This window comes from Spermophilus citellus, assembly GCF_964194105.1.
Source record: "Spermophilus citellus genome assembly, chromosome: 8".
Taxonomy (NCBI): domain Eukaryota; kingdom Metazoa; phylum Chordata; class Mammalia; order Rodentia; family Sciuridae; genus Spermophilus; species Spermophilus citellus.
The window spans coordinates 151,288,987-151,360,827 of NC_138189.1; the positions used below are offsets into that span (position 1 = coordinate 151,288,987).

Below are 71,841 nucleotides of genomic sequence, written 5' to 3' on the forward strand. Positions count from 1 at the left end.
CTTGAAAAGTACCATCATCTTGTTATGTATTCATTCATATGAGTAATGTTCCATTTGAGGTCAAACAAAATATTTTCCAAAAGTTATAAGTTTCTGTTGAACTACTATATTTCAAGTTTCTCAGCCTTAACTTCTGTAAAAATCATGTTATATTGAATAAAAATGCAATTTTTAATAAATACAGAATCTAACACTGAAAAAAGTACAGATGGGCAAATGTTTTCCTCTTGTGGTTTTCCTGTTTATTCATGTTAAACAGTACGTAGAATTAAACCCATAAAAATGGCAGCTGTTTAAATCATACCATCCTGATTCTAAGGTAACATAGAAGATCAGCTTTCTTTAAAATGGACAGAGAACTGGTATATGTGTGCTTTTTGTTTTTCTCTGGTGGGGAATTAATATGAAATATCAAGTTTTCAAAGGTTTCTTTCCATTTGTGGTCTTTAAAAAAACATAGCTGTAATCTTGTGAACCTTATGCCAATAGCATGGGATTTGCCCCCATCTCTGATGCTGAGCTGTTCTGGTCAACTGCCCTGACTTTTATAAGATGTGACAGGAAGCTATGTGGGGCAGTTTCAGAATCTAGACCTCACCAGCTTTCACAGCTTTTCACAACCTCCTCCCCACTGCCCCCAGCCCTTGAGGAACTCTGGACACCCAGGAAGAGAAGAAGACCCAGTACCGGATTTTAGGGTCTCTCAGCTGCTAAACTACACATGCAGTGACCTCCCCCCACCCCAGGGCAGATGCATGAGGGGGCCCAACAGTCGTCAGAGTAACCAGTTGGACACAGCATGGTGAGAAGTATAGGTAAGGGTTGTTTTCAGCCACCAGGCTTCAGGTTAAGGGGTTCAATGCAGCCACAGAGTCCAAAAATCTAATCCTCCACCAAAAGCTGGTACAAAAAATGAGTCCTCTTTCAAAAGCTCCACTGTACCACAGCCTTCTTTAGCAAACTGCTGTATACAAAGAGATTCTGTACCAACATTTTAATGATCTTTTTCTATTCAATGAGTTAAAAGGAGGTAATATCACATTCATCATTTTCAGAAAAGTGCATTAGAGAATAATATTAATAGAAAAGATTATTGTTTATACTTTGAAAATTTGTAATTAATTTCTCCCATTCAAAAATTATACTTAGTGTATTTTTATCTTTAAATAAATTAAAATTTACAGTATCGTTTTATCAGTGTAAGAGCTCGCAGGCTTCAACCCATCTTCAATTTCTCAGGGACAGGCAGCCAATTCTGCAGGTAATATTTCCTCCATTGTATTGTTATTGATTTCTCCTTTTTCTTGAGAACTTTTTTCTCCTTGGCTTAGAGGAGTGAGAAAATCTATTGGGGTAAAATTCACCTAGACCAATGTGAGAAATGGAGCCCACGAGTGGAAATCTAGGCTCTAGCTTGAGACACAAAATTATTGTGACACAAATAGTTTCATTTTAGGGCTGGGGATGTGGCTCAAGCGGTAGCGCGCTCGCCTGGCATGCGTGCGGCCCGGGTTCGATCCTCAGCACCACATACCAACAAAGATGTTGTGTCCGCCGAGAACTGAAAAATAAATATTAAAAATTCTCTCTCTCTCTGTCTCTCCCCTCTCTCACTCTCTCTTTAAAAAAAAGAAATAGTTTCATTTTAGCACAAAAATTTCATCCTTAAAGTTTATATTTTTTTCACTTTTGACAAATCTCAAATTAAAGGCAAACATTCTTGCCATGGGCCAAAGAGAAGTAACATTAATTTACCTCTTTGAGATCATTGATTTTCTCAGGTATCTGAAAGTCCAAATGGAACCTTGCTACCTGTCCTACCGCCTGTCTCACTAGCAGAGCCCCACCTGGCTGTCTGGCACTCCTTCCCCAGGATGCACTTCAGGATGGACAATTTGGGTGCCGCAGCCCGGCTGGCTGGGCAAAATAGCCAGGGGGTGATGAGCAACTTGTGTACATTGATACAGCAGGAGTGGGAGCCGGTTATTGTAGGACAGGAGGGGTATTTATACATTCCACACAGCTTATCTAATTAACATAAACTAGGTACAGCAGTCAACCAATAAGGAATCTCCACACTTAATAACTCGCTGGCGTTACTTCACAAACCACTCCCTCTGGCAAAATGCCAGGCGCCATCCTGACTTGTTTACAGACCCTAACATTTGGGGAATCATATGCATGCACCACAATCCCGTTCCTCGGCCTCCTGCTGTCCTTCCTTGGGCCGTCCCCAGCCTGGCTTCCTCTGGCTCTCCAGTCCCTATTTCCGCTCCACCATGCTGAGCGGTTTGGGGAGAGTCACACATTCCTAATTGCCTTCCTAAGAAGCTTTTTTTGCTTCTTACCATCAGGACCCTGATTTTTTTCAAAGCGACATGTGTCCAGAATATGCAATCTACTTCCCTGCCTACATTGCATAGTTCTGGTGAATTTGACGCAAGTGGAAATGTGCTGAGAGTCCAGGGACAGGTTTTCCTTTGCTGAATTCAGTGTCCCCGCCACCACTCACCTTCTACTGTTCCCTGTCTCGGTCCTGATTCTAGTGGGTAAGAAACGCTTTGAGACCAACTCTCCTGTTAAACCGAGGACATTCCCCAGATTTAGGACTTTTACTTGAAACGGGCAGCAGCCACAGACAACCTGGAACAAGTTTTTCATTTTATAAGAGGTGACAATGAAGACAAAAGCTACATAGAATGGCAGAAGAGAGACATCAAGGGTGGTTTCTGATGGCTTTGTACACCATATAAACTAGGCCTCCCTAACTTCTTGTTGCCCAAGAGAAACACCCCCTCATGATCAAACCATTGTCTGGGGGCTTTGTTACCCATACTCAACAAAGCCTCTAACTATGTTCCCAACCTGATGCCCTCTCGTCCCTGAGAAGTGCATCACAGTCATTTGAATAATGTCCCCTGAAGTGTGCAGTACCCAGCCTGTGCAGTTATCTGTGGTGACCCTACACTGTCCTCAAACCATGAAGCTCCTAACATTCAAATATGGCTTCACCTTAAAGTAAATCCAAAGACATACTGCCTCCTAAATAAAGTATGTACAACATAGCTCCTTTTTTATTACTATTATTTCATGTGTTCTCTTAGACAAAAGGATTGCTTGCTTCTTTCTTTCTTTCTTTCTTTCTTTCTTCCTTCCTTCCTTTCTTTCTTTCTTGGTACTGGGAATCTCACTGAGTCTCTTAGGGCCTCACTAAGTTGTTGAGTCTGGCTTTGAACTCACAATCCTCCTGCCTCAGCCTCCTGAGCCACTGGGATTACAGGCGTGTGCCCTGTACCTGGCTTCCTTCTTTATTTTAGATTGTAGGTCTCTAAGCATAAACTTGATTCCCTCCCTTTCATTTACTCTAGGCTTTTAATGTACTTGATTTGATTGAAAAAAAAAATGTTTTATTATTTTTTGAGATTGCAACAATAAATGCAGTGGGAGTCTTGTGTGACCATTCCGTGAGGCTGGGCATGGAAGTTTGCAGTTGTAGTGTCATGGGAACACTGAAAAATTTCAGATGTGGAACATTTTGGATTTCAGATTTCTGGATTCAGGATGCTCAGCCTATGTGTGGACCGTGAAGCTGTTTATTGTTTCCATCTGACAGTGTTTAACTTACTTACTACTATTTCACAAGCCCCGCCCCCAGAGCCTCAAAACACCGCTGGCCTTGTCAGCCCCTCTGTTTCTGGGGTTCCCGGGGGCTCGGCTGGACAGTTTTTTCCCTGGTCTCTCTTGGGGTTCTTCATAAAGTTGCTGCTCATGGTGGTGGAGGCTGGAATCATCCCAGGACCCACTGCCCCCTGGGATGTGGGCTGCCTGGGCCTCTCCCTGTCCCTGGGATGGCCTTTGGGGGCCACTCTGCACTGCTTCTGGAGGGGGCGGGGCAGACCTTTGATTGATGGTTCTAAGAGGGCGCCGCCCAAGGCCGGACCTGAAGCTGCTGTCCTCCTCTCCTGCAAGCCTGAGTTGATGCCCTGGCACAGGCCCACAAGCTACAGCGGGAGGGGACCACTTGGGGACATAAACTGCAGGAGGCACAGTTCACTGGAAGCATTTTGGAGTCTAGCTACCACATGTAGCTGGGGGAGGGGGCGTGGAAATACTGCTCCTTTTTCAGGAGTGTGGGAATCTACACACGTGCTTCTCAGAGAACAATTGCAGGGTGGCATTTCCAGTGTTCCTGGCACAGCCATCCATTCTGACAAGGCACCGGGCGGAGAGTACAGTGAGCTCTTCAACCGACTTGGTCCAGATTGTGATTTTGCTTCACCCTTCAGTCAGAATAACTTTCTCTCTCTCTCTCTCTCTCTCTCTCTCTCTCTCTCTCTCTCTCTTTCCAGAAAGGGCTTAGTCAAAATTAAATAAAAAGAAAAGGACATTTTAACTCCCCAAAGGAAGGATTATGAATTAGGCCAACTGTCAGTGCTAAGAAATATAGGAACCTAGAAGACACTGACCAGTAAAACGGACACGTTACACCAGGGGCATGTAACGTCCAGCCTAACTCAGACAAGGTGAAAGGAGACATTCCGAGAAACTAAGGACCCTGCCTGCGACTCCTGGTGCTGCTGGGTCCTAGGCCCATCTGAGCCATCGCCACAGGGAAATGTGACAGCACCCTGCCACCTCTGTGGGGTGGAAAACATGGTCTCCCAGGAGCCTCTGTGACCTTAGGAAAATGTCTCACCCCACAGCCGCTGCCTTCCAACTTATTTTTGTTTTCCAGAACATTTTAAATTTCCAAATGAATCTGCTCTACCTTCCCGAGGTTACAGTGCTAAGGCATGCTTGTTGAGCAAGTTACAGAGACTTGGGAAAAGGAAAGAAGGAGGTACGGTTTTAGAAGAGCAGAGACTGGGGACAAGAAATAATCCCTTTTATTTTCTTGGGAACTTGTCAAGTTAATAATAAATTATGCACAACAAATAAGTAATTTATCTGATTCACAGAAACCTCATCAGAGAATGCATAGTGGACATATTAAATTATGAATGTCACCTTAACCAATGACATTTACCATTAGGTTCAAAGTAGTGTAATTATATGCAATTATTGCTATTATTATATATGACCACATGACACGGGAGTCAGGAAAGCAACTTGTTACTAAGTCCGTTTCTGCTAGTCTCAGATACTTCAAATATAGTTCAGAGAATACTCATCCCAGGACCCACTGCCCCCTGGGATGTGGGCTGGCTGGGCCTCTCCCACATACTCATGAGTGACATTTATCAGTATGAGGCGCCTGATGACAGGCTGAGGGAGAAGGCTGGCATTAAGAGGTCATTTAAGCTACACAGAAACCTGTAGTAGAAGAGGTGGGAAAATCAGTTCTGAGAATCCAGTGAATAGACATACATTAGAGGATTCTAATTTCCTTTTTAAAATTCCTTGCTATCTTCAAGGAATGGACAAGAATGTGAATTCATGTTATCATGTGTACTATAGGTGTAATTTTGGGGTTTGACTGAGTTTTTGCTCTAGCTTAGGGGTCTAAGAAACACAGGTAAAGCGTTGTAATCAGCTACTTGATAATCATAGCTAGCAAGTCTTCATCTTGCTTAGCTGGTAATTCTGCAAAATGAATCTTATTTGGGGGTTCTTTTAATTTTTTGAAGGAGAGGCTTTTTTCTTTAACATTTTATAAGTAAAAACTATTTTAAGACATGCTTTCAAGAACAGCACTGAATAAAGCTGGCACCTAATTTTTTAAAAAATGTGAAATTTAAATAAGGATTCTTTTAAAAGAGTATTTAAGAGAGCAACACAGCTGGCTATCCCTATCGATACACTTATCATGCCAATCAAATCTTTTGCATGGTCTAGGTCTCCCTCAAGACCCATCAACATAACTAACATAAGATAAGGCTAGATAAGGCTCTTATTAATATTAGCATTAAAATCATCTGGGATGAGTTTGATAGACCTTCCTTGTCTTAGTTCCAGCGTCTGCCATGTTTAATAGTGTGTGAGAGGACAGAATCTAAATTTGTGGGGAAATATGGAAGATGGCCAGTGAGAACTTTCTTCCTGAACCTTTCCAGATTCAAAGTAACTAGAGTACTGTGCGGGGTGCTATCTGAAAAGAAGTAAGTACATACGGCTTGATATGGGAGGTGGTACATTTGCACCTCCAAGCAGTCCTGGGCCTGGTCATAATCAGAGAAGCTCGGGAGGCTGCTGACGCTGCTGGGACTGTGTGTGTCAGCCAAGCGCCGAGCGCGCTGTGGCCTGCTGCTGCCACTTTCCACACGAGCCCTACTGGGCTGCTACTTCTGAGACCCACTGGTACATGTGGAAAATCTCGTGAGGTTTGTCTGGAACATGTGAAATAGAGATGGTTTGCCCACCGTGGAGCGGGAAGCAAGTATGCTGAATGCTTTTGTACAGTGAACAGAGTTCTCCACACTGTGGCCCAGTCGGAAAGCCTGCTGGGAAGGCTCCTTAAAGCACTCTGTAGTGAGTAAACCTGTGGACCTACTAATTAAACTGGAGGACTCACACAAAGCCTCTACATTTTCATGCATTTCATTCAAAATCATTGGCACTCTAAAATCAGATTATTCACCTTCAGCAGCTTTAAAGTATTATAATGACCGAAAAATGAGCTTACAAATAAATTGAAATTTATCTCTGCCAAAAAAAAAAAAAAAAAAGAAAATCAATGAACTCTATGAAAAGAGCATAAACTTTATAAAAGACCTAATTTTGAAATGTATAATTGTGCTTTGGGATACTTGAACTTGTGGGGAGAATCTTTTGATGGAGCTACTGCTTCTAATTGGATAAAACTGTATTTGGGGCTGGGGATGTGGCTTAGTGGTAGGACGAGTACTAGCACACAGGAGGCCACAGCTTCCATCCCTAGTACCTCAACAACAACAACAACAACAACAACAAACTGTATTTTGTACACAAATGTGCTAAAATTGAGATGTCAATCTGTGCAGTCTACAAATTTGCTTAAGATCATCAAAGCAAACAAATTTAAAATATATGTTGAGCGTCCTCTTTAAAAAGATATGTTGACGTGTATAGCTCTAAGTGGATTTTTAAAAGACAATTTCTAGGGAAAGATTTAAGCTGAACATTTTGTTCTTCTTAGTATAAAGAAACCAGAATTGAGAATATATTAAGCAGAGTTTGCTTTGAACATAGTAGATACCTTCCTACAAACAGGGAAATTTTTGATTTAAGATTCTATAGACAAGCAGTAATTGAAGGTGTCAGTAACTTCAAATTTATGCAGTTGTGAAGATAATTTCAGGAAATCTTATAATGAAAAATAAGGAAAGCCATATGAAAAAAAAGGCATTTTTCAGAAAATGCCAGTACCTATTATTGGAGAAAATGATGGCTAAGAAACTGATTAAACAATGTGAATAGTAGCAAGAGTAAGAACTCTGTTCATGCTATTTTTAGCATGCGGGTAATTAACAAAAAGAAGTATTATAAAATTGTTATTATTAAAGCTTTTCTATTGAGGAAAGCAAAAAGCAATAAAAAATGAAATAAACTTTATTTGTATGTGAAATAAACTTTATTTATTTATTTTTATTTAAAAAAAATATTTATTTTTTAGGTGTAGATGGACACAACACAATGCCTTTATTTTTATGTGGTGCTGAGGATCGAACCCAGGTCCTGCCCGTGCTAGGCGAGCACTCTACCGCTGAGCCACAATCCCAGCCCCTATTTTTTGATATAAATACATTTTTTTAGCTGTAGATGGACAGGATACCTTTATTTATTTATTTATTTTTATGTGGTGCTGAGGATTGAACCCAAGGCTTCACACATCTCGCGAGGTGAGTGCTCTACCACTGAGCCACAACCCCAGCCCTGAAATAAAATTTATTTAAAGTAAAAAATTAAAATTCTAGATGGGCTGAAGATTATTAACTGCTTAGATGTAGCTGATGTTACTATAAACTGTATTCCGTGCTGGGGGATAGTTATCATTAGAAAGGCCCACCAAACCAAGTTTCTGGAATTTCCCCATCAGGTAGAAACTATTCTAATTATCACACTAGCAAGTGGCTTAATGAAAATGAAATGTGATATACATATTTCTCATTTAAAATTTTCAGTAAACATATATAAAGTGACAACTTTGAAACTGGAGTCAATCAGTGTTGCATGGCAAACTAAGTCATGATTAAAACTGCTCCATTTACGTATGAGGTGCCAAAATGCATCCTGCTATCATGTATAACTAATTAGAACAAATAATATATTTTTAAAAACTGCTTAAGCAAGCAAAACTACACTGAAATTTCACTTTACTCCAGTTAGAACATCAGCCATTAAGAATAAAAACAATAATAAACAGTGGACAGGATGTGGAGAAAAAGGAATACTTTTATACTGTTGATGGGATTGTAAATTAGTACAACCAGTTTGGAAAATTAGTATGGAGATTCCTCAAAAGACTTGGCATGGAACCACCATATGCCCCAGCTAAACCACTGCATAGTATTTATCCTTAAGAATTAGTCATTCTACAGCTACAGATGCATACCCATGTTTATAACTGCTAAATTCACAATTGCCAAACCATGGAACCAGCCAAGGCGTCCATCAGTGAATGAATGGATAAAGAAAATGTGGTATGTAATCACAAAGGAGTTTTATTCAGCCAGGAAGAAAAATGAAATCATGGCATGTATAAGAAAATGAATGGAACTTAAGAACTTAGGTTAAGTGAAATAAAGCCAAACTCAGAAGGTCAAAGGTGGTATGTTTTCTCAGATATGTGAAAGCTAGAGAGGAAAAAGGAAATAAAGGTGCCTGTGTGTAGGGGGGAATCTCATGTAAATCTATAAATCCAGATAAGATATCAGTTGAGGGGAGGGACCAGGGGGAGGGAGCAAGCCATAAAAAGGACAAATACTGGTTAATGCTACTGGCCAAATTGTTACATTGTGTTCATGTACGAATATGTTACAACAAATCCCCCATTATGTACAACTATAATGTGCCAGTAAAACTATTAAAACAAATAAACTGTTTAAATCATAATTTATAGTTTCATAAAAATCAACTTTCATCTAAATATGCAAAAATTAAACTTTACTGTCATTTTGGTTGTGTTCTGGAAAAAGAACCACCAAATTAAGGGTAAATAAGTTAAAGCTAAAAATTAAGCCTCATGCCATGAATAAACAATATGGGAGAGTAAGCACAAGCAGGTCTACTTGGTTGTGTTTCTACTAATGTATGCTTGTTATACTTTGAAATTCCTAAAACCAGGGAGATTGGCTTGGTATTTTGGGAAACATACCGGAAAAAAGGAGAACTTTTCACTTTAGCAAAAACAATAAAAACAATAACAGCACTAGTTTCCCACTCCGTCGATTGACAACACACCTATTTTCCCAGCAGAAACCCGGGATCTAGACCTCGGGAGGGCGCAGGGCGAGCCAACAGCGGGCGCCTCCTGCACGCAGCGAGGTGGCGGGCGGCGCTGCAGCGGAGCGTCCCCAACGGGCGGGCGGCGGCGGCCCGGCAGCGTGCCCTCCTCGGCCCATCCCTCGTGGAGCTCTGGGCTGGGAAAGCATCCCCGCAATTGAGTGGACGGAAAGGCGAACAGGCCGGCGCGGGGCTGCGAGCCCAGGGGCCTCGGAGACGCGCAGCGAGGGAGGGACGCGGCCCGCAGGACAAAGGCAGGCTCGCGGCCGAGGGAGGCGGCGACTACCGAGAGCTCAGGTCGCGAGAACGCACCACCGCCCTGTCCTCCGCCCCCCGTGGGAAGGCGGAGCCCCGACGCCCGCCCCGAAAGGCGCCCCCGCCGAGCGACAGCGGGTCCCCAGCGGCCGCGCACGCCCGGGCACGGGCCGCCAGGGAAGCGGGGGAAGGCCTCAGGGGCGGGGCCTGCGCAGCCCAACGGGACCTGCCCGGGCGAGCGAAGCTAGCAGGGCCGGGGGCGGGGCGCTCGCCGGCGAGTGAAGAAGGGCGGACGCCGGGGGCGTGGCCTGGTCGGACGGGTGAGGCAGGTCGGACGGCGGAGGCGGGGCCTCGAGAGCGGGCGGGGCCTGGGCGGGCGAAGAAAGGGCGGGGCGGGGCCTGGGGGCGGAGCTTCGGCGGCGGGGCGGAGCCGGCGGGTCCCGGCTGCCCGAGACAGTCACTGCCCTGACGGCGGCGGTGGCGGCCGCTGGCCGGTGGGGGTGGGGAGCGGCACGGCCCGGGCTGCTGGGGCAGCTGGAGCTGGCCGTCGCCGGGAGCCAAGAGGCGGATCTGCAGCTGGGAGCGCACCCCAGGCCGGCAGAGGAGGCGGCTGCAGCCGGATCCGGGAGCGCTGCTGGTGGCGGCGTCTCGCGCACCCAGTGCCTGAGGCGGCAGCGGGGCCCGAGGTACCGAGGGGCGGCGGTGGCAGGGCCGCGGTGCCCAGGGGCGGCGGCGGCGGGAGCGAGGCCCTCCCTCGGTCGGCAGCGCGCGGCTGCGGCGGGGCTGGCGGAGACCCGCCTCCCCGCCGCGCCACCCCCGCTCCGGCGCGCCCGGCGCCGCGGGCCCGGAGAGTCTGGGGCGCCGCGCTGGACGCCGGCCGCGGCCCTCGAGGGGGCTCCGAGGACCCCGCACCCTCCCGCGGACACACCCCAGGGGCGGGGCGGGCGGCGGCGGGCGTGCCGGGCCGGGGGACCGCGGTGCGGGGCGCGGCCTCTGCCAAGCGGCCAGCCGCGGCGGCCCGGGCGCCGGACCCGGACCCTTTTGTCTCCCGGCCGAGCTGGACTCGGGCTGCCCCGCCGGCGCCGCTGTCCCGCGCCCGTGCTCGGGAGGAGTTCGCCGCTGCGCGGAGCGGGAGGTGGCGTCCGACCCCGTCCTGCGCGTCGCCCTTGGTGCAGCGCGGGGAAGGAGTCACGCTGTAGTGTTTGATTTATCATTCGTGGAAGGGACCGTCGCCTTCCCTTTTCTGTTAACCAGTTCCCATCCCGCCGCAACCCTGGTGTTCTTTTCCTCGATTTTGCAAACTGCCAACAAAGAAGTGCGGAGAGTCCAGTAGACAGCCCCTGACGGCCTTGCAGGGCGAGCTGAGAGCGCTTCCTTGGAGGCGCTGTTCCACCAAGCTAGCCTCAGAGCCTTCTGGCCAAAATGAAGGGTGTCACTCCATGTGCAGCAAGTCTCTTTTTTTCCCTTTCTAGGGTGAAAAGGTTTCAAAAATCGATATTAAATTATTAAAATCGGCTGATTGGGAATTACAACCATAGAAGAAAATAATGCAAAAGGGAAATAGAACCAGTATCTTTGAGGGGTAAGTGTCCCAACTTCTTGAAAGTGCCAGAGATGAGGTGTATGGATTTTTGAGATTAATGGGTGAATTGTAAATAAGCTTTTAATATATGGTATTTTGCACTAAGATATTTTTGTTTGTTTCGTTTTAGTTACTTATGGAAATTGTGGATTACCTGGACATCTTAAGACCCAGGAACCCGTTTATTAAGAATCTGCTGTCTTGAAAAATGCATTTTATGAATGCTTTGAATTAAGAAGGTGTAAATAGTGGTTTGTCATTTCTGCCACATAAGAGATAATCTGAATCCGTTCCCTCGAAGTTGCCCAGATGCCTAAAACTGGCAAGAACTAGTACTTGGAGTGATCATCCTTCAATAAGAAATACAGAGCTACCTATGTACTATATAAATGTTATCTCTTTGATAACATTTAAGATAATGGACAACTTTTCTACATCTAATTTTCATATACACAATTAACACTTGGAGTCTGGAGAAGCATTTGTTATATATTGAAAGACTGAGTTTTCTCATTTTGAGTTTTCCAGATTTATTATTTCATCTATATGCTTGAAATCTCTACAGTCACATAAACTCCAGACATGACAATGGAGCTGTATGACCCATCAAGATATACAAAAACTATTGGCAAGCTTTGGAACCAGTTGTTTTTGTGTCTGTTCAACAATTAATATATTCTCTGCTAATCAAGAATATGGAAGCAAATATAGTCATGCACATTGTATTGATAAATTGTGACTGTTGAATTTTTCTGTAACTGGTTACTTTTGTCATTCAAATGCAAGTTATGTCCAAATGGATATAAAGACTATATTGGTGTACCTAGCTCCTAGCCAGTGTTGAAGATAGAAAACCTATTATGACTAATCCTTGGGAAGAAAAAGTCTGCAGAATGGCCCAAACAAGTTTACTGCAAGGGAAGCAGTTTTACTGTAGGGAGTGGGTTTTCCACAAGCTTCAGCATTGCCTCCAGGAGAAAACCAGCTGCTGCAGTAGTGCTGTCAACACACCGTCCCTTGTGATGAATTCTGGGAATAATGCTGGTGCTGTCTCAGGAAAGGCAGCTGCCTGGGGTGTGTTGTTGGTAGGAGGGCCTGGTAGTGGCAAGACAGCCCTGTGTACTGAACTCTTATGGCCAAGTTCACCTACAAGCTTGCAGAGAGGTTTACATCGCCAGGCTTTGGCCTTTCATTTCTGCAAAGCCCAGGACTCTGATACTTTGTGTGTTGGAGGGTTCGTTAGAGGTTTGGTTGCCCAGATATGCCGCAGTGGACTACTCCAAGGATATGAGGACAAGCTACGAGATCCAGCCGTTCAAAGCCTCTTACAGCCTGGGGAATGTGAGAGGAACCCAGCAGAAGCATTCAAAAGGTAACAGCAAGAAATGTCATAGTGTTTAGGTTTCTGTGCAACAATTAGTGATTTTTAGCTAGGTTTTTTTTTTTTTTTTTTTTTTTTTGAGGTACTTTTACTAGTGCTGTGCAGTTGGGCTTAATCGGTGGTTGTGAGTACAACTGTTTATTTTAGTATGGGAAGAAACAGAACTTTGTATTGCACAGTATATAGATTAAAAGTAAGTCTTAACTGTTCTTGTTAAGTAACAGAATGTTCCGTTTCTAACAGTAACTGTCAGTGGTAAGGGGAGTCTGTTCTTACGATAAAGAAGAACAGTTAGCTGCCTGGAAACCAGGCCTCATTTTCAGGGAGGATGAACTATCTATACTACGAGCTGAAGTAGAAGAACTCTCAGTGTAGAAGCCAGTACCTTTTTGTTTATAGCATATTATTTTTTACATGAAAATTTCTCCTTAAAAGGCGTCTTAGGCATTGAGAGTCTGAAGAAAATTTGCTAATGTGGTTTTGGGATTATTCCCATATTAACTTATTGAAAAGTTGAATTATAAGTTTATGTGATATTTGTAACATAGTGAAAATTTGGGATTATTTTAGTGCTTTTAGTGAGTGGTACAGAGAACATTTTTCCCCCTAATTTTAGTTAAGCATTTGTTCATGGTGAGTGGACTGATCTAAGCAAGTTGCTTTTTGAAGTGGCTGCAGATTCAAAATTTGCTCAAGAAAACATAATTTCTTGAAAATATGATTTTTGCCTGTGACTTCCTTGGTCATTGTGAAAGTGGCAATTGGTTATTGTGTGCTGGCTGTTGCCTCCCTTCTACTTGAGTGACTCATTTTGCCACACACCTTTTTCTCCCCATATTAACTAGGCTTTAGCAGGTAAAAGTTTGTGCCCCAAGGATTATGGAACACTGTGCACTGGAGGTTTGTATGAGTGTGTCTCCAGGAGGACTTGGAACAGTTTTGAGTAGCTCTGAAAAGGGGGATGCTTGTTTTTATGGTCTCCTCAAATCTAGTGTCATGAAATCTATAAAGTTTGAAGGTATATTGATAATATTTAGTAATTATAGGAAACAGTATGTTAGTCATTGTTCCAAGAGTTTTATAAATATTAAACCATTTCATCTTCATAATATTCTGTGAGGTCATCCCCATTTACGTATGAGGAAACTGAGGGGTGGAAAGGGAAGTAAACTGTCCAAGCTAGTTAAGTGGCATTTGAAGGATCTCTCTCCATATTTGTAATATAGATTTCTTTTAAGGACTTGATGAAAAGGGGAGTGATGTAGAAGTTGGTGTGCAGTGAAGTTGGAGAGTGAGGGCTGGTTCACAGTGTGGCTAAGAATGAGGAATGATAGTGTAGAACTTAAACTTGGGAGGGGTTATTAAACTCACAGAGTCTTGCTTTTGAGAAGTATAGGACTCTTGGCCTTTTAATCTGTCAGTGCAGTCCAGTAGAAGTCAGGGTGCGTCTTTTGGTCATCAAAATCAGGCTTAAAACTGTTACATCATTCACCAGTCTATGAGGATGTCTGAGTTAATGCTTGTGGCACAGACGGGAGATGGCAGGTGTGATGGAGCAGGTCCACTGTGCAGTCACTGTGATTGAGCCAGTGAGGTAGTCTTGAAAATGAAACTTTCCCTTTTGGGAGACTATGGTCTCTACACAAAAACATCTTTTATTACTTTTTCTCAAGATAACCATCAATTGTGAAGACTTGAGTTTTAATCTCTTTGTCATCAGTAAGTTCATAAACTATTTGGATGACACCTAAAACAATTACTTTCAAAGAATTCAAGAATACCCTAATTAATTAAAATTATATAATTTTGTAATTTATTGGAATGCATATATAAATTTCTAATACCTAAATGTTTAAAATCCTGATAACTATATATTTTTAATGTCCTAATACTTAAGCATACCTCTCACTATAGTATCATTGATTTTTCTAAAAGAAATTTTTCTCTTACTCAGTTGTTCCTCATATTTTATTTTTCTTGTGTAATTTACAGTTATTATCTAATCGAAGGGAAGAAGCAGTTAGAGCTGTGTGTGAAAACTGCACCAGCACTGTTTTTCTGATTGACAGTAGGTGCTATTCTTGATAGTGGGTGCTAATCACTTTGTCTTTCCATCCTATATTTTCTGTGTCTACACTTGCTTGCCCTTTTACCACATTAACCAGTAAGAAATCCCTCACCGGATGCTGCCCCTCCATCCTGGATTTCTCACCCTCCAGAATGGAGGACTGAATAAACCTCTCTTGTTTATAAATTCCCCATTCTGTGGTATTTTGTTGCAGAAGCAGAAAATTGACTAAGTCAACTGACTTCTTAAATAGGTCCTTCAAGGAATTTTAATAGGAACATATTCTATCAGGGCATGTATAGTTGTAATTTAACAGCCAGACAGTGGGACAGAGGACCATTGTTTTCAAGGAGTTGTGGTATTTTGAGGGAGATAGAAGTAGCTATGTGATGAGATGAAATATAAATATAAGCAAAGATATGCAAAATCTATTTTTCACTTTAAACGAAAACAAAATCCAAAACCAGCTTTTATATTGTTATTTTCTTAACATTTAAAATTTGATAATGTTGATAGTTCCACATAGTCATGTGAAACAATTTACTAGTAGTGAGAAATTGATAAAGAAAAAACCCTTTTTCTCAGATCCACTAAGCTGGGGAACTTTCAGAGAAGTGATTTAATAATAGATGCTTTTTTTTAACCACTTAATTTTTCTTCAGTTTTTCTATTTTTCCCTATATTTTACTCTTAATACTAGGTGAAACACATAATATTGTATGCTGACTTCTTACATGCAATGATACTACTGAGTTCCATTTTCCTGAATAACAAAGAGAGGTAGAAGGAATTTCATATTAATCTAGTTCCATACTGTCATGTTCCCTTCTGACTTGGCACAGTATGCCATTTCTTAGATTTCGTTGTCATGAAATTTTTTTAATATCAATTATTATTTTTTAAAATATATTTTAGTTGTAGATGGACACAATACTTTTATTTTATTTATTTACCGTTTTGTGGTGCTGTGGATCAAACCCAGTCCCTCATATGTGCTAGGTGAGCGCTCTACCACTGAGCCCCAGCCCAAATATTCTTTTAGTTGTTGATGGACCTTTATTTATTTATATGCAATGCTGAGAATCGAACCCAGGGCCTCATACATGCTAGGCACGTGCTCTACCACTGAGCCACAACTCTAGCCCTAATATCATTAATTCTTAACCGCAAATATCGAGAGCAAACGCTGTGTGTTTTTGAGAACAGTTCATAAAAAAATTTCATGACAACGAAATCTAAGAAATGACATACTGTGCCAAGTCAGAAGGGAACATGACAGTATGGAACTAGATTAATATGAAATTCCTTCTACCTCTCTTTGTTATTCAGGAAAATGGAACTCAGTAGTATCATTGCATGTAAGAAGTCAGCATACAATATTATGTGTTTCACCTAGTATTAAGAGTAAAATATAGGGAAAAATAGAAAGAAAAACTGAAGAAAAAGTAAGTGGCTAGAAAAGCATCTATTACTAAATCTGGCGAGCTGTGTTAGGTTGATTTCTGTGGGACATAAAGCAGTGAGCAGAGTAGGCAGAGTCCTGCCTTCACGGAGCTTGAATTTGAGAATAACTGAGGTAAATAAGACACATTAATTTCTGTTGTTGCTTTTTCATTGTATTTTTAACTAATTTTGGAGTTTTATGATTTTTACAGTTGTGTTATCAGTGGAACTAAGTTGAAACGATTACGTTCTTAGACTGGTTTCTTCCATTCCTGCCCCTTCCGCTTCTGTTACAGCCCTTGTGTGTCTTGTTGGACAGCCCTTGTCTGGAGTTGGCTTAGAGTGGAGCTCCCTGGCAGACCTGGGACTGCAAGATGCCTTCCAGGATCCAGGACCTGGGGAGGGGCTAGAGGGTGGCTGAAGGTTGGGTCTGGTTGGAGCTCCGGGTGAACCTACTCTCGGGCCTTGAACCCTGGGGTCTTTGTGGGAGGTGTCTGGCACAGAGCTGGAACTCCCGACCCTCGTCCTGGTCAAGTCAGAGCCTGTGTTTATTTCAGGCCAATATCTGCAGGACCAGGAGTGAGTCTTCTGTGCGTGGCATGGCTTCCTGTGTCGCCCTGTGCAGTAGGAAGAAAGAGTGTCTTCAGGGCACCCCAGATGAAGCACAGACAGAATGAAACAGTGATGAAAATTTAAGATCAGTTGTCTAGGTTTTGAGAGTTCTGCAGGAAACTCGAGTCCATGCTGGAAGGCAGCGTGGCTTGGTAGGACAAGATGGCGAACTGGGAGACCACCCTGACACTTGTTGTTGTGTCAGATAAGAGTCGCTCAATGATGGACTGTTCTTTCCCAGCTTTTTATCTGTTTCTGTAGCATTGATGGTTCTTCACTTTACTCTCTCTCGACTTCTACCTTGAGTTGTCCTTGCACCTCTTCTGTTGGCATATGTTGTATCTCGTACCTCTTTTGTTACGCATATGCTTCTTTATGACATCATTTCTGATGAACTTTTTTATATTGACCCTAGTGCTTTGTGTGGCACTTTACATACCACCTCTCTCTGAGGGAGAGCAATGCTGCTGCCCATCTAGACTGTCACAGCCTAGCTGAAAGAACGCCCAAGCTCTTCATAAGAGAAAACTGTCAGATCAGGCGGGGCAGGCTGCGACCAAAGGAGGCAGATTTAAAAAGGCCACTGAACAGGCTTTATTGAGACATCACTCCTGGGCGGAACTCGATCAGACCCACAGAGGGGACAGGGGAAGGGTCTGAGGAGAAACCGAGTGGAAGCTCAACCGGACTGGACTTTTATGGGGCTTACAGCAGGAAGGGAAGGGCTTGGGACAGGAAAAGGTGTCTCTAGGGTCCCTTGCCTCCTTGGAGTTGGTCAGGGGAGTTGGCTGAACTCCAGGATTGGCCAGGGGGTCCTGCTGATTGACAGGAGTTAGTCAGGAGATCTGGCTGATTGACAGGCATTTCCGCCGGCACCTGATTGATGTTGTTTTCCAGCGCGGGCTGCTTTGTTCTAAGTTGCCACTAAGTCACCACCAAGTCACCACCACCAACCTAACATTCCAGCCTTTTTGGTGATATAGGGTTGCGAATTTCGGTCTAGCTACTTCCTGCTTGTTTAGGGGCGTCGTGGGGGGGAGTGGATCGGGTATAGGTTCGGTGGGGAGGCGACTGTAGGGGTATAGGAGCATCTGGTTGTAGGTCACTCTGGCAGTTTCACTCACGTGCTTTCGAGCGAACCTGAGGAGGCAGGGAGCAATCATTAATAGAAGCCCTATTACTAATATAGGAGTGAGAATGGGAGTCAGCCATGCAATGAGGGTTGAGTTTAGCCAGCCTGGCCAGGGTCATTTGATGGTTGCTCTTTAAGCCTTTCACCCAAACGACGGAGGGTGTCAACATTCTAACATTCTCTTCGACCAGTCCAATTTGGTTGATACAATAGCAGCATTCTTCTTTCAGGAACAGACAGGTTCCTCCTTTATCTGCGTCAAAAGATCTAGAGCTCGACAGTTCTGCAATGAGACTTGGGCAAGAGATGTTATTTGCCTTTGTCGAGAAGCAAGAGAGGCGGCTGATTCCTCTACTGCTTCCCAAAGTTGTTGTTCAAGCTTCTGAGTAGCGGTTACTGCATAACCAAGTCCTCCTGCCCCGAGTCCAGGGCTGGAGGAGGCCAGGGAGAGGCCAACTACTACTGGTAGAAAGACGGCCCTTCTTGTCCTGGAAAGGGAGGTGGTGACAAGCCATGTTAATTCAGCCTCACTGTAGTTAATTGGGGGACCAAGGTGGAAGGAACACATAAAGCAAACGGCATGTTGAGGCTTAGATTTTTTGTCAGGGTACCATTGCACCGGAAAAAGAACCCAGGCGGAGCAAAGGTTAAGGAAGAAATTCGAACAATCTGGTCACAGGGTGCAGAACCTGAGGATGTGTAGCAGCAAGAGAAGTTCCCTGATGAGTTACGAAAAAGAGGTACTTCCTCAAAGGCTGGAGAAGGGGGTCCTTGGGGTCTAGGTGAGGTATTGAGCAGAAAATCAATGGGACTCACAGTTAATGGAGTACGATCCAAACCTGCGCAGAGGAGACAGTCTGAAATGTTATTCACTTTGGACAAATTGGGAAGCTGAAGGCCCTGACGTATTAGGGCCACCCATGAGAAAGGGTCAGCTTCAGGATGGGCACCTGCATCCAGCTGGTGTTGGAGTTCCCTCTCTCGCTCCTGGATGGTTATGTGAACTTGAGGGAGCTCTTGTATGTAAGGTGTCCATATTCTGATAGAGGCTGAGGGGTGTTTGGCAAAACCCCATGAATAAAATTTACCATCAACACCGGAGGCCCATTTTGGATTCCATGGGTCCCAAAAAGTTAATTTGGTGTAGCTCGATTCTCATAGCAAGGCTTATCTAGAAAGCGTTTTTTGCATGAATTATAAGGGCACCCACCATAGGTGTCAGGCCAGCGCTTACAGGATTCCTCAGTTTGGTCTGATATGAAGTGTAGCATTGCTAAACATACGAGGGATGAGGTGGCCCTGTTGAATCCAGTAACATTAAGGGTGACGGCCCGATTACAGCCAATGAAAGGGCAATCGCATTCGCCCATAAACTGAGAGCTGGTGGTGCCATCCTGTTGCCATGTCGCTTGGATGTAGAAGCGCCATCTGTGGGTTGGGATAGAAGCTTGAGAGAGGTTAATGGTTAGTAACAAAAGGAGAGGGTTGGCGAGAAATCTTGAATTTGGTGGGCCCCAGCATGGAAGTATGACTGTATGGGGTCATTGGGGGATGGGGAGCCTCCAAGTGATGTTGAGGCCTTTGGAGACTCGTTGAACAACCTGAGAAGTGAGGGCTGGACCGTTGTCTGACTGGATGGAGGTAGGAAGTCCAAACCTGGGAATGATCTGCTCAATGAGGATGGAGGCGACCATGTCAGCAGTTTCCCTGGAGGTAGGGAAGGCTTCCATCCAACTGTAAGAGAGTGCTGTCCCCAAGTCACAAACAGTTAGATCCTGTGTCAAGGCCTGACCAAAATGGTAGGGACTGTCCCTGAAGCCTTGGGGTAGGCCTGTCCATGTCATCTGTTGAGACCTAAAGGATGTAGGGTCTTCCTATGTGAAGGCAAAGAAGTCAGGATGGAGGGGCACAGAAAAGAAGGCAGCTTTAAGATCCAGGACAGTAAAGTGAGTGGTCAAAGGGGGATATGAGAAAGAAAAGCATGAGGGTTGGAAACCACTGGATGGATGGGAATAACAGCCTCGTTAATTAGGCAAAGGTCCTGGACTAAGTGATAGGCTCCTGCGGGTTTGCGTAGCAGAGATATGGGAGTGTTGCAGGGGAAGTCAGTAAGGATTAGGAGTCCCTGGGCCAGTAACCAGTCTATAATGGGTTTAAGTCCCTCCCTGTGGGTTTTGGAGATGGGAAATTGGGGACACGAAGGAAATTTAGTTTGGGGTTTCAGCTGGATACAGACTGGCTTGTGGTGGGAGGCTATGACCTGCAATGGAGATGTCCCAGATCTGGGGATTGACTAGGTCAGGGGGCAGTGGCACAGTAGGTACTGTCAGGTTATTAGAGAGGGTAAGAATTAGAGGAAGAAGGAAGTGGGTGGTAGTATTTTTGGGGTGTAGTTGGAGGGTGGCTCCTAGTAGTTGGAGAACATTTCTGCCTAGGAGAGGAACTGGACAGGATGGAATGACCAAAAAAGAGTGAGTGAATGGGTGTCCCTCCAGGGCACAGGCCAGCTTAGCAGTTTAGTTTGGGGAGGCGGGTTTGTCATCAATCCCCATAACTGAGATCTGGGAAGGAAACAGAGGCCTAGCATGGGCAGGCAAGACAGAATAGGCAGCCCCCGTGTCCACAAATAAGGTTATGGACTTACCTGCTGCCTGGAGCGTTACCCTGGGCTCGGCGGGGGTGATGGGGGTCTTCAAGTCTGGGCTTCTTCAGTCTTCTGCGAACCCCAAAAGTTCAGGAGAAGGGACTGCCTGACTGGTCATACCCCTGCGTAGAGGCGCTGAGGAAGGGCCAGCCATGGGGCAGTCAATCTTCCAATGTCCTGTCTGCTTACAGGTGGGGCATGGCCTGGAAGGAGGCTGTGGGTTTGGGAATTGGCGAGCCCAGTGACCTTCGAATCCACATTTGAGGCAAGCCTCTGGTGGAGAGGAATCCTGGTCCCCCTCTGAAACTTCTGTTGGACACTTAGGCCTCAGGGCCGCTGCCAAGGCCTGGGTTTGAGGTGTTACCTTTTTCTGCAATGGAGCCTGCTTCAAAGGCCATTTTCACCAGGTCTCAGATAGGGATCTGAGGGCCCTCCTCAGCTCATTTGAGCTTTTTCTAATATCATGAACCGAAAGAGTAATGAAATGGGTTGCTAACACTATAGTCATGGTGGGAGACTCAAGATCCAGCTTAGTGTATTTGGTTAGGGCCTCTGTAAGGCAGCTGAGAAATAAGGCTGGATTTTCATCAGGATTCTGGGTAATTTCCCTCAGTTTATCAAAGTTAACTACCTTATTAGAAATTGCTTGCATGCCTGCTATAAGATATTGGACCGGGGCTGGGGATGTGGCTCAAGTGGTAGCGCGCTCGCCTGACATGCGTGCGGCCTGGGTTCGATCCTCAGCACCACATACAAACAAAGATGTTGTGCCCGCCGAAAACTAAAAAATAAAGATTAAAAAAAAAAAAAAAGATATTGGACCATGCCAGCACAGTGAGGGCGACCTTGTTGGCCATCTTGATAGTCCCAGTTAGGTTTGGTTGGGGGAACAGCTGCTTCACCTGTGGGGAGAGTCATATCTGTTAAACGAATTTGGTCAGCATGATCTCCAGCAGCCTGCTGAATGCAGGCTCGCTCATCTGGGGTCAGAGTAGAGGACAGAACAACATAGACGTCGTGCCAGGTAAGATCATAGGTCTGGGAGAGAGATTGGAATTCCTTAATATAAGCAGAAGAATCAGCAGAGAAGGACCCAAGAGGTTTTTCAATCTGGGAAAGATCTTAAAGCAGCTACTTCCCTGAGAGGACAAAGGAACTGTGGGTAATCTGATAAGAGGGATTGGTGGGACTGGGTGTGGGCACTGATGGGAGAAGAGAGGGGTGAGTGGGTGGAGGTGATCATGGCTGTAGGAGAGGAGGAAGAGGAGAGGGGTGGAGGGGGAGGGGGAAGGGTGGTATCAGTGGAAGAGGTGGGTGGAGAAATCAAGGTAGCAGGAGAGGAAGAAGAGAGTGGGGGAGGTGGAGGGGAAGGGTCTTATCAGTAGAAGAGGTGAGCAGAGTGGGGGAGGAGACTCAGAGGGATCCGCAGATCCCACCTACTGCAGCCAGGTGAGACCCATTCTTCCTACCCATCAGAACCAGGGTGGCAAAGGGAGGCAAGCGTGGGGAGCCAGAGAGGGAGGGAGGGAGGGCGCATGTGTCTGGTGGCCAGGCGGACTGTAAGCTCGCAGACTGGGCAGCAGCTGCAGCAGGGAGTGGGAGGGGACGCGGTACTGGTACCGCTGGGAGGGAGAGCAGACAGGATGGGAGTAAAGAATAGAGAGAAGGTTGAGGGCAGAGGGCAAGATGGGAGTGATTCTCAAAAAGCCTGAGCGTTGTTTCCCATTTCCCTGTCTGGCGACAGAAATTGTCCAATTCAGTGAGGGTTTAAAATCAACAGTTCCTTCTGGGGGCCATTGTGACCCACTGTCTCAGTGCAGTAAAATACCAGGCAGTTCTTGAATGAGCCCTAACTTGGCAGAACTTGAATATAGACACCCAAAGGACTTTGGGGTCTAAGAGGAGGACTCTGCGTTTGCCATGACCTTCCGGCACCCTTGGGGGCGAGTGGGAGCAGAAAGGCGTCCCAAATTCTGTCTGCACTCACCTACGGACAGATACGGGCCAGGGCGGAGGTTGAGGCGTCCCTACAGCCTCCGTGGGCTCTAGTGGTTGGCCAACCTAGTTGGCGGGGGGCTCTCGGGGGGACTGGGATGTCTCCACAGTCCCCAGAGCCCTGAACAGAATGGGCAGGGCCTATGGCACGCGCATGACTTACGGATAGACCGCGTGGACAGACAGAAAGAAATGGTCTGGAAGGTCGGGGAAAGGAGGAACTTACCCCACTCCTGTCTGCCAGGATGAAGGGAGAGGGAAAGAGCTGCTTAGAAATTTCCCGGTTCTTTTCAAGGGGGAAGGGATGGGCTTCAATCCCCTGAGGGAGAAGCCCAAAAATCCCTTCCCGGTGTCAGCACCAAGATGTCAGATCAGGAGGGGCAGGCTGCGACCAACGGGCTTTATTGAGACATCACTCCTGGGCGGAACTCGATCAGACCCACAGAGGGGACAGGAGAAGGGTCTGAGGAGAAACCGAGTGGAAGCTCAACCGGACTGGACTTTTATGGGGCTTACAGCAGGAAGGGAAGGGCTTGGGACAGGAAAAGGTGTTTCTAGGGTCCCTTGCCCCCTTGGAGTTGGTCAGGGGAGTTGGCTGAACTCCAGGATTGGCCAGGGGGTCCTGCTGATTGACAGGAGTTAGTCAGGAGATCTGGCTGATTGACAGGCATTTCCACAGGCACCTGATTGATGTTGTTTTCCAGCGCGGGCTGCTTTGTTCTAAGTTGCCACTAAGTCACCACCACCGACCTAACAAAAACAGAGATAGTTGATGATTTAGGTCAGTTTTAATTGCAGACCAGGCTGGTATGGTGATTACTTTATTAACCTGCTGTCTGCTGTTGAGTGTGTATGAATATGGCATCAGTCCAGGTAGTTTTAAGTGGCCAGATAGCTATCTCCTGTCTCAACTGGCTCCAAGTGTTTTTGGCACACTCAACAAAGGGCTCAGAGCAGGAGGGCTGCTGCCTTCTTGCCTTGCTTGTGGAGTGTTTTCTCTACAGAACATTCTGCTTCCGTAATCTGTCTTGTACACCTGGTACCATTTCACATAGCCATCGCTGTCATGCTCACACATTGTCAGATGAAAAGAGCACTGAAGAGTGTTGGGACTGTCCAAATTTAAAATAAAACAAATCAGTGTACTTTCAAACACAGTTTTCCCAGTCTGAGGCCATTTCCCACTGTGGTCCTCTTGCTTTGGACTTGGAGCTGTGTCGGGTGGACTTCGGGGTGGATTTCCATTCATTCCAACCCTCCCACCCCTCCTCCACCCTTTCTCTCCATGCTGGGTGGGTTCCTGGGCCTCACAGAGAAGGCCTCCTGCTTTGTTGTGTGCTCTGGGACACTTGCTGAGCTTGTTGTCCTTGGCCTTGGCCACCTGTGCTTTGGTGGCTGAACACATCAGCCCTGTTTGCATGTTGGTCTGCTCAAAGCCAGCCACACTCTCCGTTCTGCTCTGCAGTCTTGTACTTTTATTCACTTTGGATAAGTCGCGGTTTTTGCTTGTTTGTGTAGGCCAGAGAGAATCCAGTGGTACACTACAAATTCAATATATTCTCTGCCCAATTCAGAAAATTTCACACATATATTCCGATTTTTGTGTGTTCCTGGGACAAAAAATAAAAATGTCAATTTTGACAGTACTGGATTCCGACTCCCCTGAAGTGGGTCAGCTGCTGTTTGTGTGGGGGAGGGGCGCATGCTGCATGCTCTGATCTGAGCCAAGCCCCGTCCCTGCTTTATAAGAGACCATTTCATTTATTTCATTTAATTCTGTATATCAGCCTGGCTCTTGGAGGCATTTTCAAACACACCAGGCTGCTTCTTCCTTCAGATGGGCAGCAGGTAGCCTTGGGTGTGCACAGGGAGTGCCGTCTCCTCCCTTCCTCCCTGTCTTCTGCTCCTCCTGAACCTCCTAGAATCTCCCATTTGCAGCAGGAGGCTTAGCCTGTGCTGTGCTCAGTGCTCCATCTGCCTTGGCCCAGAGGCTGTGTTTTAAACTTTTTTTCATTATTTGAGTGTTCTTCTTTTGAGAACCTCCTGCTGACTGTATTCCTTGCTGTCTCCTCCCCTAGGTTCTCTCAAGAGTACCCCCGAGAGCTTCATTGGATGTTCTTTCTTTGTGTGTACCCCTACATTATTTTCTTTCATGGCTCCAATGTCCACATTAATACAGCAATCAGATCTGCACCCAGAGCCTCTATCTGTTCTCAGTAGCGTCTCTTTGCACGCAGCTGCTCTTTCTCACCCTGTTGTGTTCAGACCTGCTTCTTTACCAGTATTTCTGTTCATTCATTTCTTAAATCCTCGGTGCAGGCCATGTGCCAGATGCATGCTAAGTTAAGCATCAGGGCTCAAGTGGTGCGCCAAGTAGGGCACCATGTTAAGTGGGAGGAGGTACACTGAACAGAACATCAGAACTGGACACACAAGTCATGTTTGGTGTGTGCCATGAAGGAGGCCGTGGCGCGGTGGGAGAGCGTGTGATGAGATGCTCCTGCAGTGTCTGGAGTGCTGGGAAAGCTGCTGCAAGGAAGTCCTCCATAATGGCTCCATTCTCTGGGTCCTTTCTTCTCAGAAGTGATCTGAAGTTAGCAGTGCTGGCCCCACCTTGGAGGTCGATGAAGAGGCAGAATCTCTGGTTCCTGACTCAGAATCTGCCTTATAACTGGACCCTAGTGTCCTTGAGATTGAGAAGCACTGCCCTAGGCTGGATTCTAGCATTTTCTTTGACTCTCTCCTATTATATTACTCTTGTCTAAGATATTTCACCTGTTTCTTGGGTTAGTTCTTGTGTTCTTTTACTAATTTAGAATTTGTATTCACCTGTTCCTGGTCGGTCTGTTGGATTCCTTTGTGCACAGTTGCCCAGTGCCTTCTGCAGGTCCTTCCTCTTGCCTGTGGTAAGCTGCATAACCAAGGCAGAGTTCTCTGCTTAGCGTTGAAAACTCTTCATGACTCAGTTCTGCCTCCTCTCAGGTGCACAGCGTGTTTCTATGACCTCAGCAGAGCATATTTAGCACATTCATTCTTCTAAGAAATATTTTCTAAGCATAGCAAACAGTGGTAAAGCTTTTAGCGATATGGACAGGTAAGCGTATTCTTATTTTTCTTAATATTTAGTAAGAGTGTTATATACTTGGTGAAACTATGAAACTTTTTAAAAGTTTATTTAGCCTCTTACTTTGTTGAGTGATTTTGCTATTTTTTAATTTTATGAAATAAAATTGCTTAATTTTATGAATTAAAATAAGTGAATACTTATTGTCTTTTCTTACAAATCTCTTTGAACTGTGTCCTGGTTGGTTGTGATCTTTAGTCTCTATTGATCTCATTGGTGTCTTCAGACTTTATCATTTTCTTTTAAATTTCAAACCAATTTCTCTATCCCGTTATCCTAATCTCATAAAGATCCTAAATGTCATTGCCTTTTTAGTGCACCATGTCTTGATTTGACCACACTGACACTGTGTTGGGCTGAGTTACTACCTGTGTTCTGTGTCCCTCTGAGTACCCATGGTCGTCATCATATGGAGAAGTGAGTATCTCACGCCATGTGATTTTGGCTCAGCCCTGAGGTTTACTGTGGTCAGTGGGACATTAGCAAAAGTGACCTGTCAAACAGAGGCTTAAAGTGGGATTTGTCCTCCTGTGTTTCTACCATCATTTCCACAAGAACCTACCCAGGACTTGGAGATGGTCCAGGGTGAGGACAGAGGTGAGGAGGGACAGACCCGTCTGCACCTTTTGTCCAGAATAGAGCAAATCAAAACACACCCACAGAACAAAGGAGAAATCATTGTTATTTTGAGTTTTGGTATTTTGCTGTACCATTGTAAGAAAATAGCTAAAACACAGACTAAGAAAATAATAGTCCAAAGGGGAAGTCATTATTTTTTTTTTTGTTAAAAATCTGGGCTTCGTTGTTGATTGCTAAGCTGTACTCAGCCCTTTCCTGAGCCCAGGGCTCCTTCTGTCCTCCTCCTCCTGCCTCCCCTCCATGGTTGCTCCTCGGCCACTGTTTCTTGGCAAAAGGACCAAAGTCGTGGCCTCCTCGCCTGCCTTCCTGATGCTGGGTCCCTCTGTCTTCAGACAGTCCAAGCATCAGGTCATGTTACTGCCCTGCTGAAACCCCCCAGGTTCCTCCTGGTCTGCTCCCTGCTCCGTGCTTCTCCCTCACGGCCCTGTTACCTTCTGAAGGAGGTGAATCCAGCCAGCAGGTGTCTGGCTGGCTGCCAGCCTGTCGTGGCTGAAGTGCCCTCTTCAGAGCTGCCTCTGCACTCTCCCTCTCCATGAGCCCTGTGGAATCTCCCTGTCCAGTCAAAACCACATCACCGGACTTCGTCTTCTTTCTGAATTTTAGTATCTGTCATGATCTGGAACATTTCTGTGTGCATTCTCTTTTCCTTGACATCCTGCCTGCCTGTTGGAATGAACAGAGTGAACGCCTGTTTTATCCTCCTGTGTTCTTAGGCCTTAGGGACTCAATAACTATTGCTTGCATTAATGGATGACTACTTATTTTAATTTAAAACATTGTCATTTTGGTCAGTTGGTAAGTTGTATTGCTTTAACCATGTCAGCCTTTTTCATCTGTGGTTTTGTGTGTGTGTGTGTGTGTGTGTGTGTGTGTGTGTGTGTGTGTAGAAAAATTTAAATATACACGAAAGATAGTTTTAGATGAAAAGGATCTGTTTTAAACCAGTACTTTTGATTATTTTATTTCTATCTTTTCAAATACTATTGACATTACCTTTTATTGACTCTTTTTTTTTAAGGACATTGCATCAGATTATGTCATGTGATGGAGTCTCTGAGGTCCCTTTTACCTGTCCATAAATATACAATTTCATCTGTGGGGTTCCTATTTCTGAAAGATTATCAGTAAAAAATTCATATTCATTTGGAAAAGGGGGAAAAACTTTTTAGGTCTACTCTTAGTGTGTGTGTGAAGTTGCTGAGAGAAATAGATGTCACCCAGTGGACCTAGTGGGATTCACAGGGAAAATTAATGGCACCAAAGGAAATATACAGTTGGAGAAAAGGAATTTGTGGGGCAAGTGATAGATTCCCTACCCGCAAGTGTTCAGTTATATAGTGAAATAGGTAGAAAAGCAAATACACGTACCCACCCACTTTTTGCCATATTTGCTTCAAATCTGTATTTGATTTTGTTTTAAAGAAAACAATCTACACTTTTAGGAACCCTGTGTGTCCCTCCTAACCTCCTAAATCCGGCCAGCCATAGGTGAGCACCCTGTGAATCTGCTCTTCAGCCCCATGGTTTGAGCACAGAGGAGGTGTGCAGATCGGCCGGTCAGGGTTTGTTCTCTAGCCATGCTTTTGAAGCACCTTCATTCTAGGTACCCTTTAAACTCAAAATTTATTGAGGATCCAAAGAGCTGTTTTTTTATGTAGGTTATATCTATCATTTATTTGAAACTTAAATTGATAATTTTATATAATGTTTTAATGTAATGATAATAATAAAACTATACATGCAAACATAAATAAAATTTTGATGAAAGAATACCTATATTATCCAAGCCAGAAATAAGCAGGAATGAAAAACCAAAACCAGCACTTAAAACAGTGGCTTTTTCATTCTTTGCAAATGGTTTTAAATATTGGACTTAAAGGCCAGCTGCATTTCCAGTTCTGCTTCTACATGTGGCCTCTGGAAAACCCCAGCTCGACCTTGGGAGAGAGTGACTTTTCTGAAATGATCTGAGGCCTAGGTTCCCCAGGCCTATCCAGCTTACACTTAGCAAACTGCCCTTGTGGGTGGATGGTGGTGCACCCCTGGTGTCATCCTGCAGCACCTTCTGTGTAACACTGCCCTTTAGGTGTGTCCTGTTGCATGGGGCTAATGATTCGCATTCACTAGTGTAAGGGCAGAATTCTATTCTGTGAGCCATCATTCAGTTCTCTGTTGTCTTGTTGTGACTCATTTGGAAATGTGCGCAGCTGTCTTACTTCATGAAGCAGTGCTGTGCTGCTGAGAACATTCTCAAGCATCCTTTTGAACCTGTACTAGGAGTAAAGTAGGGAGAGGAGCTGCAGCCCGCTTGCTGGGGGCCAGGTGGCTGGGCTGTGGGGTGTGCGTTTTCATCTTCCACTCTGTGACAGGCCTCCAACTGCCCTTGGAACTTCTGTCCATTTATGGTCTTGTAGTAGTGTGTATTTGAATTTTCATTTTCCCACTAGGCCACCAGCTTTTGCTTTGTGGTCAGGTTCTGTATGTTGTGGATTTCTGTTCTGTCTGTGTTGTAATCAGGATAGTAGTGAATGCATCCAGAATCCCTAATGTCTAATAATTATGTTCTTTAGTTCTCTTATGGAATTTTCATTGCTGATTTTTATAGCTTCCATTTGTTGTTGGAATTCTCCATCTTTCACCCATTTATATACATCTATTTTCTCCAATATTTTAATCACAGTGATTTTAACCTCTGGGTAATTTCAGCCTATATTAACTATCTTTTTTCTATAGATTACTAATCTCCTATTCTTTGCCTTTTCCTATCTAACAGTTTTTTAATTGTATGTCGATGGTGATAGATGATCACGGTGGCAGAGAAGGCTTTCCCCCTCCCTGCTTGGCCAGGCTGGTGAGGAACTGGTGCAGATGAGAGCAAGCTGGCCTGGGGTCCTTGCTGACCTTGGGAAGGCCTCTGCTTCCTGTCTGTGCTTGGCGTGGTTGGTCTGCTCAGCTCTGCTCAGCTCTGATGACTTGCTAATTCACTTCCCTGGGAGATGTTAATGTGCAGTGCTTTTGGTCTGGATTCCTTACACATCCTGGAGTTCTGTGTTTAAAGCAAGCATTCTGGCTTAGCAGAATTCTTCTCTCACGTGCTGCCAGTGGAGCCCTCAAGGTGGCTTTAGACACACCTGGCCTGGACTCTCAGGCTTCTAAGTCCAGCCCACAGTTTAGCAAAGTTCCTTAGGGAAAATGAACCTTGTGTTCAGGACCCTTCACACCTGCACTCTGCTCCTTAAAAGGGACACACTGACTCCTACAAACCTTGCTGCTTTGCTCCCTTGGTAGAGTGCCTTAAGGCAGCCTAGCCCCAATTCTTAGTCTGCACCTGTAGAATTAGCCTGTGTCCCCAAATCAACAAATGACCCCTGAGAAGAAACCAGCAGTCACTTGGTTCCTCACTTTGAAAGAGCTCCTGCTCTGGAGTTCCAGTTCATCTCATTTTCTTGCTTTAGCAGCCCCCTCGTGTCTGTAAAAATAGAGTTGTCATTTTTCTCTCTCAGTGGCCAGTTGCCACAGGGGAGGTTGGTGCTGGGGCCTACTGTACTTCATCCTGCAGAAGGCCCTTGGCTTTTCTTGTTTTACTGGATTTATGCCTTTGCTCATTAAGTTATTTCCATTTCAAAAAGTCAATTTTGCCTCTGCCCTTATTTCTCTGAATAATACAAATGCATGTTTTAAGCCCTTAGCCATTTGGTGAGTTACTGTAGCTTAGACGCGAGTACACACTCCACTTCTGGGTTTGCTGCCTTCTTGCTGAGTGCTGAGCTTTATTCCGCCCTCTTTGGAACTCTGTTATTCTTACTCCAGGGGTTATTGACCACCTTACCATTCTGTCCCCAGTGTGACCGACTATGAGGGCTGCAAATGGAAAGGTAAAGTTCCTCCTGCAAGCTGCTGAGTTTTTAGATTCAATATTGACTTGAAGTGGTCAGTTGCTGTCTCCACTGCAGCTAGCTCTGTGTGCTCCAGTGAGCATACTCCCCACATTTTTAATTTCATCTTCTTTTATTGTCGTATTGGCCCAGCCCCTGTCCCAGCTCTGGTTTCAGACAGTGAGTCCCGGTGCTGGCGGCGGGGGACTCCTCATCCCTTCACTCCCACCAGCAAGTACCCAGGTGCCACCGCACGCTCTGGGGCAAGCAAGGCTCAACAGTGTGGCTTCTCTGTTTCTGACTCTTTAAAATGCTTCTTCTCTTTGGTTATATTTTACTTTTTGTTTTCATGTTCCATATCTCTGGGCTGTGTTTTAGCAAGGGCTAGACAGTTCATAAAAATGTGAAAGTATTATAGTCACTAGGCAAAAATTCAGGGACACATATTATCCCACATTTTGGGCAAACTTTTTCCTGATTTTAATTTTCAAGTAATTTAAACTAATAGGTAATATTCCATCCCAAACTGGTTGAAAGTACTAATGATACTTCTTCTTCTTCTTCTTTTTCCACATGCTTTAGATAATGATTGTTTCTAAGAAAAGAAGATAGAATCTAAGTTTGTTTTCCAAGAGAATACATGATATATTGATTAAAAATTACTAGTGCTTTAATTTTTCTGCTTGACCCTCATCTTCTGTAGGAACGTAATTTTTAAAGTCTGGGTTTTTTAGAGAATGTAACAATTTGTTAATGAAGAGATGGTCAGCATGCACTCTCAATGATTTCAAAAAGTGCTCAGTGCTCAGAATCAGTAATTTTGGTTTGCTATTATTGTATTCAAAATTTTCTCTTCTGCCCCCATTTTATTTCACCAGATGCACACAGTTTTTCAGAGAAAAACTATTTTTCCTTCTTACTGCGCTATTTAGGAGACTTAGGAAGGGGTAAACAATTGCATGACAAATCAAAATCTTTGTATATTTAGAGCAGAATGAGAGATCGCTCCTAAAAACTGTGTTTCAGTAACATTCCATGATTATTGCAGCAATATTGCATTGCTCATAGGCCAGGGAAATAACTGGAATTTTAGCATTCAGGGAGTTAAAGATTTAAGTATTCTTCTCACTTTTAGAATCACTGGAAAGCACAGTGTGTGCGTGCGTGCATGTGTGCGTGCAGGAAACTTGAGGATGTTCTGAGTCCCAAGTGCAGTGCAGTGGGAGAGTTGCCTTCCTGTTCAGAGTGTGAGTCCCAGAACCTTTCTCTGCTCCTTTCCACCTGGCTTGTCCTCCTGTCTGAGTCCTGTCTGGTTGCTCCTCCTCGAATTCCTACACCGTGTTCTCCCAAGTCCATAACAAAGAGATGCCTTGTGTTGAGTCAGTGCATGTTGGTGCTATTATAACAAACATGATTGAACAGTTTATCTCAGAAAACATGCTGGAGACACACATTTGCTTAGGGTGTGTGGTCTCTCACAGATCAGTGAATTTAATGAAATATAACTTTGCCTCCGATTGAAAATGAGTTCTCTGGTACTATTATTTGAACAAAAATAGTGGACCTAACAGCATTCGAGGATTGGGGAAGTTTTGGGAGCCTATGGCGGTTAGTTGGAGTAAACCGTGACCTTCAATTGAAAAAGTGTTTAAAGAAGTAATGCTGTTTATTTCAAATAGCTGCAAGTATTTTATTTTATTTTTTTTTGTATTGCCCAACTTTTAAAAAATTTTTAAATCATTTACTTTGTGTTGTTAGGGAACAAACCCAGGGCCTCACATGGTAGGCCAGGGCTGTACTGAGCCACATTTTATTCAAGTTTTAGTTATCAATATATATCATTTTTAACTTTTTAGTTGGAAATACATGGTTTGGGGAAATGCTCTTGCTGGCATGAAATAGAACTATTATGAATATTAAGAAACCAGACTTTTCTCAGAAGGTGCACTTCCCTGGACACTACAGTGGGCCACAGCCAGTGTCAGTGAGGTGGTGTGTGGAGGGAGCTTTGCCTTTGAGCTTTGTGTGGTGACACACTGACGTACTCACCAGGAGCATGGCAGCTAAGGAACTGTGTGACCCCTGCACTCGGAATTGGAATACCGGGTCGGTATAGAGTTGTTTCTCTAGAGCACCTCTGAAGTCTAAAGAAAATACTGAGTCCCCACTATTCCTCTGAACTGACCACACTAGGTTTTGCCATATTTGAAAGTACCCTTTTCCTAATGATGACACATTTTTTGTTTTGTTTGTTTTTGTGTAGGGTTAGCAGGTCCCTGGAGAGCAGTTTAGTTTGTTTCTTCCTAGAACCCAAACCAAAAAGTCACACAGTGGGCCATATTCAGTACTTGGACACAGTGAAGTGGGGCAGCACTGCAAAGATGGTAGCAAGGCAAAATGGATGTGTCGTGGGTACAAGATACAGAGTGTGCATAAAAAAGTCCAAGTATGTCAGGAATTTAAGAAAGTAACTAATGTAAGGGAAAAATTTTATAGGAAGTCCTATATTAGAGTTCTCCAGAGATACCACTAACAAATAGATTTATTATAAGGAATTAGCTGACAGTTATGGAGGGTTAGAAGTTCCAGCTTCTGTAATTAGCAGGCTACAGACCTGAAAACCCATAGATAGTTCCAATCTGGATTCAGAGGCCTGAGAATCAACAGAGCTGGTAGTTGAAGTGTTAGTCTGAAAGTCAACATTCTCTAAACCCAAGAAGGATTGAGTTTCTTGAGTCTGAAGACAGGAAAGGCTGGTATCCCATCTCAGGCAGTCAGGTGGCCACATCAGCTCTCTCTTCTATCAGGCCTTCAACTACTCCCCACAGGAGGGGAGCAGTCTGCTCACTGGTCCACTGATTCAGAACCACCCTCACTGACATGCCCAGAGCAATGTTTGACCAGTGCCTGAGCACTCCCTGGCCCAGCCAGTTTAACACATGAATTTAACTAAAACAGCTCCCTTGGAGCTGAGTGTGAGCCAGCAATGAACTGTTGGATTTACTTTTAAAGATGTGACACTGGAACGAATGAGCACTGTTGTGGATATCGACACTAAAATAAACCTACTTGTTCATTCATTCAGTAAGTAAGTATTTATAGATCCTCACTTTTTGCAGGGTCCTTTGCTAACTGCTAAAAATATAATGGTGAATGGTATGTAGGTGGTTCCTTCTTCTCCAGTTCCTTGGTTCCTTAGATAATTACAGTTGTGATGGACTCTGATGGCTATTCTAGCAGTATAGATGTTGAGATCCTTACCTGGTAGCTTTAGAGCAGTGTGTCGCAAAGACCTGCCTGGTAAGTGAAACCTGGGCTGAGCTCCAGGGAGTGGAGAAGAGGGGTGAACACTGGAGCTAGAGAGCAGACAGCTGAGCAGATCCTACATGTGAAGGGCTCTGTGCACAGAGCCAGGAGCTCTCCAAGGAGGTCAGTGCGCTCTCCAAGAGCCAATGGCTGGTCCTGTCCTAGAAGACAGAAACGCAGGGTTTTGACTCAGTGTGCTACTAGGAGCAGCTGGCACCTTCCATGGAAATGAGCTGGTCTAAGAGCATTGGAACCTCCAGGTACCAACTGGGAAGGAGACATCCCATTAACAAGTTTCTTTTTTCAGGCTGGGGATGTGGCTCAAGCGGTGACGCGCTCACCTGGCATGCGTGCGGCCAGGTTCGATCCTCAGCACCACATACAAACAAAGATGTTGTGTCCGCCAAGAACTAAAAAATAAAAATATTAAAAAAATTATCTCTCTCTCTCTCACACACACACTCTCTCTTAAAAAAAAAAAAAAAAAACAAGTTTCTTTTCTAAATGAATTGCTCAGTGTTATACAAATTAAGGATAGCGTCAGTCCCCTGAGTTCTGACTAGGCTGACTTCTTGCTGCTATGCAGAAAGCTGCAGGTTTTGTTTCTTCAGAGACAGATTAACAGTAGTAATTTATTAGTTTTACTTGCATTCAGTGAAATTGACTCTTTGTGGAACACAGTTCTGTAAGTTTGACAGATACATAGAGTCATGAATCCTCCCCAGTGATGGTACAGAGCAGCTGTCACCCCCACATTCCCATTTGCTTCTCTTTTGTAGAACCCTGCCCTCATGCCAACCTTTGTAACCACTGACCTGTCCTTATAATTTTGTTTGTCTAAGTGTCATATACATGCAGTCTTACATGCAGTCTTCTGAATCTGGGTCCTTTCATTTACAGAATGCATTTTAAGATTCATCCATGTTGTATGAGGCATTGAGTTTTTTCCTTTAATGACAGAGTGGCCTTCTCTTGTATGGATACTTAGTTTGTTTACCCATTCACCAGCAGAAGAAAATCTGGGTTGTTCCTAGTTTGGAGGATTATAAATAAAGCTACTATTAACATTTATGTACATTTGTATGTGTGTGTGTGTGTGTGTGTGTGTGTGTGTGGCTGCGAGTTTCAGTTAGTAATACCAGGAAGGAGGATTGCTGAGCCCTTATAGGTGCATGTTAGGAAGCTCCAACCTCACAAGTGATTGTGCATGTGGAGGTGGCTGTGTGCATGCTCTGTAGTGGCCCAGACCCTTGTTGTTTTCAGGATTCATTCAGTTCAGAGATTCTACTAAGTGTCTGTTGGTATCTCCTGGTAGTTTTGATTTGAATTTCCCTAATTATAAATTTCCCTAATTAATTAATAATGTTGAACATTTTTTATGTTTAAAGATGTAACACTGGAATGAATGAGCACTGTTCAGGATATCAAGTATAAAATAAACCCAATCTGCCTCTGAAAAACAAAACCTTCAGCTTACTGTGTAGCAAGGAATCAGTCTCCTCAGAACTCAGGGGAGTGACACTGTCCTTAATTTGTGTAACACTGAGCGTTTTATGGCACCCCTGTATCTTTTCTGAAGTGTTTGTTTCAGTCTTCGTCCTATTAAAAAAAAAAGAAAGTAGTTTTTTTATTATTGTTTGAGGGTTCTTCATGTATTCTGAATATAAGTCTTCAATCTGAAATATATTCTGTCAGTCTTTTGTTTGACTTTTTATTCTTGTATCAGTGTCTGAAAGTTAATTTTGATACAGATAAAAGTTTTCAGTTTATTTTTCTTTTGTGGATCCTACTTTTGGGGTAGGGTCTAAAAACTGTTTACCTAACTCAAAATCACAAAAAGTTTTTCCTAGGTGCTTTATAGTTCAACACTGAAGCCTGTGATCCATTTTGAGCTTATTTTTGTATGAGGGGTGAGATATGGATCCAGGTTCATCTTTTTTTGCATCTGGACATCCAGTTGTTATCATTTGTTCAGCATCATTTGTAGAAAAAACTTCTCCTTACTCAGTTGACGTCCTTTGCAACTTCGGATAACATTAGCTTCCTGTGTTAATGCTGACCTGTTTTTACAGTCTCTGTGTGTGTCTATAGCAAATACCAGGCTGTCTTGAGTACACTAGCTTTATCATAAACCTCAAAAATGGGTAGTAGACATTCGTCAACTTTGGTCCTCTTTCGCAATAATTTTCATCATTTTAGATTTTTATGATTGCTTGTTGAAAGCAGAATATCTTATGGAAACGTTCTTGGACCTGCAGATGAGCCCTAGTGTTTTCCTGTGGGGCCTTCAGTGTGGGGATGAAGGGGGAGGTAGGCGATTTGAGGGTTGGTACGGTTGCCAGCTGCCCCCTCTGGTGATACCTTGTGCTTGGCGTGCGGTGGATTTCCAGGTGGTTTTACCCCTTCTCTGTCTCCTCGCTGCCCTCAAACACTTGTTTCCTCACACCTCCCCTCAGTGGGGTGGTGGAGAGGATGGGGGCTTCTTTCCCAGGAAGCCAACATTGTACCGTTTGCTCTTGGGGGTGGGTGGTCTTGGGGTCCTGCCCACTCCCTTGCTGTGGCTGCCCCTATTTGATGGTTCCCTGGAGCAGTAGTGTTTTCTTCCCCTTCCCCCTAAGGCTTTTCCCTGGGGTGAGGGTGGGGAAGAGTCTGAGGAGGAAACTCCTTCCCAGAGCTTCCCAGCCAGGACTGCTGCTGTGTAACCAACGAAGACATAGATGAAGCCCCCGGGGTCAGTGGAGAAGGTCAGAGGGAGGATCCGAGGCCCGGGCTGCACTCTGCTCTGCCTCCTCCAGTCTGCATCTCCCCAGGATCCCCATGGGCTCTGCCCCAAGGACAAGTGCTGGCTTCTTTGCAGTTGTGTTTTTCTCCCTGGATTTTGGACTTCATGGTGGCCCTGTGACCACAGCTCTCTGATAGATTCAAAAGTCTGGAACTTGTGACTTGTGTAGCTTGCTTTGCTGTGAAGCCAAGAGGATTGTCTTTCTAGTTCCCCCTACCTGAGGAGGTGACCCAGTGTGTGGAAACCTGCAGTTCAGCAGTGACAGTTTGAAATCCGAGAAGATCATTGTCCTGTCAACCTAAATATGTATCATCTATTAGTATATTCCTTATAATTTATTTCCAGCAGCTTTTAAAAAGCTAATTAGCCTCTTTTTAAAAGGCAGTAAGTAAATTCATCATATCAAGAAAAAAAGAGCAATGAATGTATTTCCTTTCAGAATCTCCCTCTGTGCTTTCGGCTGCCTGGGTCTGGAGTCAGAAGGCACCTGTGGGCTGGTCAGCACTCAGACTCAAGGCAGGGACATCTAACCCAAGCACTTGAAATTGAATGAATGAAAATATTAAGAATATAAGGCATTTGGCTGAATATTAATGAAACTAAGAAATGAAAGATACTTAATAAGATATATTCAAAGTAATGAGCTTCTTAATAAGATATTTAATAAGATATATACAAATTCATAAGCTCCATTAAAAGATATTTAATTTTATATATATATATATATATATTAAGTCAGACCCATTAACATATTGCTGCTGTTACATATGTTGATTGATATTTTTGTCTGAGTTTGATAACCTACACTGTTGCATTATTTCAAATGGAATATTATATGTATACACACAAACACATATCAACATGTAAAAATCTGTTCTAGACTGTCTAAATTATTCATTATTCATGAATGTGTACTTTGGAGGAGTTTTCTTTTTATAGATTATAAAATATAATTGAATAAAAATGTGGATCTTGTGTTACTTGGTCTAAGTTTTCCCAAATAGATGACTTTGAAACCATGAGAGGGACCTGAACATGGGAATTCTGAGTTTACTGAAGTTTTTATCGAATACTTTTTTTATTTTTGGGGTACCTGGGATTGAACTCAGGGGCACTGGACCACACCCCCTGCCCTATTTTGTATTTTTTTTTTAGGGAGGGGTCTCACCAAGTTGAGAAGCGCTTGGCTGTTGCTGAGGCTGGCTCTGAACTCACGATCCTCCTGCCTCAGCCTTCTGAGCCGCTGGGATCATAGGTGTGCGCCACCGTGCCTGGCACTTACCTGATGCTTTAAAATGTTAAAGTAGCATCTTCTCTACTCAATGCCTTTCATTCGTGATGCAGATCTACGGTGTCAGTGATTCGTGAAGATGGTCTTGAGCGCTGGGAACCTGCCAGTGTACATTGGCTCTCTAGAACCCTCAGGGTCAGGTCCACACTTCATTGAAAAGCTTACAGAGCCCAGCACTCACTCTTTTCCACAAGTCTTTCTTCACACTTTGCTCAAGGGTCTTTCTCTAAGCCCATGCAGGTGCTGTTGCCTTAACTAGGTTTTCTTCTCCCTTCCTGTGTGCCCCCAACCCTTGACCCTTGCTCTTCCTCCTCACCCCGCTCCTGGCTTTTACCTCACCAGCCTCAACCTCCACACCCAGCTCCCCTGACCCCTTCCCACACCTATCAGATTTTTAATTTGAAACTTAATTAATGTCATTTTTTTTTCTTTAAACTATAAGCATCAAAAGAGCACATCTGTATCTCCAGCTACCTGGGGAGCCACGGTAGAAAGGTCATGAGATCAAGGTTAGAGCTCAGTGGTAGAGCACTTTCCTAGCATGCACAAAGCCCTGGGTTCCATCCCCGGCACCACAAAAATTTTAACAGAGCAGGTCAGGACTGAGGCAGTTTTGCTCTTCAGTACACCCCCAGAGCTTGGCATGGTGCTCACAGTAGGTCCTAAGTAATGATGTTTTGGCAGTTTGGGATGGGAGACACATAACTTCAATACCCTGTGCTCATTGATATGATAAACAGTGATAAAATTGCTAACATAGAAAATTAGAGTTGATCATTTCTTATTTACACATTAGTAAGTGCAATGGAAGAAGACTCACTAATGCCAAGACAGCATTTAATAAAGATTTGACCATAGAAAGTGACTCAACCTTGAAGATCAAGGAGAAGCCAGGTACATGAGAGAGGGGGTGTGCAGACCAGGCAGTGGAAGCTGGGGCAGCTGTCTGGTGAGGGTTACCGAGGAAAGCCACGCATGGCTGGAGTCCCTGGGGAAGGGTGAGTGGCTCAGTAGAAACTCCCTGGAGGGGCCATAGAGGCAGGTGGGCCATCCTGGTAGCTCGGGGGAGAGAGAGTAGGAGTTTGGACTTGAGTGATGCTATTACAATGGATTAGGGGTTTTAGAAACATTGACTTTTGCCTGGTGCAAAGTTGGATCTTGGTGTCTAGGGTATTGAAGGATTGAGAAGAGAATTGTAGAAAATACAATTTGTAAATTTCTGTTGTTCGTAACTGGATGGATTATGTCTCCTTCACTGTGTTACCTGCTTAGCACCCCATTGGGCATTTAGACACATCAGGTAAATATTTGCTGAAAGCAAATGAGCATTGTTTTATTTAGGAAAAACTTTCATTCAACAGCAATATAAATTGCAGAAGCAGGAAATACATTACTCGGTGGAATCAAACTTAATCATTTTTCTTTACTTTGCAATGTGAAACTATCAAATTGGACCTAGACTATAGTCCTCTTCTTCCAGGACTTTAAAATAACTGTGGTGACTTGTTATACACATGCAGTCATCTCGTGAGAGAAATGAAACACGTAAATTCTGTGGAAGCCCCGATGCTGATCTTGTTACAGTGGTCTGAATATTCGCTTTGCTTTGTTCTGTTTTCCTCTGCAACACGTTTTATGCCCTTGTCATAGATAATTCAAACTTTCACACCAATTCAAAATCCAGAAGGGAATATTGAACTCTAGGCTCCCCGTCCCTCCAGCCTTCCTGTGTTATGCTGGGTCTCACTCTCACACGCAAGTGCACTGTGCTGTGGAAGGTGACATCACTGGAAACGCCAGCTATTTAGGACCTGTATTCCACTTAAAGAAAGGAATTGACGTTTACAACATTTTTGTCCTAAACGTGTTTAAACATTTTGTCCTACAGTCTTTTGTAAACATTTGTAATTGGTACTACTACTGTTTGAGTACTGAGTGTGACATTGTCACCAGTAACGTTCCGGATGTGCTGTGGTGTCTTGCAGGTGTGTGCTGCTCCCGCTCCTGGGCATGGAGCCCCCTCAGCAGAGCCTTTTCCTGCTGGTGGACTCTGTGGATGAAGGGTGCAATGTCACTGAAGGAGAACAGACGGCCACCAGCTTATCTGGGACTGTCGCGGAACTGCTTGCTGGTCACCATGAGTTCTTCCCACCGTGGCTCCTGCTTCTCTGTTCTGCCCGAAAACAGAGTAAGGCTGTTACTAAAATGTTTACTGGTAAGCATACTTACTTACTGCCATCCAATGCTTCCACTGACGAGCAACCGCTTGTTTTCTTCCGAGAGTGAAGTGTGCAGTTGGGAATCTGGGTGTTGCCCCTGCTCCTTCTGTCACTGTTCTTAACTGTACCCTTCTACAGGCATGTTAAAGACAGTCCGTAGCATCTTTTAAAGCCGCTTAAGCATTACTCTTTGCAGAACTCTCTTCCTAACTGCTTGGTAAAGGACGGTGGCACATCCTGCATGCTGACTGCTCTGGCCCTATGGGGCTGCCTCCCTGCTGATGTCCTTTGAACTAGACTAGCGTCTGAAGAGTAGTGAAGGCTCAGTGCCAGTCACTCTAGTGTTTTTCATGGTGTCTAAACAGAGACAGTTAAAAACCCTTTAGGATGTCACTTGAAATATTTCTTTTCTCTTAACCTTTTTTTCATAAGTGAGAAAACAGAGTATATAAAAGTGAGAAAACAGAGTATATAATGCATAATGAAGATGGTTTTCTTCATTTCTATTCTGTTTTCTTGATCTTTGTACTTTTTAAACCAACCCTAACAAAGTCACGGTCATGCCAATAAATCATATGACATGCTTCCTGTGCCCTCTGGGAGGTGAAGGAGTGTAAACAAAGGACCTCTCCCAGGACTTGGGTGTAGCTGGGCAGACACTGACTGGGGTCATGACGAATGGGCCGTGTCATTTTTGTGCAGTTCTGAGCATTTGGCAGCACGGCAGACTCTCCTTCATCTGTTCAGTGGCTTTATCACCAGCTTCGCTCCAGCTCAGCTCCTGCCTCAGGTCCCTGCTGCCAGTGCAGCACTGCAGGCTTCCAGGGGAGCCATTATTTTGGGGTGTTGATAAGAATTGAGGGTTAAAATGAGAATGGCTAACCCTGATGTCACACGACCTGCCGAGCATGTACACGGGAGTTGAAGGCCCCTGGCCTGCATTCCCATGCCTTTCTTTCCTCTTGTTCTTTAGCCCACATGTCTATACTATGTGTTTTCATAGTTCACACCTACAAGACACTCCATGTACCATCTCAGCTCTACCAGGCACTAGCTCTGTGACCTTGCACAACTTGCTTAATGCCCCGTATGCCTGTTTCCTCATCTACAAAGTGGAAATTACATAAAGTTAAATCACAAATTACGCGTGAAGCACTTAGGATATTGCCTACCTAATACATACTAAGTGCTTCATGAATGTTGCTATTATTTTCATTTTATTTACATATTTAGCCAGTGACTTTTAAACTCTAATTATTACTGTTCATAAATCTAGGTCATTGGTTTCAACTGGTACCTAGTATCTCCTCCTGGGAATAAATCTTCTATTGTTTTTCCATTATCCTATTCATGGACATTTAGATTGTTTCCAGTGTCTCTGAGTGAGCATCCCTAATCAGAAATACTCCAGAATCCAAAAGCTGTTGAAATGTGGACATGACGCCACAAGTGGAAACTTCTACACCATGAAACCATTTTATCAACAAAATTATTAAGCATATTATATTAAATTACTTTCAGGCAGTATGAAACATAAGTGGATTTTGTGTTTAGATGTGGGTCCTAATCCCCACAATATCTGATTATGTACATTCAAATAGTCCAAAACCTGAAAAAATTCAAAATTCAAAAACTCTGGTCCCAGGCATTTCAGAGAAGATATGTTCAACCTGTATTGCAAAAACTACTTTAGGAATGTGCTTGTATATGGCTTCATGTACACATGTGCTAAAGATTTAAATCTATTCAAAGTTAGAATTGGAATTGCTGGGTCATAGAACATATACATTGTGAACGCTACTTAATTTTATCAAATAATAGCTAGTGTGCTTGAAATAATTGACATGTCTACCAATAACATGAGATTTGCCATTTCTCTACATGCTTATCAGCCAACATCTGTTATTTGCAGATCTGCTCTTATCTGCTTTAGGGCATCTGCACTGATATTCTTCTGACTAGAATGTTCTTCCCTTGACTTCTTACCGCCTTGTTACTTGGACCCCTGCTCAAATATCAGTTGCACACAAGCTTCTGATTGTATTTCTATTCTAGTTTTCTTCTCTCCCCGGCTACATGGTCATAAACTCACTATCTGGTTTTATTTCTTCATATATCCGATTACTGTTTAAAATCTGTCTATATGTTATACTTGTTTACTTAGCAGTCTGTCTTCTCCACTAAGATATAGTCAACATGAGAACAGGAATTTTTCCTTGATCCCCAACCTCCAGGACAGAGCTTGGGACTAAACTGCCATGCCTTGATTTGCAAATAAGTATCTTCTTTCAACTGTGTTTAGTGGAACAAACAATGAACTAGGAATCGGGTGGAGCTAGATTATAGTCAGATTCTACCTATCCTCCCTTCTCCTCCCCAGTATGCTAATTGTTAAAAATGGTGGGCTTTGTGTGGACATTTACCACCTCTGCTGTTGGTAAATTTTTGATTTGGGAGTAAAAGTTAAGAACATTACTGAGGTTATTAATAAATACCATAAAATTGCTTTCTGAAAAGACCATATTGTATTCCTTCCTGAAAGTATGTGTGTTGCTTTCTTTGTATTTCCACCAGTATTGAGTTACATCTTTTTTTTTTAGTATTTGTTAATTTGCCACGTGAAAAATGTTATTTTATTTGGACTTCTTGTTTACTGTTTAACTGTTCACTTATTTATCAGTTTGTCTTTTTTTTTCTTTATCATTTTTGTTAATCTTTCTATCAAGAAGGTAGTGATTTTGTTATTGATTATTTTTAAGGTTTTTATTTCATATGCTTTTATTCTTTGTAACTATTTTCCTCAGCTTTTAAAAACTGTAATAATTATTTTTAAATCTGTTATATGTAAGCTAATTATTAGCCTTTATATTACATATTCTTTTATGTTTGATTATGTTATTCATATGGATATTTTGTCCTAAGTGGTGCAAAATAGGAATCTAGGATTTAAATGATTAGTTGGACCACATATTTTCTCAGCATCTTCTTGATTCCCTTTACTGTTGCTTGGCAAATTGAAAGAATTAGCCCATTCAAAACACCAAAAATTTACTTTACAAAAATTTTTGCAGATTTTTGTACATATTGATTCTGATTATAAAAGTGACCCATGCTTACATAGAAACATTTTAAATGACAACGTACACCAGCATTGATTCCATCACTTGGAGATGAAACACTGATTGAGCACTCTAACACCTTAGTGTTCCTACCTAGTTGAGCCTATGCTTTGTACCAGTTTGATTTCATGCTTTTTAAATTCAACGTTCATGAGCCTGTTAGCTACTTTTTGCTGTCATTTTAAAGGCTATTTTCATAGCTGCCTGATTTATCTGTTACATACTGGAATTCTCTTAGCTTCCTTTGGTCCCACTGTCAGGTTTGACTTTCATGTTCCCCAGCTACAGGTGCTCTTGGGGACATGTGGCAGTTGCAGTGGGCACCAGTTTCTAAGCAGGGGTGCAGATCCACTCACCACCTCCAAATAAAATCAGCTCCTGAGCAGGAGCAGAAGTGACTCAGTAGCAAAGTGGCCCACCTTCTATTCCTCCGGAAATCGTGATCATTTTCAGCCTCATCTTGTAATTATTGAAAGTGCTTTAATATCAGTATACTAAATTGTATATGTTCATAATCAGGGATTACATGTCTATTTGTCAAAAGTCACAATTGAAAACGTTATTAATTTTAGTACCTTTAACTAAAATTTTTTAAATAGTCGATGAATAATCTTATTTCTGTTTTAATTAATAAATAACTTCTTATTAGTGACAAGCCTAATTTCTTCTGAATTCATATTCCCAATGTCTAGATCTGAGGGAGATTTATTTTTCATATTGCAAACATTTTGCATCTATTCTACATAATTAATTCCATCCCTGCTTCCTCCCTGTTATCTCCATGTCAAACATTCACTTCCTTTCAAAACTTTCTATTCCTATTTTCACCAAAACAGCACACTTCAAAGTCAAACAGAGCTATTAGAATCTTGGTTCTCTACTTATTCTGAGCTTTAGCTTCCTCATTTTAAAATAAGCACTCTGGTGGCCAGGGCTGTCAGGGAAGGCGTGTGTGGTGAGTGACCCAAGTGCTTCCTTGAAGAGTGGACTCACAGAGCACTGTGTCCTTGCACGCCATTCTGCCAAACCTGTTCCTGTGGAGGTTGAGCCTGGGTTGTTTTAATTATATCACATTTTAATCCGGAGATCTTAATTAGCTTGAACTATAGATACTTACTCATAATGGGTGATATGATCGTTCTTGTGACTCAGACCATAGGTTCAGCACGTTGTATTTAAAACACTGTATAACATATAGGATACTATTTTAGTACATTTTTTATTAGTGATGTGTCAGGTGTTTTCCTTTTTTATTTTAAATTGTTTTTAATGAATTTCTGAAGTCAAAAGCACCCAGACACATAGGACAGGGTTTGGAGGCTGTCACCTCATTTCACTGTGAATGCCTGTTGCTGTACATTTCTAGGCATGTTTTAACTCCTCCTCAGTTTAAGTAGTGTTATCTTTTTTTCCATAAGTAAAATTTGTGTTTTGATATTATTTTTGTTGAGGCTTTAATGATCACTTGTGTGTATATAAAAATCATAGATTCTATTTTTTTTACATAGATTTAGGGCTGTGCAAATTTGTTATTTCCTCATGTTTCATTTTGGTAGGTTATGTTTTCCAATAAATATGTCCATTTCATCTAAATACTTAAAGCTTAGTATCACAGAATTGTCTAACAGTTTTCTCTAAAAATCAGATTTTCAGTCTTTCCGTGATCTCTCTGTCTGTCCTGTTGGCAAAGCCAGACAGTAATGCCTGCTGGGGCTCTTCCTTCCCCGCAGTCCCCAACACCCCATAATCGGGGCTTGTTAGTAGTCCCAGGGTCATCCTTCTTCTTTATGTTTGCTGCTGCTGCCACCACGATTGTCAAACCCCCTGGGCCTCTCAGCTGGAATATCCCAGCTTCTCTGAAGGCTGTGGCCTCTACTCTCCACTGGATGCAGCTCCTCCCTGGAGATGTTGGGATGGCCCTTCACAGTGCAGACCTGGTCACACTGCTGCTTCACCAAGTTCATTGCTCCACAGCTGCTTCTTCTGGAAAGCAAATATGCAATTGTCTAAGGAATTCCTGTCTGCAGATCATGAATGAAAATCATGCTCAAAATGAAATTATGGTGCCCTTTAAAGAACTTAAAGTTTTAAATAGCTGAAACTAGTGTAATTTTAGGTTGATTTGAACTTTATTACGTGGCTTTGTTACTACAAAGCTAAAGTTTTGCAAGCATAATTTGACCAAGTTGCATCTTAATTAGTTCAAGCTGTTTATTGGCAGTCCAAATTTTAATTATTTTAATTTGATAATGTGTAAAATAATGTAATTCAGAGGCAGTGGCAGGTGATATTAGAATATTGGGTATAAATATTCAACCCCTTAGTTGAGGCTAATGTATTTTCAGGTATATGGTGGAGCTATATTTGTATGAAAAGATCATGTGAAAACAAACTGTACTTGTGTGTCTGCTCCTCCTCATTTGGAAGTAAGCTTAGAACATCTTCAAAAGGCACTATGCGAGCGAGCATGCCAGGCTGTGACTCTTGGTGCGGCTCCTGTGGTGGGGTCCAGAGGCCTCAAGCCACTAAAAGCCACTTGCCGATGAGAAAATGAGGTTATTTTTCTGTCATCCATGTGTTTTTGCAGAAAGAAAAGAAAACTGATTTACATACTGCCATGTATTAATAGATTTATTAGCATTAATTAGTTGATTTTTTTATTAGTTTGTTGTAAATTGAAAACATTCTCTTTAAAGATAAGGCTGCTTCCATAAGACTTCTCAACTGAAGACATCTGCTTTTTTGTTCTTCTTCCAGGTTTTCGAAAAATCAGTTTGGATGACCTTCGGAAGGCGTACATTGTCAAGGATGTGCAGCAGTACATTCTTCATCGTCTAGACCAGGAGGAAGCTCTGCGGCAGCACCTCACGAAAGAAACTGCCGAGATGTTAAATCAACTGCACATTAAAAGCAGTGGATGTTTTCTTTATCTAGAACGAGTTTTAGATGGAGTTGTGGAAAATTTTATTATGTTAAGAGAGATTCGTGACATCCCAGGAACTCTGAATGGTCTGTATCTGTGGCTTTGCCAGAGACTTTTTGTAAGAAAACAGTTTGCAAAGGTTCAGCCAATTTTGAATGTCATTCTTGCAGCCTGTCGACCTTTGACTGTCACAGAGTTATATCATGCAGTATGGACCAAAAATATGTCCTTGACCTTGGAGGACTTTCAGCGCAAGCTAGATGTCCTCTCCAAACTTCTTGTCGATGGACTGGGAAATACTAAGATCCTGTTTCACTATAGCTTTGCTGAGTGGCTTCTGGACGTGAAGCACTGCACTCAGAAGTATTTATGTAATGCGGCAGAAGGACACCGAATGCTGGCCATGAGCTACACCTGTCAAGCCAAGAATTTGACACCATTGGAAGCACAAGAATTCGCACTGCATTTAATTAATTCAAATTTGCAGTTGGAGACAGCTGAATTAGCCCTGTGGATGATATGGAATGGCACGCCTGTTCGAGACTCTCTGTCCACTTCAATACCCAAGGAACAAGAAGTGCTGCAGCTGTTGGTTAAAGCTGGTGCTCACGTCAACAGTGAGGATGACCGCACGTCGTGCATAGTCCGACAAGCCTTGGAAAGAGAGGATTCTATCAGGACACTATTAGATAATGGAGCTTCGGTGAATCAGTGCGATTCAAATGGGAGAACGTTATTGGCTAATGCCGCCTACAGTGGCAACCTTGATGTGGTGAATTTGCTTGTCTCTAGGGGAGCAGACTTAGAGATAGAAGATGCTCATGGACATACATCTCTCACCCTAGCTGCTAGACAAGGTCATACCAAGGTGGTTAATTGTTTGATTGGGTGTGGAGCAAATATCAATCACACTGATCAAGATGGTTGGACAGCATTAAGATCTGCGGCTTGGGGCGGCCATACTGAGGTCGTGTCTGCACTGCTTTATGCTGGTGTAAAAGTGGATTGTGCCGATGCTGACAGCCGAACAGCGCTGAGAGCGGCAGCATGGGGAGGCCATGAGGATATTGTTCTCAACTTGCTACAACACGGTGCTGAGGTTAACAAAGCTGATAATGAAGGTAGGACTGCTTTGATCGCAGCAGCATACATGGGACACAGAGAGATTGTGGAACACCTGCTGGACCACGGAGCAGAAGTCAATCACGAGGACGTGGATGGCAGAACCGCGCTCTCTGTCGCTGCACTTTGCGTGCCTGCAAGTAAAGGGCACGCATCTGTCGTTAGCCTTTTGATCGACCGAGGTGCTGAAGTGGATCACTGTGACAAAGACGGCATGACTCCACTGCTGGTAGCTGCCTATGAAGGACATGTGGATGTGGTGGACTTGCTTCTGGAGGGAGGGGCTGATGTAGATCACACAGACAACAATGGCCGGACACCCCTGCTGGCAGCAGCTTCCATGGGTCATGCTTCAGTAGTAAACACACTTCTGTTTTGGGGTGCAGCTGTGGACAGCATTGATAGTGAAGGCAGGACGGTCCTCAGCATAGCTTCAGCACAAGGAAATGTTGAGGTGGTACGCACTCTGCTGGACAGGGGGCTGGACGAGAATCACAGAGACGATGCCGGCTGGACCCCTTTGCACATGGCAGCCTTTGAAGGTCACAGGTTAATATGTGAGGCGCTCATTGAACAAGGTGCTAGGACAAACGAGATCGACAACGACGGCCGGATCCCCTTCATCCTGGCTTCACAAGAGGGTCACTATGACTGTGTTCAGATATTATTGGAGAATAAATCCAACATTGATCAGAGAGGTTACGATGGAAGAAATGCACTGCGGGTCGCTGCCTTAGAGGGGCACAGGGACGTTGTCGAGTTGCTGTTCAGCCACGGCGCTGATGTGAACTACAAAGACGCAGATGGCAGGCCCACGCTTTATATCCTGGCCTTAGAAAACCAACTGACGATGGCCGAGTACTTTTTAGAAAACGGTGCAAACGTGGAGGCCAGCGATGCTGAGGGCAGGACAGCGCTCCACGTTTCCTGCTGGCAGGGCCACATGGAAATGGTGCAGGTGCTCATTGCTTCCCACGCCGACGTCAATGCTGCGGACAACGAGAAGCGCTCGGCTCTGCAGTCGGCCGCCTGGCAGGGCCACGTCAAAGTCGTGCAGCTGCTGATCGAGCACGGGGCCGTGGTGGACCACACCTGCAACCAGGGTGCCACTGCCCTCTGCATCGCCGCGCAGGAGGGGCACGTCCATGTGGTCCAGGTCTTACTAGAGCACGGTGCTGATCCTAACCACGCCGACCAGTTTGGACGCACAGCTATGCGTGTTGCAGCCAAAAACGGACATTCTCAAATCATTAAATTATTAGAAAAATATGGTGCCTCTAGTCTGAACGGCTGTTCCCCCTCTCCTGTTCACACAATGGAGCAGAAACCTCTCCAGTCGGTGTCTTCGAAAATGCAGTCGCTCACAATCAAGTCCAACAGCTCCAGCAGCACCGGCGGCGGGGATGCGCAGCCGTCCCTGCGCGGCCTGCCCAACGGGCCGGCACACGCCTTCAGCTCGCCGTCGGAGTCTCCCGACTCCACCGTGGACCGGCAGAAGTCCTCCCTGTCCAACAATTCCCTGAAGAGCTCAAAAAACTCCTCTTTGAGAACGACTTCCTCCACGGCGACAGCGCAGACGGTGCCGATGGACAGCTTCCACAGCCTGTCCTTCACGGAGCAGATCCAGCAGCACTCGCTGCCGCGCAGCCGCAGCCGCCAGTCCATCGTGTCCCCGTCCTCCACCACGCAGTCCCTGGGACAGAGTCACAATTCCCCGAGCAGTGAGTTCGAGTGGAGTCAAGTGAAGCCCAGCCTGAAGTCCACCAAGGCAAATAAGGGGGGGAAATCGGAAAATTCCAGCAAATCCGGGTCAGCTGGGAAAAAGGCGAAGCAGAGCAATTCTTCACAGCCAAAGGTCTTAGAGTACGAAATGACCCAGTTTGATAAGAGAGGACCCGCGGCCAAGTCTGGGACGAGTGTGCCCCCTAAACAGACACCAGCGGATGCCCAGTGCAAAAGCCTGGTGCCCTCCGCCCAGCAGCAGCTCCTGCTCCACCAGCAGGGTGGGGAGCAGAAGAGGAGAAACGGGATCCTGACGAACCCCAACTACCACCTCCAGAGCAACCAGGTGTTTCTTGGTAGGGTGCCAGTCCCACGGACAATGCAGGACCGAGGGCACCCCGAGGTGTTGGAGGGCTATCCCTCCTCGGAGACGGAACTCAGCCTTAAGCAAGCCCTGAAGCTTCAGATCGAGGGTGCCGACCCCAGCTTCAACTATAAGAAGGAAACGCCATTGTGAAAGGTGGGACCTGGTCGGCCTAAAGTATCTGCACCCCGAAGTTAGCTCCCTTGGCTGGGTGCTCCCCTGCCTCCCCAGGGCCACTCCACCTTCTAGTCTCCCAGCCAGACCTGCCCTGCCCCCTGGAGTGGAGTCCTCCCCACATGTCACCCCGCCCCCCTCCCTGCAGGTGACCCGCAGCACATAGGCCTGGCACAGCCACATTCATTCTCCCACTGTGTTCTCGGTTGGTGTCCCCACCTGAATTGTAGGCTCTGGGAGGGTTAGTGCTCTGCCCACTGCTATCTTTTGTCCCTGGAGTAGTGTCTGAACAGTCTAGTTTCCAGGAGGAAGTGCACATGCCCGGCGTGTTCAGTTACCCTCTTGGGAGATGCTGATAGGTGAGGCTGTTCCGTATATTCATCCTGCTGCTTGAAAGAAGAGTGTTTGTAATGCCTAGTAGATAGTTGGCCAATACTGATTCTGTTCCTCACTCAGAAAGAAGCTTACTCAGTAAAAGGTAGTTTGTTATTATGACAGATCTCTTGAGAATCTCCCAAAGTCATATTTTCACATACTGAGCAAAGAATTGAGAGGGGGGAAGTGGATGGTTGGCAAGGTAGGTGTATGGAGCCCGTTGTATTCAGGTAGAACAGTACTTTTTAATTGTGAAAACCTTTCCCCTTCCCACAAAAGGTACTTTGCTGATTATATAGGGGAAGTTGGTGGGAAAATAGGTCTACAGTTTTTATGTTACAGATATTTTTTTTCAGAATCCTATTTCCCATGTTGGAGATAAATCTGAAGATTTCATTAGGAATCTTTTCTGGTTCATATTAAGCTACATTGATCCTACTTTGCTTAACTGATTTTCTTCCTTTAGCAAAATTATACTCTAGCAAATTGCAGTCTCTTTCTTGCTTCTTTTGTCTTTGGGACTATCTTCCAGTAATAAACATCCTTCAGTTTGAATTTATGGACGACCAGGCAAATGTCACTCAAAAATAATCTGTATAAAATAGATAATTCATTCTCCACTGTAGCTTATTTTAAAATTAGGTACAGCCCTCCAGCTGTCATTCACATCTTTTGTAAAGGCACAAGTATAAACATATATTAAATACAGTAAACCACATGAACTAAGGTAGATGTATTATGGAGCCTTTTAAATTAAATAATGAATCTTTAGATTATTAAACTTGTACTTTATTTGATAAATATTTATAGTTAGATTGATATGCATATTCTTATGTAGAGTCTTAAAACTATATGTAGTTTCATGATAAGTGTAATGTGGACATTCACTCTTTCTTATTTAATGTTTGCCTAGTTCCTGCTCTGAGAGTCAGAGGCTTTGTGGTTGGAGTGGCTCTTCACCTTCCGGGATAAGAACATAAACCGCCAATGGTGTGCTGAGAGAGAACGAAGAATGTGCTATCTGCAGTACAGTTACCTTAATTACTGTAATGTGCCTAAATAGTAAGGCTGCCTTCTCAGTGTAACCCTCTGTGCTTAAGAACTTTCATTTTGTGTGCTTTGTATTCACTACACAGAATAGCACTTTTTTAAAAGATGCAGATGTATACTACAGTTCCCTGATAAAGCTGAAAACAATTTTGAATAAAGTATTTTAAGTTAAGATTTGATAAATGTGCATGTGCCATGGTCAAATATATATGAAAGGCAGTGTTTTTTGTATTTATTTTCTTTTTTGTGGCAAAAGAACCTTATGCGCAGTGTTCCGGTCACATTCGCATTGTAGTGCGTGGCCTGTTTCCTGTATTTTTTAAAATGTCACTCAATAAAATGAATCTTGCAACTGTTTTATGTTCATTGCCCCTTCAGCATTGGCTAAAATGAGTTTCTGTATGAATGCCATGTCTAGGTGAAAAAAAAATTTTTTTGACAGATTCTCAAACAGTATATAATTTCTAGTAGTTTAGGGAGCTGCTCCATGTAGTTTAAATCTGGATTGTCCCAGTAGGATGCTCCCTATGTCTGGCCCAAAGTGTCCAAACGAGCAAACAAGTCGGCAGAACAGAGTTCCATTTCCTTCCGGGATGCTGTTTGCCTCCCGCTCGCTGTCCTTCCACCTCCAAGACCACAGACTCATTCCCAAGGCATGAAAATTCTCAGGGACAAAGCCATGCCTCAGTCGCATGTGTGTGCAGAGGGAGGTGCACCTGTCTCTCGTCTGAGGGTAGAATTTTTGATCCCTGAACAATTCATTGACTACCCTCATCTCTTCTTTGAAGCAAAACAAAATGTAATTTATCAGTGTGAAGGTTTATGTGGCTTCTCTCTCAGCTTCTCTACTTTTAAATCACTGTATGACCACAACAGCCCCTCTCAGAATCAAGTGGGTCCATGCCCTGGCTCAGTTGGATGGTGATGATTGTGGTGTGTTCTGTCAGTCCTTCATGGATGATGCCTCTAACCTTGTCATAGCACATGCGTATTTCTTATTATTTAACAGAATTGTTGGATCTGCACTTTCCTATCCATGTGCTCTTTCCTATGTTCTTTGGGCAGTTGCATTCAGGATGGCCAGGTGGCAAGATGAAGGGAGAAGTCTGTGACTAAGAAAAATAAATTTGGTGCCGATGAGCATGTGACCCACAGCCCTAGCCTCCTGGAGGCCCTCGACACCAGTGGGGCCAGAGTGGAGGGACCGTGCATCTGTCTGGGAAGGTCAGCATAATGATTTGGCAACCACAGATGTGGATTGGATCTCTGGGTGAGTCCTGTTAGTCCTGCAGACCCCAGAAATTCTGTTCTCTTGATAAAGAGGAATGAGGAAAGAGAATTTGGAGACAGCACAAAACCATTGCTACTACTGAAGAAGAAAATCTTTCAAACATTTGAATCACAGAGATCAGTGGTGTCATCGTAGATGAAGGACACATGTAATGCTTTGTTCATGGGAACAGAAATGTACAACAGATGATGAATGTTTCCCACTTGAATCTGTGTATAATGCTTTCTTGCTTTTACTTTTTAAAGTCAGTACGACCCATTGGCCTGTGTCATTCATAAATCATAATCAGAGCAAGGAGAAGAGAAGTTCAATCGAAATTAAGGTGACATGGCAATATTGATAACTCGAATGTGAATGTTTCAAGTATCAGACTCTTGTCCCTATGGGACATATATTAAATACACTTAATAGGACTCTTGCAAAGTAGCCTTAAAAGTGTCAATGATGCTATTAATGCCAACATGCTGTTATTGGAACCGACTTTCCTCATGTCTCATATAGTACATTTGCATCACTTTAAAGTACAAAGCTCTCATTTCTTATTAGGTGTATTTTTCTTCAGAAAGAGAACCTTGAAAGCTGCCAGTTTTTCTATTAACCTTGAATTATTGAAATTGTATTTATTTAATATTATTGTTTTTACAAAATTGCACCTTGTGGCCAAAGGGCAAAGAGATGGCTCATTGTGTTAGGGATTTTTCAAAGAGCTAAATGTCTTCACATCCATCCTTTATACATTTGGAACAGTTGGTAGGAAGGGAGCCAGTTGGAAAAATGTGATTTTCCTAAGAATTCCTCTGGATGTTTTTTATATAAATGATGTTTTGGAATAGAATGAAAGGGACTCAGTGGTATAAGAATGATAAGGGTGCCGGAGGCGCCCTGCTTCGCTTATTTGTTTCTGTGGGGGAGTTCAGACCATAAGTGAAAAATGGCCTCTGCTCCATTAAAAAAAAGTAGGAACAGTCCTGCAAATATGAAGGTCCTAAATAGCTATTTTTGAAATTAAAAAGTTTAAATTTTGTAAATCAGCTGTTGCTACTCCATGACTTAGGATGCCATGTGCTTAAAACATTTTTATTGCATTCCATCACACCATCCCTGAAGCCAGAGTGATGGTACGGGAAGTGAGAAAGTACAGGAACGAAAAATGAAAACCTAATGTTTCTAGGAAAGGTTTGGGGAGGAAAATTGACCAGAAATCAGTGTCTACTACAATGCACAGCCAGTGTCTCGTCCGCACCCCACCAGAATCCTCACCAAAAACCACTCCTTCGACAGCAGAAGTCAGAGCCTCTCCGTGTTTTGGCTGTGCAGGTGTTCATTCTGCTGGACGTCCTCCATTTACACTTTCTGCAGATGTAGTTGCAGACAAATGCTTTCTTTTTATTTTTCCCTTGGTTTGGGGTATGTAAATAGCCTAAAATGTACATTGAATTTCACATTGTAAAAGTTTTATTTTATTCCTTGTATTATATTATGCAAAAATCCCTATGTATATGAAAGTGCATAATAAATATATTTGCATTACAGAAGAGATCTTGTTTTAATTTTGTTATTGAACTAGTAGAATACCCACAATGTAATTGTAATAAAAAGAACCCTTAGTTGTTTAAAGTTAATATTTTAAAATGTTGAGTGAATTAATTTGGGAATATTTTCAAAGAAAAAATGAAATGGACACTGTCCAAAGAGAGAAAAACAAAAAGATTTAACCTTTATATTGTCCCAGAGCTTCTATAACGATTTACTCTTCTTTCCCCTCCCCGCACTGAGACATTATATCTCACCATGTCAAATGTGATACCTTCGAGAACTGCAATAGTCAAATAAATTGTGTACACATGCACTCCTTGGTTGTTAGAATATCACAACAACCTTACACTGAAGAGTTTTTAAGTTTTTTTGCAAAAATGACCATTTTACAAATAGGATCTATGTGCTTGTCACTCAGAGAATTTGAGTTCCAGCCTATTGCCCCTACCGGGACACAAACGTACCCGTCTGCACTTCCTGTAAGTATACATTTCCACCTGTGTATGTGAGTGTACCTTTTCCCCACATCCTCACCAACACTTAATATTATGGTGTATGCTTGAAAATTGCCTTTCTGACTGGAAGGAGAGGAAATCTCAATGTAGTTTTTCAGATTGTACAGATCTTCTAGCCCTCAAAAGAAAGGCTTCAAAAAAGGCTAACGTCATTTTCTATTTAGTAATTTTATAATTCTAGTGTTCTGCAATGATTCCTGTAATTGCATTCTATATAAACTTGTTTGGTTAATAAAAATCTTAATCCAAATGTGTTTAAAAACAGAACATCTAAACACAAATGGGCAGTGTACATAGAAGAGTTCATTAGTACATTAAAGCCATACATAATATTGGGGTTCATTTTGATATAATCATACATGGAATAAAATTTGTTCCAATTCAGCCCCCAGTTCTTAACCCTTTCCCTCTCCATCTTTCCACCACTCTGTTCCCTTTCCTCTACTGGTGTTCCTTTTATTTATTTGTAGTTTTTAAAAAATTAGTGCTTTATAGATACACATAAAGGGTGGAATTAACTCTGGTATATTTATATGTGTACATTGCATAATTTGGTCCATTCCACTGTTCCTCCATTTTCCCATTCCTTGTCCCTCCCCGTGAAGCCCCTTCCTCTACTTTACAGATCTGTTTTCATGGAGTCTCCCCTTATTTTGGTCTAACTTCTGCATATGAGAGAAAACATTTGACCTTTGGCTTTCTGAGTCTGGCTTCTTTCATTTAGCATGATATTCTGCAGTTCATCCATTTACCAGCTAAGCCATAATTTTATTCATCTTAATGGCTGAGTAAAACTCCATTGGGTATATATACCACATTTTCTTAATCTATTCATCTGTTGACAAGCACCCAGGAATTGTGCTACTGTAAACATTGATGTGGCTGTATCACTGCAGTATGCTGATTTTAATTCTTTTGGATAAATACTGAGGAGTGGCACAGCTGGGTCATATAGTGGTTCCACTCCTAGTCTTTTGAAGACTCTCCATACTGCTTTCCAGAGTGCTTGTATTAAATTGCAGTCCAACCAACAATGTGTGCCTTTCCCCCACATCCTCACCAGCACTTACTATTATTTGTATTCTTGATAATTGCCTTTCTTACTGGAGTGAGAAGAAATCTCAATGTAGTTATATGATCTGCATTTCCCTGAATGCTGGTCATTTTGTATTTCTTCTTTTGAGAAGTCTCTGTTTAGTTCTTTTGCCCATTTATTATTGGGATTATTTGAGGATTTCTTGTTCATTTGATTGTTCAGCTTTTGAGTTCTTTATATATTCTGGCTATTAGTCCCCTGTCTAAGGAGTAAGTGGCAAAATCTCCCCTTCTGTTGGCTCTGCTCTGAGCAGAAGCTTATTGAGTCTTGGTTTTCTTTTGAATGCTTTAAGAGTCTTGTTAAGGCAGACAGTGCCAATGCTAATATGTTGGAGTGTTGGCCCTATGTTTTCTTCTAGTGGTTATGGAGTTTCTGATCTAATCCATAGGTCTTTGATCCATTTTGAGTTAACTTTTGTGCCGAGAGAGGGAGAAAGAGGGAAAGAGAGAGAAGGATATCTAGTTTCATTGTTCTACACATGGATATACAGTTTTTCTAGTACCATTTGTTTGAAGCTACCTATTCTCTAAAATATATTTTTGGCACTTTTGTTGAGTAGCAGATGACTATATCTATGTGGACTTATTTCTGTGTCTTATATTTCATTGGCATTCATTTCTGTTTTGATGCTAATACCATGCTGTTTTTGTTACTATGGCTCTGTAGTTTCATTTGAGGTTCTATATTGTGATACCACCAGCATTGTTCTTCTTACTCAGGACTACTTTGGCCTTTCTGGGCCTCCTATTCTTCCAAATGGATTTTAAAACTTTTTCTAGTTCTATGAAAAATATCATTGTTAATTTTATGGGGATTGCACTGAATGGGTATCCTGCTTTTGGTAGTATGGACATTTTGATAATATTAATTTTGCCTATTCGAACAACGGGAGGTATTTCCATCTTCTAAGGTCTTCTTTGAATTTTTTCTGTGGTGTCCTATAGTTTTCATTGTAGAGAACTTTCACCTCCTTGGTCAGATTAATTCCTAAATATGTTGTTTTATTATTTTACTTTATTTTATTTTTTTTTATGTTATTGTGATTGGGATAGTTTTTCTGATTTATTTTTCTGCAGAATCACTCTTGGAGTATAGGAAAGCAATTGATTTATGAATGTTGATTTTTGTACCCTCCTACTTGACTGAATTAATTCAGCAGCTCTAGAAGTCTTCTAGTGGAAATTTTTTTGGGGGGTAGGGATCTTCTAAATATAAAATCATGTCATCAGCAGACCCACATAAATTGACTTCTTTTTCTATTTTCACCCCTTTAATTTCCTTCTCTTGCCTGATTGCTCTGGCCAAAGTTTCAAGAACCATATTGACTAGAAGTGGTGAGAGTGGACATTCTTGTCTTGTTCCTAATTTTTAAGGAAATCCTTTCATTTTTTTTTTCATTCAGTATGATTTTGGTCTTGGTTTGTCATATATAACCTTTACCATGTCGAGATAAATTACTTCTATCCCTAGTTGCTCTGATGTTTTTAACACACACACACACACACACACACACACACATATTTCAGAGAAAGCTCCATGTACTGCTAGCAAGAAGAATTTAGATGTCATTGAAGGAAATATTCTATAGATATGTGTTAGGTTCATTTGATTAATAATGTTTTTTAGATCTGAAGAGTTTTTACTTAGTTTATTTCCAGGGGCCCTATCTAATGCTGAGAGAGACGTGTTGAAATCTTCTCATATTACTATATTGTGGTCTTTAACCCAGGGACACTTTAACCCATTAGACCACTTATTGTGGTCTAATTTATTGGTAATGTTATACACTGAATTTCTACATGCATCTTGTATTTGGATTTCACTAAGCCTCATCCCCAGCCCATTTTTTTTTTAATTTTTAGTTTGCTAACAGGGGCTCACTAAGTTGCTGAGGCTAGCTTTGAACTTGTGGTCCTCCTGCTTCAGCCTCTCTAGCCATTGGGATTACTGGCATGCACCACCACACCTGGCTCTATTTTATTCTATATATTGACAAGGGTTTTGCTTTATGTGCATAGGTGCACCATTGTTCGGGGCATAAATATTTACATTGTATTTGTTGTTGGATGGTTCCATTAACCAGTATGAAATGACCTTCTTTGTCTCTTCTGATTTGGCTTGAAGTCTACTTTCTGACATGAGAGTAGCTACCTCTGCTTGCTTGTGACTTCCATTTGCATGGTGTATTGTTTCCCATCCTTACACCTTCAGTCTATGGAGAACATTGCACATCTCATGAGTCTCTTGTGAACAACATATAATTGGGTCTCCTTGTTTTTAAACCAAATCAGTGAATCTGTCTATTGATTGGAGAATTTAGGTCATTTATATTTGATGTTATTATAGAGATAATTTTTATTTCATGACATTGATTATTTTTAATGCTTAATTCAGATTTTTAATGCTTAATTCAGTATGATTTTGGTCTTGGTTGACAATTAGTTGACAATTCTTTTAATGCAGAATTACCCATTTGCTGGTTTTTATTTTTGCTTTTTATTTCTTCTACTGGAAACATTTTATTTATTATGTTTTGTGGTGCAAGCTTGGTGGTCATGAATTCTTTCAGTTTTTGCTTATCACAGAAGGCCTTTATTTCATACATAATTCTGAAGGTTAGTTTTTCTGGACATAAACATCTTGGTTGGTACCCATTTTCTTCATGGCTGGGTATATATTATTCTAAGTCCTTGTAGCTTTTAAAGTCTGAGATGGGAAATCAGTTGAAATCCTTGGAGCTTCTAAAAATTCTATCCTTATTCAAGATGTTAGGTATTTTCATTTTAATGTGCTTTAGAGTAGATATTTTTTGATCTTGGCTCATGTGGGATTCTACATGCATCTTGTATTTGGATTTCATCTCATTCCTAAGGTTTGGAAATTCTGAAATTGTTTCATTGAAAATGTTGTGCATCTCTTTAATTCATATTTCAGAGTCTTTGTCTAGACCAGTGATTCTTACATTTTATTTCTTATTGTTATCCCAGATTTCTTGAGTATTTTGATCATTGTCTCTTAACATTGTCTCTTTTCTTTAATGTTGCTGAAGCTAGCTTATATACTTTGTCTTTAGGGCCTGAAAATCTGTCTTCAAAGTAGTCTAATTTATTGGTAATGTTATACACTGAATTTTTAATTTGATTTATTGTGTCTTTTGTGAAACATATTTCAGAAGGTAGAAAAAGAAACAATAGACTGCCTGCCTGCCTGCGCGCACACACACACACACACACACACACACACACACGTGTGCACTTGCAAAACACACACATTTAAATGATGATTAATATAATCTTCATTAATTTCTATGGGGAAAGTTGACTGATGCATTTCCATTTGTCTCCAAAAAAATTTCCTTTCTTCACGCATACTCTAAAAGCACTGTCAGTTCAATACAGCCACACACCCAGCCAGCTGTCTTCCCGGCTCCTGGGAATGAGCAGTTTCCATCTCCTTTAAGGAAACCCAATGTGGCTACTGTGGCTCATGCTACGTGGTGGGATCAGCTGTGCACAGAGGCAGGAAGGCCCCACAGGGACTGTCCCCCCAAGGCTGTGGCCCCTCCTCAGGAAGTTAGTGAAGGATGCACAGTTTTGTTTTGTGACAAGATTAAAAAAAAAATCAAATACTTTGAATAGAAAACCAAATATCGTTTCCAGTTGAACCAGTGAGAGGGCTCTTCTATGCCACTCACCCTCCTGGGCACTTCATCTTAAGCCTCAGGTTCATCTTACTGGACCTGTTTCCAAATTGTGTTAATAGGTCTGAAATAGAGCTCTGTGTTACCTTAGGCCCAGGGATGGCCGGGTGCAATTGTCCTTTAGCGGATCTTAACGCAGGTTGTCAAGTGAAAGTCCTCTCAGGTCCTTCAACCAAGAAACAGATGTTCACCTTTGTAAACTAGTGATCCCCTCTCTCCGGAATCCACAGTTTGGTGCCCCCTCAAGGTGCTTGTTAGAGTTTGTCCTTTAGGATGTAAACAAAGCATGTGTCCTAGAGTCACCGGATCCGTCCCCTGTCGCACCTGTGTAGGTGTCACCTGCCTGTCCTCTGTTCCCTGGTCTCCTGGGGCCCTCCTCACCAGCACTCCTCTCCTCCTCTGGCTTCTCCCACTCCACAAGCCGGTGGCAGAGAAGGAGCCTTAAGGCAGCCCCGGCCTGTCCCCGCAGCAGCCTCCACGTGGCCGCTGGCTCCTTCTAGGGCACCCCGGGGCCTGACCAGGCCCGGCCCTCCCTGCCAGCTTCAAGGGCGCCCCTTCCTTGGAGGGAGCCGCAGCTCGGCGTGGACACTAGCCCTGCGCAGACCCCCTTCCCCCGACCTTAGCTGTGGCTGCCCTTCGGATTCCGGCCACCACACCCCGCTGGACACCGGACACCGCCCGGGATGCATGGCCACTGTCGGACTCTGCCGTCAGGGCTGCATTGTCTCCCACCCACGGGAACTGCTGTCCCACCTCCGGCCGGAGGCCACTACTTTCTAGTCGCTGTCGCCCTCTGTGTCTTGACAGTCCTTCCCTCTGGTGCCAAATCCCTCCTTCTCCTGGGCGAGGTCTGAACTTGCCTGAGCGCCCCTCAGTGTGTCCCCACCGGAGCCAGTGCCCGTTACCGCCCTCGGGGCACTTCCTTTTCACTCAGAGCAGCGGCGGGTGGCCAGGAGCTCCGCATCCTGCTATTTTAGGCCCCTTGTTAGAGCAAACCCTTGGCCTAATCGTGTTCAAACAGGGACCCAACTCTCAGTACCAAATAGTCTATATTTTCTTATCCCTGCCTCCCCATCTGTTCTATTCTCTCGGATTGTATTGAATACAACAGGAAAACAAACCAATTATTCACCGCGTACTCATTTGGACATTTATGGTTGACGACTTAATTGCTCTTAGTAGATACCCTGCCCTGACCTCTTTGTATTGGAGACAATTAAGCTGAATTCAGTGGATTCTTTTAAGAAGAATTTAGTAGCTGTCAGTGAAGTCCAGAAAACAACCCTTTCTCCCTGAGTCATTGGCATGTGCAGAGAACCGGCGGTTTGCAGGTTTGCAGGAAGAGGGAGCGTGGGTGGTGGGTGGCAGAGGGCCCCCGCCCAGCCCCGCCGCCCAGCCCCGCTCCCCAGCGCCCAGCCCCGCTCCCCAGTGCCTGAGATCCGCGGCTCGGTAAGACTAGGCCGTGATTTGAGACCTGTGCTTATTCTACTGATATAAATTTTAATAAAAATGGGAACAGCTGGATCAGTGGAGAAAATAGCTCTCTAAAAATGAACTAGAATTGGTCGAATGAAGGAAGAAAAGATGTACCAGGATGGAAAATAAAATGAAGTGTGATCTTAAAACAAAAAATACCCTAAAAAGGCAAGTGAGATGAGAGGATTAAAAACAATCAATGAAGACTATGAGCCTGATTTTAAAATCCTGTACTATATCTTTATCTTATTTGATTTGTGCAAAACAAACAAATGAAACACTCTTTATTAAACCTTGCACTGAATTTTATTATTTGGCTTTGATTTGTATTTCCAACACTTACTGTATCTCCTGATTTCCTTGTTAAAAGAGATAAACAAGAAAAGTCTGATTTCCACCCTCAGAGGATGTATATTCTGCCTCTGTTAAAGAGAGTGGAAATCCAATACCTACCAGAGTTTGGATGGAGCCCCTGTATGAATGGACACATTGCCTCCTTTGTTTAGTGCAGTGTATTTCTAGTAGTCGGCTGGAAGGCAGCACTCAGCAAATACTACTTTAATTAGTGAATGAGCTCTGAAAAGGGTTTCTAACCAGAGAGGAAACACACAAACCCCAGAAATTTAGAGTGCTTTATTTACATCTTTGGTAGTGAGGCTTCTGATTGACAGGATAGGGTTAACCCCGCTATGTGGAAAGGCCTCCATAGCACATGAAAACCCAGGACTACCCTGGCAGTGAGACTCCACCTCCCTAAGATGCTGGATGATCCTGTTAGACTTCTCCCAGTGAAAAGCACAGAAAACCCTTTAAGTCAAAGAAATGTATTTATGGATGATAGAAGCTCATGCAGCTTATAGGAATTGTGAAGAGCTTGTGTGGACACAGGCAGAGTTTAACATATCCATGGATTCTAGAAAAAGGACATACTGAAATAGCAGGAAGTGCTTGTTTAGGGAGTCACTGCTGGGAGGAATGAGTGCCAACTGTTGTCATTGTCTTTGTCACCCTGTAAGCCCCAGGGAGGTTAGCCTGGGTCATGCCTCCATCCCTTAGCTAGGAGAGGACAGAACACCTAATTAAATTCCTGAAGATAGTATTCAATGGGGGATATGTAATTCCCAGGAGGGAATCGGTGTGCTATTAGGACAGAAAAATAAATGCTAGGAAAACCCAAAATAGAAAATGCCAGCTACATGTTTCAGTGAAGGAAGACATGTCAAGAACCGTGAACGTCTGAAATGATCATGATTCAATGGCCGTACAGGTCTGGAAGGCTTGAAAAATCAAGAACAGGGTGGATGAGCTAGTCAGTTTTTATCCCTGTGACCAAAATACCTGATAAGAGCAACTTGAGAGGAGGAAACGTTATTTGGGGCTCAAAGTTTCAGAAGTTCAGTCTGTGGTTGGCCAAGTCCACTGCTCTGGGCCTGAGATGAGGCAGAACATCATGGAGAAGGGTCTGGCAGAGGAAACCAGCTCAGCCTATGGCAGCCAGGAAGAGGCAGTGAGAGCGGAGCCACCTGCCTATACTTACCACCCCATAGTCCATTCGCATTATCAACCTATCAAACTCATGAATCTACTGATGAGGTCAGAGCCCCCAAGAGGATCTGCATCCTGCTGTATTGAGGAAGATGCTTTCTAAGCCTGAGCTTGTTGGGATCATAGAGGTTCAAGTCGTAATGTAAACACTGCACCACTCCCCCTGCTGGCAGACCTGGAGCATCGTATGGACACACTTGTGAGGGGTGAAGAGCAGGGGGAGACCTGGCAGAGCCGCTGGGATCCAGCCAAGAGGCAGCTGCACCCCACTGCCTGGAGGGAGCCCGTGCCTCTGGCTTGGACTCGGTTTGCCTTTGGTTTCATTCCCCACATGGCAGCAGGGCCTTTCACAGAATGCTAAGAGGGAAGGACACCGTGGCCATCACGCTTTGAAATATCCCCTCCATCGCCTTCCTGTACGACATCAAGGGCTTCTCTGTTCCCAGGGACTGCTAGGGAGGACAGAAGCCAAAGTTTATCATCCTAGGTCTCAGTCCTTCCCCCAGGGCAGTGACCAGGTAGGGCTGTGGGCCTTGAAGCAAGAGTGACCCCGAGGACCTGAGTGGGGGAAGATGAGCCATTGTGGGTGGCACGCCTAGTTACCTTCCCGTGTCGGCATCTGGTGCAGAGCCCGCAAGATTTCAAGAGGCAGGTCTTGGTTTCAAAGTGTATCAGTCATCCAAGGGTGAACATGAGTATAAAGAAGAAAATCTGAAAATATACTTTTCTTTATTTCCTTAAAGCAATAGGAAGACTTTGCTTTAACTGCTCAGTTAGCTCTATGTAAGTGCTTTTACCTAAACAATTTTAAAGTATGTTTTAAGAGAAAGAAAAAGTGCTAAACCATATATTTTTTTTTTAATTTAAGCAACGAGGAGCTAATGGGAATATAAAATAAATTTATATCACCAAATTTATGACCACCTGTAAAGTCACAGCTGTCATCCAAAGGACTTCCTCTTTTGCTTTCCAGTAAACTCATTCAAATCCTGAATAACAGATTATTCACAGTGTCTCACAACATCTGAAAGAAAAGCTTGACTTTGTTGAACTGAAATATGTTATTTAGGATGTTTAAGTCAAATACTCTCTAAAGGGAGTGCTTAAGAGTGAAGTCTTGAAGATGATCCAGAAATTCCAATGGATGAAAGCCATTTTTAAACAAGGATAACTGTGCTTTTAAGGACTGAAAATGGGTTATTAAGAACTTTCTCTCTCTCTCTCTCTCTCTCTCTCTCTTCAATCAATGGGCTATTTAGTTGGTAATATCATTTGTCTCTGCAGTGGATGCTGTTCTAGTCCTGGTTGAACAATGATTCCAACCTAAAGCCGTGGATCATGGATCTGCACCCAGCTGACCATCAGAACCTCTTCAGAAGCTCCCTGGTGACTTCTGAAAACCGGTCTGCTTGTGAAGACCTGCCCGGGCCATCTAGTTCCACTTCTTCTTTAACAAGTGACTCAGGCTTGTCTTCGTCATACGAGGGAGCCTCTTAATCCAAGCTGACTGATTTTCCACCCACGCCTCAGCCCCTGAGATCTTCTGTTTTACTCTTCACGTGGATTTTTCTGACATTCTTCCTTCCGCATACGGGAACCCAGGGTGGAGTTTCATTATTTCAGAGGAGAGTGGATCATATCTCCTTCTTTATCATGTCACACAGAGAACAGAAGTGTTTCTGTTCCCCGTCAGAGATCAGTACAGGGAGCACACATCACAGGGGGGTAATCTCTCATCCCATTTTTCAAGTGGAGAAAGATAACTATTCTATATGAAATACAGCCACAACACACGTGAGACTCTTACACGTTAGGGGTGCAGAGACTGAACAGTTCTGTCATTTCCAGCTATCTATAAATGTCTCTGAAATCTAAAAGTTCTCAGTTTCTGCGTAAGGTTCAGAACAAGAATCTGTTCAATTGTGAGCAAACTTTTTATCTTACTTGCAAAAATTGTTCAGAGATCTGCTGTAGTCCTTATGCAGGTTCTGCCAATAATATATTATGTTTACCATGGTACATTTACTAAGCAGGGAATGACATCAGAAGAATATTATAAAAAATCACAGCCTCTATCTGTATTCCACGAGTTTGTACATACAGTCTTTTTCACAGTTGAATGACATCTTATCATATGCCGTTTCATGTGGCCACCACCACACTCGAGATAAAGGATGGTTCCCTCACGTCCTCAAAACTTACTCATTCTGTCCCTTCATGTCGCTCATTCCCCACAAACAGGTTCTGATAACAGCAATGATAAAAGAACTCGCAAATCATTTAGTATCGCAACTTGACTTTATCCAGTTAACTGTGACTGTTAGATGATCGACTTGGCCTCCTGTTGGAGAGCCAGTGAGCGTTTGCAGAACAGCTCCCAGGACGGCATTTCCCTCTTCTGGTGCTACGAAAAGTAGCAGGATGGACAGAAGCAGGCACTTGGTTTTCAGTGAAACCCGCAGACCAGACAATCCCCAGATGAAAGGGCGTGGTCTGCTGGGAGCCCACAGGGCTCTGCTGACCTTCCCAGGGGAAGAGCCCCAAGTGCTGCCAGAGCCAGCCAGAGACCCCCGACCTCAGGAGACAGCCCGCAGACTGACTTCCTCAAGGCAAGGTCTCCCCCAGGCAGCTGTCCACGCCTCTAGCACACTCATGGACACTCTCCAGGAAGATGCCATTTCCGGACCCTAGAAAAGGATTTCTGTTTGGTCTTGGCTTTGGTCTTTGGTCTTTTGGTCTTTGGCCGGCTCCTCACGGCCAGGGCCACCTTCCTGGGTGCCCTAGAGCAGTCCACCAGCCCACTCACGCTGAGCCTGAGAGCCTGGGTCCGCCTGCGCGGGGGCTTCCGTGGACTTTGTCGGTCCCAGGAACTTCAGGTCTGGTGCCTGCCCTCTCCTAGCATTCCGGCCTTAGGCCAGCCCCTTCCCTCTCTAGGCTTGCTCAAGGGCTGAAGGTCACGCGTGTCAACACTGGTGTGGCCCCAACAGCCTTCTGTGCCTTCTTTTTCTCTTCACTTCTCACACTGGCTACTGGAGAGCCCGGAATTTTAGGTTAACTGATTTGAATAAAAAAGTGTGCCCCATTCATTCGCTGATAATCCAGGATGAAGTGAGCATGACTGGTTCTGATTTACCTCTTGAGTCATGCGTTTTTGTCTTTTCCTGCTAAAGTGACTAAGACCAGAGTAGAATGTGTCTGTGAATTTAAATGAATAGCTCATTCCTTCATAGAAAGCCTATCACTCAATTTCATGGGAAAAGTCAATTCCAGAAAAACACTCAATTTTTGTGTGTGGGCACCTCTTCTCCCCCCACTGGTGAGGATTGCTTGAAGTGTGTGTAATGTATGCTTAGAGTCTGGAGGTAGAATAGAATTGTATACCTGAAGAGTGCCCTGTTAGTAACAGAGGTGAAACAGATAAATCAGCAAGAGACAGAGCAGATTAGTAGCTGCACTAGTATTAGCAATGAACTTTCTCTTCAAAGAACAGTGAATACCGTGGAATATTTTACTTTGGAAAATAGAGGTGCAGGTTAGCTCCCTCTGTGGGCACCTGTGATTTACTTGGGAAGCTGCATGAATAGATTGCTGAGACTTCTAGAAACTGGAGATGAACAACTATTAAAGAAAACAACTGCTCTGGCAATCATTCGGATGGAAAGGAAATCTATTTAGGACTATCACAGTAGGGATCAAAATGGGGGAAAGACATCAGCCTGAATTCTAAAAACAGCTCCCCTGGGAGACGCATAGCCCAGGAGCAGGTTTGAAGGTCAGGTCATGGATAAAAAAGTGCTGATAGGAAAGACTCACTGGTGGAGAGCTTGCCAACAGGATTCCCGCTAACAGAACCCTGAACTCCTGGGATCCTTCTGGAGGCAGGCCAGGGAGACCAGGTGTCAAGAGCCAGGCTGTGGCATTCAGCTGGCTACCAAGAGTGCTCAGAGTCAAGGTGAGGGATTCTCTGCTCTATTCCGAACCTGGAATGTCCCGCAGGCCCTGTGTTAAAGCCTTAGCCCTCTGCTTGACTCTGTTGGGAGGTGGCAGAACTCGAGGAGTGCGGCCTCAGGGAGGTCTTCCTGCCCTGGGAGCATTGCTTCTTAGGGAACTGGGGGACCCCCTCTTCCCCCTCTTTCACTTCCCACCTTCCACGCCGTGAGCAGCTTGGCCGAGCCATGTGCTCCCCCCACCGTGAGGCATGACCTTGCTACAGACCCAAACCGCCACCCGCCAACCATGGACTGGAATCCCCAAACCTCAAGCCAAACAATCCTTTCCTCTCTGTAAGGCGACTGTCTCAGGTATTTGTTGTAGAAACAGAAAGCTGAGCAATACACTCTCTAAACTGACTTAGCAGGATTTTTGCTACAACTGGTCTCTGGGTGGGAAATAGGGAAACTCAGGAAACTTGGAAAGAAGAGTCCGAGTAGCCTGGGGTAAAGGGTGACTTTGTCAGAACCTTTTAGCTGAAAGCCAGAATTTACAAATAAGACATAGGTACTACTTCTTCAAAGTTACAACATTTAGCACCCTAGATAAATTTCGGAGGAAGTATCCTGAAATTCCACATCATAAACAAAATAGTTATGAGTACAACCTAGAATAGAAACAATATTGCAAAATTTGTTTAACTCACGACAACATCACAACATGAAGGACACAAAAAAAATTGTTAAAACTCTCTCTCTCTCTCTCTCTCTCTCTCTCAAAAAAAAAAAAGAAAAAAAAAAAGAAAAAAATTGTAATATGGACCAAATAAACACAACTAGCTTTCTCTTCCCCATCTTGGCACTTTTACCACATTCTGGGGTTTGGGGAGGAAGATGGATTTAGATGTGACCAGTAATAATAGCAAAAACAGTCCCTTGTGATGGTCCCTAAAGAATATTTAAAAGACAAAATGCATAGAAAACGAAAAAGACCAAGAGCATTTCCATTCCCTTCTACTGAAAACTGCATCATAAAAAGCTCTGAAGCAGGTGCAGCATCCATCACCCTCCATTCAGGGACCCAGGCAACTTCTTACAAATCAAATCACAGGCAGAAGGGCCACAAGAAAGAGGAACATTGGCAAGACGCTTCCTATGCAGCACCTTGTTGAAAATGCACCACATTCTGTTCCCTGTCAACTCGCATCCACCTTCCCAGACCAGGGTCAGCCCTGAAGAAATACTGGCAGCATCCACTAGCTTTGTAATGGGAAATTTCTCATATTTTTGATTGAGAACAAATTTTAAAATTTCTCCCTTTAAGACCCAGGGTTAGGTGTCGGAGGAGCAAGAGAAGGTCAGCAGGACGCCACCCTGCTGCTCCCAGCAGGGGCGGAATTAACCCTGGGACGGCCTCAGGGGCCAACCCAGCGGGGGGGGGGGGGGGGGGGGGGGGGGTGTTACCTCTCCTGTCTCTCTCCCCCTTGGAGCAGCACATTCTGTATGCAGTTGCTCCTGGCTGGCTGAGCAGTTTGCAATAGAACCAAACAATGGGATGGAATTCATTCCTGGCCCTGCAAGTTTCCGTCCTTGGGGTGCCCTCAATTTGAAGAATGGCAGCAAGGGCTCCTGAGGTGGGGAAAGGAGAACTGCAGGCAGAACACAGGGGTGTAAGCAATCAGGGGACGCCTCTGCAAAGGACAGAGGAGGAGGCCACAGGCAAAGCCACCAGCAGAGCCCTAGGCTTCCAACACAGCCTGGCTCAGAGTCAAGATGAGGGGGTGGCCTGCAGAACCGACCTGGGGACAAACACCTTCCTTGGGGAAGCCCTGAATTCTGGTAAAGGGCTAACTTGGTGATTGGGTTCTTTTGCTTCTCTCTCCCTTTAAAGGGGAGATGTCTTGTAAGTGACAGGCCCTCCGCTCTGCACACCCCCTCCACTGCAGACCCCCTCGGCCCAGGAGCTGGGAGGGCTGCACTGTACCTTTGCATTCCGGCACAGTGCTAAATGCATCCTGTGCAGTTATTTTGCATTTAATCCCTACAGAGTTTTATGATCTCAGGTTTAGTACCATGTTTTATAAGTTAAGAGAAGTTGTGCAGAGGTCAGGGAACATATTCATTGTCACAAAGTAAAGAAAAACAGCTGATTCTGCATTCGTCATGGTTGAATGTTAAGTTGAAGGAAAAGCTAAAGAAGCAGGTGGCAGTTTGGGGTCCATGGGAAACAGTCAAGTAAGCTGAGACCAACAACATGAGACACAAAAGGTGAAGGGTGACTGGCATTACCTCTATATCCATAAAATCAATAAGTAAGGTTGCTGGCTGCTCTGTGCCTAACATATGAAAGAAGAAAAATGGGTACAACTTAATTTTTTTAAAAAAGCAGGTTTGCAGTAATGAATGATTTTGTAATTGGAAGAATTTAAAAGGTGACAATCCTCCAAAAACAAAAATTTACATGATTTTGGTGGAAAAAGCTTTAGGGGGGGTTTGGTAGGAGATGATCTCTGAATTATTCTTCCTGTTGTGTGAAAAGGAGAAGTTACCCAAATTTAGGATGAAAGGGTAAAGTTTCTAAGCTGCAAAGCCTGAGTTAAAATGTAAAGGACTAGGTATTGTAAAGTTTCTGAACTGCACACAGAACCTGAAATTCCTGAGGCAGTTAAGACAATGCCCGGTACTGACCATTTAGTTGTTAAATAACCTAGGACCCTGTGCAGTTTGGCACGTAGGCATTCAGGGCCCGAACCAATCAGTTTGAATGTGTCCCCCTCTTTAGGAGTGACCTATCACTCCCGCCTGACCTGTTCCCGCCAATGAATGGACTAATCATGTTTGAGAGTTGTTGTTCAATTTTCCCGCGCCTCATGATGATTTGCTCTGATGTATGCAAAGCCCCCGCCCTCCCCAAAAAGTGTACTTAAGCACTGCTCAACCCCTGCTCGGGGCTCTTGGCCGCTCTCCCTTCTTGAGTGAGCCTGGAGCCCCAGCGTGCTGGATTGGATCCTCAATAAATCCCCTTTTGCTGTTGCATGAGCCGGTCTCTTGGTGGTCTCTTCCTCCGACGTTCGCCGGACCCTTACAAGGATCCACCTAGGGATGGAAATGAAGGGCCAGACCATTATGGTCTTCTGGGTTTGCAGGGCTTCCTAGCAGACATTTATTAGGAAAACCTCCAGGAGGAGTCCCAGGAGTTTCAGAAACTGAAAATCTGGTGTTGGGGTCAACATGGTTTTAAATGTGTAGTTAGTGGAAGAGTTGCCACTGGCATTTTGATACTATGAACATAGGGAAAGAAATGAGATGAAAGTACAATAAGCTATTATATATATAAAGAGATTTCAGAACAAGACTTTGGTACAAACTCAACACCCATACCCAAACAAAATAGCCCAAAGTAGAACAAGCAAAACAAGACACCATCTACAAAACCTACCCACAGCTGAAAGTGTTCTTGTTCATTTAAACTACACCAGTAAACTTTAACACCTTTACTCAGGGATCCATCAATTAGCCCGGGTGCATGGGGTACTGTTAGTTGCCTTTTAGTGGAATTTACAGATTAATGATGCTGTGTTTCTTGTTAGTATGAAACGAATTCCATCTACTAAGGATTCAAATGCTAAGCAGGAAAATCTCCCCTACCTACTGTTGTGTGGTTTCCCTGGCAATATTATCCATGGCATTGGTGTTCATTTATGCAGTGTGCACAACAGACCAAAGCAACAGAAAAAGAGATTCCATAGATTTCCATAAAGACCATTATTTTGATAGTCAAATTTTGGATTTAAAAAAACCCACTATTTTTAAAGATAGCCTCTTCAACAAATGGTGCTGGTAAAACTGGAAAACCATATGCAGCAAACTGAAACTAAACCCCCAATCTCCTATCTCTCACCATACAAAAAACTCAACTCAAAATGGATCAAGGACCTAGGAATTAGACCAGAGACCCTGAACCTAATAAAGGAAAAAGAAGACCCAAATCTTTACCACATCAGATTAGGGCCCAACTTCCTTGACAAGACTCCTAAAGCACAAAAAATAAAATCAAGAATCAATAAATGGGATGGATTCAAACTAAAAAGCTTCTTCTCAGGAAAGAAACAATCAATGAGGTGAAGAGAGCCTACATTTTGGAAGCAAATTTTTGCCACACACATGTCAGATATAGCACTAATCTCCAGGATATATAAAGAATTCAAAACAAACGAAAACCCAACACCAAAAAACAAAATAGCCCAATCAATAAATGGTCTAAGGAGCTGAACAAATTCTTCTCAAAAGAAGATATAGAATCAATCAACAAATATATGAAAAATGTTCAACATCTCTAATTAGAGAAATGCAAATCTCTAAGATTTCATCTCACACCAGTCAGAATGGCAGTTATCAAGAATACAAACTGAAAGAATTCCCCACGCAAAGACACTTTGCCGGGAGAATTCCAATTTTATTGCAAAAAGCTGTGTGCTTATATAGGACTAAAGGGGAGATGGCAGGGCTTAGATAAATGGCAGGCCACCGGTTTATTGGCAAGTTCTTCCAGATATCAGCTCCCGCCCAGGAATTAGTTCTTATTGGGGCTAAGGTTCCCCGCCAGCGAGATTTGAAATTGGCACCGGCGGGAGAGTTCACACAGGCGGGAACTTTTCGCGCCACTGCAGAGAAGAAGGTAGGAAGAAGAAGTCCTTAGGCGCCATGTTGGGGTTTTTCTCTGGGGTACGGCTGCCGTTTATACTTTTCCCAACACAAACAATAATAAGTGTTGGCGAGGATGTGGGGAAAAGGCACACTCATACATTGCTGATGGGACTGCAAATTGGTGCAACCTCTCTGGAAAGCAATAGGGAGATTTCTCAGAAAACTTGGAATGGAACCACCATTTGACCTAGCTATCCCACTCCTCAGTCTATACCCAAAGGACTTAAAATCAGCATACTGTTAGAGTCTGTAAACAAGTCAGGATGGCGCCTGGCAAAATGCCAGAGGGAGTGGTTTGTGAAGTAATACCAGCGAGGTATTAAGTGTGGAGACCTTATTGGTTGATGTATCTAGTTTATGCTAATTAAGATAAGCTGTGTGGAATGTATAAATACCTCTGTTGTCCTACAATAAATGGCTCCCACTCCTGCTGTATCAATGTACACAAGTTGTTTGTAACCCCCCCCCACCCCCGCTATTTTGCTGCAGCCGGACTGCGGCAGCATACTACAGTGATGCATCCACATCAATTTTATAGCAGCCCAATTCTCAATAGCTAAACTGTGGAAGCAACCTAGGTGTCCTTCAATAGCGAATGCATAAAGAAACTGTGGTATATATATGCAATAGAATATTACTCAGCATAAAATTATGGCATTTGTAGGTAAATGTAGGGAGTTGGAGAATATCATGCTAAGCAAAGTAAGCCAATCCCCCCAAAACAAAGGCCAAATGTTCTCTCTGATAAGTTGATCCATAATGGGGAGGGGGCAAGGGGAAAATGGAGGAACTGTGATTGGGCAAAGTGGGGGGAGGGGAGGGGAGGGAGAATGTGTGCAGGAAAGATGGTGGAATGAGATGGACGTCATTACCCTTGGTACAAGTATAACTGCACCTATGGTGTGACACTGCATGGTGTACATCTAGAGAAATGAAAAGTTGTGCTGCAATTCTGTACAATGAATCAAATGCATTTTGCTGTCATATATATGTAATTAGAATAAATAAATAAATTTTTAAAATAAGAATGCAACTCAGTTTCCTATAAAGCATCTCTGAAAAAGCAAATTAAATAAGAAACTTTAGATGATGAAGCTCACAGTACAGCATTTGTGAGGTTGCTCATGGGTTAGTGTCTTTAAATATTAGTTTAAATGAATCCATTCTAAATTTGGTTACCCCCAGACAGCTCAGTAACTTGAATGAGTTAAAATCATCACATCTGATGATGCAGGTCATACTTTCACTTCTAAGAATAAAAAGAAGTTGAATTTTAAAAATAACTATTTTTAGAAGCATGCAATGTGATGGAAACAGCAGGTTGGCCCCTGGAGGCCTGGGAAGGAATTCCTGCTCTGCTGTTCTTTAGTTCACAGCCTCTCTGGTCTGTGATCCACAAGGCAGAAAGCAAGATTTCTGTTTGTTCATA

General features: G+C 43.6%; 1 protein-coding gene across 6 annotated transcripts; it reads left to right on the top strand.

The window, feature by feature from the left end:
* The first annotated feature begins 9,458 nt into the window (after positions 1-9,458).
* ANKRD50 (ankyrin repeat domain containing 50) lies at positions 9,459-52,016 on the top strand. Of its 6 annotated transcripts, none has more exons than XM_081303423.1 (6): positions 9,459-10,004; positions 11,148-11,257; positions 11,388-12,629; positions 39,535-39,764; positions 45,645-49,174; positions 50,481-52,016. In XM_081303423.1, exons 3-5 carry the CDS (start codon positions 12,118-12,120, stop codon positions 49,169-49,171), a joined length of 4,269 nt encoding a protein of 1,422 aa, XP_081159549.1. In that variant the 5' UTR covers positions 9,459-10,004; positions 11,148-11,257; positions 11,388-12,117; the 3' UTR covers positions 49,172-49,174; positions 50,481-52,016. The 6 variants fall into 6 exon arrangements, with proteins under 6 accessions (XP_081159549.1, XP_081159550.1, XP_081159548.1 ...); XM_081303424.1 differs by having other exon boundaries at positions 9,459-9,717; XM_081303422.1 differs by lacking the exon at positions 9,459-10,004 and adding an exon at positions 10,025-10,361.
* The last annotated feature ends 19,825 nt before the right edge of the window (positions 52,017-71,841 follow it).

Excerpts from the sequence above, each read along its gene's own strand:
- ANKRD50 (XM_081303423.1), top strand. The coding sequence starts at position 12,118 with ATGACTAATCCTTGGGAAGAAAAAGTCTGCAGAATGGCCCAAACAAGT. Across the intron at positions 12,630-39,534 it reads CCAGCAGAAGCATTCAAAAG|GTGTGTGCTGCTCCCGCTCC; the intron begins GTAACAGCAAGA and ends GGTGTCTTGCAG. Across the intron at positions 39,765-45,644 it reads TGTTACTAAAATGTTTACTG|GTTTTCGAAAAATCAGTTTG; the intron begins GTAAGCATACTT and ends TTCTTCTTCCAG.